This window comes from Ixodes scapularis, unplaced genomic scaffold (assembly GCF_016920785.2).
Source record: "Ixodes scapularis isolate PalLabHiFi unplaced genomic scaffold, ASM1692078v2 PGA_scaffold8__174_contigs__length_109621045, whole genome shotgun sequence".
In the NCBI taxonomy this organism is placed as follows: Eukaryota; Metazoa; Arthropoda; class Arachnida; order Ixodida; family Ixodidae; genus Ixodes; species Ixodes scapularis.
Genome location: NW_024609883.1, coordinates 30,234,563 through 30,306,651, shown reverse-complemented (window position 1 = coordinate 30,306,651; position 72,089 = coordinate 30,234,563). Strand labels below are relative to the sequence as shown.

The window sequence follows — 72,089 nt, the reverse complement described above, 5'->3', positions numbered from 1 at the left end:
TATACTGAATCTTGAGGTACAGACTAAACCAAAACATGTAACTCGAAGACAGAAGAGACTACAGAGTTGTCAATCAACTAACGATACTTTTAACTGGCTAAGAACAAGGCACATATAGAGAATGCAAAAAAGACGAGGAAAGGTCACCTGTATCTTCGAGCAAGGGAGTGAAAATTAATTTAAATTAACTAAGAATCTTTCACAAGCAGTTACAGGGTCGGTAGGTTCCCTGCAATTAGTCTTTATTCAACACCTCAGCTGGCATCTCATGCAGTAACTTGTTGCAGGGTGAGCCTCAGCGTCGTCCTTTCAGGTGTTCACGAAGTGCACGCTACAGATACTCGGTGACGTTGGCGGAATCAAAACTGAACCGCCCCCTGAAAAATATATCAATAATATAATATTTCTGGTGTGATCAGCGCAAAATCAACACGAAATAATAAAAACTATTATTGTCCCTAACAAATAAAAACATAATCAGGCTATTTTATATTTTAACTGGGGGGGGGGGGGGAGGGGGGGGGTGGCTGGTTGGGGCGGTTTGGATGAGCATTCCTTGTGTGTGTTTCTTGGGAGGGGGGATGCATGTGTATATTATAGGGTCATACATGATGGCTATAAACAGCCAAAAAAAACGGGAACAGCGATTAAGAAACACACACGGCAGGACAAAGCTGCACTCGCAACCCCCAAAAGTCCCTCCCCTAGCTAGAAGTCTGCTGACAAAGTTAGAACGGCAGGGCGTCTCTTGTGAACGGCCGACCTCCAGCACGTCTTCGTTGCCCTTCGCTGCGACTTGACTGTACGTGCACGCTCGAGGCTCGCGAGATAGAAGCCCTATCGAAGGATGGAAGCTAGTGCTGGAGGAACTGAAGCTCCTCCCTGCCGTTCTCATCCTGCCGGTGATTCTAGTTGAAATATTCGTGCCAAAGGGATCCAACGTCGCAATCGAGGCCCCGTCAAACACCTCGAGGGAAGGGACAAACGCGCAAGTAAATCAAACATTCCGTCACGCAGGCACTGCCAACGGACTTTCCCGCGTTCAATAGTCATGCTGTTTTTGTTCTCGCACCAATTTCATTTCGTTTTTCCCGCGTATTTAGCAAAACTGATCTTCCAACGAACGAGAAACTTACTTTTGTTGCAGCACTGCCGTGGTTCAGGCTTGGCGCCGTTCGAGTCTCGTACATCTTTTCTGGGAAGCGGTAGCATTTTAAGGACTGACTACAACAATATAGGAGGCTGTTACTGCAATCAACAACGAAATATTTTTGCTAGCCGGGCTTTTGTATCTTCTTTATCGGAATTATTATTATTGACTAGCGTACCCTACCGCCTACGAAGGAGAAGCGAGGCGAAAAACAACGAGCCACTCGGATCGGGGCGTCCCGCCAGGGGCTGGAATGGCGCTGTAGTCAGCGGCGAAACTTGAGTGCTTCGGTCCTATACATCGAGCAAAAAGTGTATTGAAAACAACCTTAGCAAAGCAGTGCCGAGGTCTTATTCGAGATAGACGAACGGATGGACCGCTACGGAGCAAATGTTGAGTGAGATTCCAGCGTGCGGAACACTTCGGCGCGCCCTATGCCTCGTGCCCTCTAACCTTACACATTTTAGCTGACGTGCAATAGGGTGGATATAACTTATGAAGCAAATCGCAAAACAAATCGTAAAACGCTATTTTTCCTGCCGCTCTGTCCGGCTTTGTTTACCTTTCTGCCATACTTCTTTCTTTCGGCAAGACATAATATCCGAGGCCTTTTCCCTGGTACTGTTATTATAGCTACGTGGCATGCAGCAGGTGAAGCTAGCCACTCGTTGAAAACATGAGTAAACACTCGGCTAAAAGTCTCGTGCTAACCCGAAAATTTCCAAGCGCCGGACGTACAATGCGCATTGACGAGGCCGGAAAACTGGGGAGAACTACAGGTACCAAAATGCACCGCGACAGCGGTGGCGTCGTGCAACTCCTGGTGAGATAGGCAGGGGCGGATTTAGAGGGGGGTCCCGATGTCCTGACCCCCCTCTTGATTTCGGCTTGTGTAAATTTTAGGGCGTAAAACGAAGGAGAGGGGGAGGGGGTTCCTAAACATATGGTACGCTGACCAACACCTGACCCCCCCTCAGGATATTCCTGCGTCCGCCCCTGGAGTTAGGTGTATTGCAAGGTGTGATATCCTCAGTTTTAGGAGTCCATCAAACATGCTCCATAAAAGGGAAACATGTCCAGATAAACCCATATATTGTACGGTCTATATTAATAGTATGCGAAAGAACTTGCGAAACAGCTGCAATATTGCAAATCGATCTTTCAAAAGCCTTGTCCAGGGTGGAACATCCTTGCCATTTTACTTTTCTGAAACATGCGAAACATTTGAGAAAGGCGTCGCACTTTGTTACAACAATATTGCGACTAAGTTCGTTATTAACGGATCTCTCTGAATGACCATTCAAGTTCAACGCTCGGTACGTCAGGTTGTCCCCTCTAACCATTACTCTTCGACTTGTATTTGGAACCACTCTGCAGAAACATCATAAATGACAACACGGTTCGAGGGTTTCGTCTCCACGGTTGCGTGGGGAAACTCCTCGCAAACGCAGACGATCTGGTGCTGGTGTGTTCTGATAAACCTAGCTTACTAAACGTAATGTCATGTGTTTCAGACTTGTGTGCTACGTCTGGTGCTGCCATTAACACTGACAAAAGTTGTGGTTCCTGGTGTGAAGAGTGGGGGAGAATGTCATCTAGATTTGTAAATATTAGATGGTCAAAAAGCAAACTGCAACTTTTAAGTGAACCTTGAAGTGCTATGGACAACCCGAAGTCCATGTTGGATAGCGTCAGAATGAGTGTTAACTCGGCTGCGTGTATGTGGAACATGAGATACCTTTTGATTTTTGGTCGAGCTGCCGTTTGCAACGTATTTTTCTTGTAGAAACTGACGTACTTCCTACGGGTCATAGACTGTTCAAGAACGGCGGTCAATAAGTTCTATAGGGAATTTGACACATTTATTTGCAGGTCTTCTTATGAACCAATGAGACAATATTATTTATTTCGTTCTATCAAAGATGGTGGACTTGGCCTAGGTCATATCTTTGTGAGGCAATTGATTGCTAGGTGGAAGTTCTTCCAGAAACCGCAAAACCCATTCCTTGAAATTTGTAATAAATATATTTTTGACAAACTACACTGAACCTAAAAACCGATTGGATGTCTCTCACAATATCTGAAAGTTGCGGGTTTTTTTGATAAGGAAGTAGCAGACACCTTTGATTTCCCTAATGTTAGATTTGATCAGGTCTTTTTAGAGTGATGTTCAAAATAAGTCTAGTGAAGCAGCTGTTAGGAACGTTGTTTCCTGAACCACTAAATCAATTAAGCCCGTTTGATTCTCCAGAAAACTGTAATATGGACCTAATAAAAAGAATTCATTAAAAAGAATTCGGTGGGGACGGTCTCCTCAATTTCCAACACGCGCATCCGCGAACTGCAGGTGGGCAGATGCGCTTCGCAATTTATGCATGTTTTTCTTTTGTTTTTGTGGCAGAAATAGCTCTTTTCTCCAAGGAACATGAACGGCAAGATGATCATGCGGATATTAGGACACCATGGTGTCCGTTTCTAAATCGTCTGAGTGCATTTGATTGCTTAGCGGACTGTTTTTATCGGGCGAAGCGGCTCGGCATCTCCGCCATCCACGCCTTATACTGGAACGGGCAAGAAAGGTGGTTCTAGAGTTTCGATCACCAGCAGCGCATTTCGTCTTAATGCCAAGTGCGACCTTCAACATGCGGATTGCCAGGACAATGGATATTCTTTCGGCAGCGCCTACACACCGGTGATCTTCCTTCGTTGTGGGCATGCATGTGACCACTAGCTTCGACGGACCGAAGACATGACGGAACGTATTCTCTTCCATGTGAGTGACAAGGAGAGGTCTTTTTGATCATTGGGATAGGTATTCTTGCTACGCAATGTACGTTTTGTCACTATCCGATGAGTTTGAACCGAGTCGAACTCTGTGCCAGGAATCTCCGACGAGTTCAACGTGTAATCCACAGCGATCGGCGCGAAAGACCCTGTACAGCGCAATTTGTAAGTGTTTTTTTTTTTCATTCTAATATTCCGTGAGAGACGTTCTGATTGGTTATTTTTTTGTTCAAAGTCATTTTTATTTCATATTTCTTGTTAAAATATGGTGGTCGTTTTGGCGGGAGATGTGTGCTGTAGTAAAAAGTCCTCCCGATATGTCCAAAGCCGAATGCCACAGGGCGTTGAGTAATCATTATTTGCCAAGCTACGGCTTGTTGGGTGCGAGTCGAGTGTCAGTTAGTTAACCGCGCTCTGCGAGTGTAATTGCCAGCACTGTCGTTACACGAAATGCTTTTTATGTGCGTGATTTATTTTAAATTCTCGAATGATTCAAGCATCAAATTGTGTTCAACGGTCATGTTCTTATGTATAACGGGTTATAACTGTTAATTTAGTAGTGCGTTTGACACTGGTAAACTGAAGAGGAAGGCCAGCGGTTGAATTTATAAATTTTAAATAATATAGAGCCCCCCCCCCCCCCCCCCCCCCCCCCCCCAATATAGGTACAATTCTAACTACATACTTCCGTGCCGCAAAAACTGTAAATCTTAAAAACTTTTTTTTTTCAAATCAACGTAGAAATATCGGTGTGAACTTAAAAGGTGAGATTTTAATTCTTAAGACATCTTAAAGCTAGATGAAAAATTAAGGGACGCCATGATGTTGCAAGAGTAGAGCTAAGAAATTTATAAAATAACCTTCGTACTATTTGATTAATTTTTTTAAATCACTATAAATATTTTAATCTAGATCGATTGAGCTCTGAGTAAGGACAAGTCGGACAAAAAAAAACAATAGTAAACGCCTAGGCGGTCTTGCTAGAAATCGCGTCTCAGCTGAGACGGGGGACAAGAAAGCACTGTCAAAGCCAGCGTACGAGCTGAACGGGACTCAAACCTCAACTTAAGACGCTCGCGCGTCCCAGCCTTTACAGTGCTTTCTTCCACCCAGTCTCAGCTGAGACACTGATTCCAGCAAGCCGGCCCCGGTGTCTTGCCTGCGCATCTATTTATTTTAGAAGGCAGTACTAAGTTTTTTTACATACACTGTAACAAAAATAATTCACTCGAAAAGAAAGTTAATAATATGGAAAAGTAAACATAAAAAAGTTGGTAGGCCTTTCCGAGATTTTACATTTGAAGAGCAACTGAACCGATTAATCGAATAGTTAATTAAATGGCGGCGATTAATAATGAAGCTATGTTTTATTTTGATGTTCATTATTGACAAGCGTAAGAGAGAACTGAGAGCCTCTGAACCCCTTCATCTGAATCCAAACCCCCGCTTCTGTCTCTTTCAGAATCCTGTGGCCAGGCCCCTGCGTGGAACCCCTTTGCCCAGCCCTCTGCCCTGTCCACTACCGAGCCTGCCGCCGACCCTGCCGCCGAGTCTGCCTAAGCCCCCCTGATTACACAATGTTTTAAATCTTTTTATTCGATTTATATTAATTATGAACTGCCAAACTTTCTGAGCAATTCATTTGCATGCTTTCACGATTTCTAAAGTGTCCAAATATGGGAAAATTGCTCCATTTATTATATTTTTGTATCAGAAAGAAAGCAGTGCTTGAGGAAAAAGGGCAAGGGACTTGCTTGGTTCTCTGCACCGTTTTTGTGACGCTGGTTAGAAGACTGGCTGAAAAATGGCATCCAATAATGGCCTAGACAATGGATACAGAAATTGGCCAGTGTATTAGACTGGATGCCAATATTGGAATAGCCAATATTTAAGCCAATGTTGGAAGAACCAGTGTGTAAGGCGCCGGATGCCAATGTTGGTTCAGCCAACGGTGAAACCTCTATGCCAATATTGGATAAAAAAAAAACGCAAACCACGTTGGTCCAACGTGGGCTAGAATGTTGGCAAACCAGTGGTCCAACATTGGCACCAATGTTGGACCACCATTGGATCGGTTGTCGTTTTTGAAAATGGCAATGTCAGACCAATATTGGAACCATTTTTTTTGCCAACATTGGGCTAACGGGGGTCCAACAGTGGAGTGCTGCCGGGGCCAGTCCCGAGTGTTCCAGAACAAGGTTCCGGTCTCCTTTCACTTGTGGGGACGTCGATCGCGGACGGCGCGGTCCCACCCACTGCCTGTCCCCCAAAGTCTGAGAAGGGCCCCCGGGAAGGCGTTATCGTTATGGACGAGGCGACTGACCCCCAAGCGCCATCTCGAGGACACGCCCCCGTCAACCGGCATGGCCCTCAATTCCAACCCTTGGCTGGGGATGGAGAAGAACCAGCGGGGCCGTTTCAAGGCTGTGCCATACCGCCGCCCGGAGGACCGGCCGCGATAAAACTTTGGTTGGGGCTAGTTGGTTCATATTGATTAAAAGGTTAAAAGGCGCGAACAAACAGGACAAAAAAGAGACACGTACGACACGGACAGGCGCCTCGACACTCTGTAAGGCTGCTACGCCTGGTTCAAGAACTTCCACATGATTGTCAAGGCAAGTGCTGTGTCGCAACCCTTTATCTGTACGCTCGATACAGCCACCAAGATAGCGACGCTAAACGTTCGAGGCTTTAAGGCTGGTAAGAAACAGTACCAAGCACAAAGCTTATTAATGAAAGAGAGGCCCGATTTCTCAGCGTTGCAGGAAACCAAGATGGTTGAGGAGGAGTAGGTAGCCAGTGCACTAAAGCCTTTTCTACTTTAGTATAAAGTTTGTGTTACGCACGCTATCTGTGCTTCATAAAGTTTTTTTTTAACTATTTCTTTTTTGTTTGTTACCATTGACACAGATTAAAGTTTTGTTATGTGTGATTATTTCTTCAGCAGTTCACTGGCGGTTAATTTGCATATATGCCCCCAGTACGTTTAAAGACTGCGTTTCGTTTTCTTCTAGCTTACGCCGTTTTTTGTTTTTATTTAAATTTTGACAGGACGGTTGTTTTGTTAGGTGATCTCAACTGCGTTGTCACAGCAGCAAACAGAACACCGTCTCGCCAGCGCGCTTATAAAAGTGCGGCAGTTCTGTCGGAACTGCTCGAACATTACGATCTGATTGAGGCTGGTACCGTTAAAAACGACAGATGCGGGATGCGCTTCACCCACTCTCAACCTTCATCTCATGCCCGGTTAGACAGAGTATATGTTTCAGCCTCTATCGCCACGTTGTTGTTGTTGTAAGCGCTTTATTGACCATAGTACAGGGTAAAGGGAATAGGGGAATGCGGTAGATTGACACGGCTGAGTGTATGGTGCCGTAAAAAAACAGCATAAAATGAAAAAAAAAAAAACATTCCAGTTGCATTTTTTCTATCGCGCACGGACTCACCAAAGTAGGTCTCATTTGTTTGTTTTTGGTCCCAAAAATACGTTGTCAGCCAAATACCGCGTCACCCTCGTGTTTTATTCTTCCCCGAAGGAAAAATCCATCAATGTAACCCTGTTTGGCAGTCAATGTTTTCTAGTGGACCGCTGACTGTGCCTGACTGTACGTCAAGCATGTCTGATTGGCCAACAAGTTACTCTGACCGACAGTCAAACTCCAGTCAGACCCCGCTTGTCGGCTTTCTGATGGTTTCCTGGTGGCAGTCGGCCACCGCGAAATGCCATCAGGATGTCTTGGTGGTGATTTTGACTGTACATCGATTGTCTCTGACTGTACGTCAGAAAGCTTTGACGTGCAGACAGACGTACGGTCAAAGGACGTAAAGTTCGTTCGGATACCACTATTTCGTCAAATCTATGAATACGAAAAGTAATCTATGCACGAGAAAACGATTTTGGGACGTGAGCCCATAAAACCGCTGACGTTAGAGATATGACACGCAACCGACCGACAACCTTGATCAAAAGCCCGCCGAAGCGCCGAACACGACACTTCACACTTCGCTTCGCCCATAGAGGCTTCGCCGAGCTCTTATGAACGATTGCTCTCGACTCGTTTTGTTTGCCCGCTCGCTCCAACCTGTCGATCCTGCCCGGGCTCTACAATGTCTTATGTTTTAGTAGAATTTCTACTCGACAAGACCCAGCCTGTTGTGAGTTCCGACGATGTAAGGGACTTTAGCGGTGTAGTTGAAGACGACAGGGTGTACCAGGTCTACTGGGCCGGTGATGCGCGAACAAAAGGATCGTTCTACGACGCGAAAGTACTCTACATGGCAGGTGAGCAGAACTGAAGTACGGCGAGTGATGTACGAGTGCTTTGCATAACATGCTGACGGCTTAACTGCATTTGCAGCCAAAGCATTTCGTATAAAACCAATAGTGAAATCGGGTTTCTCTAATGGTGGCGTAGCATAGCGGTTAAGGTGCCCGATTTGTACGCATGTGGTCGCGGGTTCGATGCGCGGTGGTGCTGCTTTTTTTTTTTTTTTTTTCTCGGACATTTTGTTTTATCGACGCATTTGGCGATATTTATGAGTGCGTGTAGCTTTACTCTTATATAAATGCTGCCCTTGTTGATGAAATTCCCTTGGCAGTGGCAGTCAGACGTCATCTGATGGACCATCAGATGACGTCTGATGGTCCATCACGTTCCACCAACGCTGCTGACTGGCAGTCAGTGTCCCAAATTACGTAGCTTGATGGAATTTTCAATAGGGTCTTTTTCTAATCATTGTTCAATTTTAACAACCATAGGCGAAAAAGCGCAGCCAAACCCCAAGTTCAACTGGAGGCTTTGGAAGGTGAATATTAAGCTCCTTCAGGATGATTCTTTTCTTGAAACAGCAGATAAAGCTTTCAGAAACGTTTTTCAAGGACGGGAGAGTGACATTTTTGAGGCGTGGGAACTCGCCAAGCAGGAAATTAAGATGATCGCTATCGAGAGTTTGGCGTTTTCGGCGCGCAGCAGTGAGCTTGAGATGAGCGGGAATTTGCTAGCGCTTTTGAGGGCGGAGTGCGAAAGGCCTAGCCTAGGTCTTAAAAACATAGAAAGCGTCGAGTTGGAATAGAAGAGCTGCATCGCGAGCGGTACCGGGGTGCCATAGTTCGTGTTCGGTCAGAAAAATACGTAATGGGACACTAACCGGCAAAACGAGCCTTAGCGGAGGAAAAACGCTACGCAGTCCGCAATGAAAGTGTCGATATCGAGTAAAAGGTGTGCGTAGCACAAGCCCGAACCATATTCAGAAGGCTTTTGGTGACCATTGTAGGAATCTTTTTGAGAGCCAAGCCAACGGGAGGAGAGATCCTATGTTTGCGGGCCTTCTTGAGGCCTACCTCAATTAGACGCAGAGGAGCAGGAGAGGCTCGAACAGCCTCTTACGCTGCAGGAGGTGGAGAGGGCGATCGAAGACTTGCCGAGCTCAAAAACGCCGGGGCCAGACGGGACGGGGGAGGGGGGGGGGGGGGGGGAGGAGGAGAGGAATGGGGAGGGGGAGAGTTTTAGAAAAGGTTTAAGAACGTGGTGGGTAGTTTTTTTGCTGTGTGCAATCACCCAAGCGTATGAACGTAAGGTGCTCCCACCGTCGTTTGCCCGAACGTGACAAGCTTAAAAAAGTCACAGCTTATCGACCGATAACGCTGTGCAACGTCGATTATAAAGTTTTCGCAAGCTTTTGTCGCTGCCTAAATTGCCCGCTAAGTTTAGCGGGGAAATTCAATTTCCTCGCTAGATTTACTGGCGATTCCCCGCTAAATCTAGGGGGGAATCGTCAAGGAATCTCTCCCGTCAAGAGGAGACAGCAAACCACAGAGGAAGCCAGAAGAGGAAAGTGCAGGGGTCAGCGTTAAGAGTTTCCCAAAGGTGGACGTGTGTGGTGTTTCTAAGGGTCATGCTAACGCATTCCCTAAGAATCCACCGACTCCTGTATTATTTTTCTTCACTGCTATGTTTTCTTGTGAGTGAGCTAAGAGGAGGATACAGTTTCGAATGATAGAAAGCATGAGCTTTACCCCAGATACGTATCGTCGGGAAACCACTTTTCTTTATCGAAGGCAGCAAAACAACAAGCTTCCGACGAGTATTATAATAAAAGGACGACATTGTCACCATCCGGCTCATATGATCGCCTTCAACTTATCTCTCGGATATATGTATGACGTAGTATTGACGGTAACTCTCTACTCATAACGGCGTTACTTGTAGTGACTTCCGGACTTCTCCCACATGTCTTTAAAATACTTTTTTTAAGATATGGCGTTTATGCATACCCGAAACGTCAAAACAGTAAAACAATTAATTTAAGAATTAAAAGGGACTCGAAAGTAACGCGGACTACTTTTTTCGGTAACGGTAACGCGTTCCCTTTATTTTGAGGTTACGTAGGTCGGTAAGGCGTTCCTTTTACATGTGCAATTACGAATAACGTATTTCGTCGCTCGTTTTTAATTACGCCTACAACACTGGCCTGAAGTTTTGAGTAATCTATCAGGCGCCTGCCCGTAAATTACGGCTTTATAGAGGAGAACTTCATATAATTGCGTATATTTTGCTGAACGACTTGCACATGATACGGATATTCTTTAATCTGTCTGATAAATGAGGGAACCAAAAGCTGATACTGCGCTAGATACGTCAGGTTATCGAAGCTATCTACCATTTACTGGCAAGATAAAAAGAAAAAAAAACGTAAAATATCACATTACCTTTTTACCTCGATGACAATCTGTTTGCACGTGCTCCCCGTCCGGCTCGTTGGTCTAGGGGTATGATTCTCGCTTAGGGTGCGAGAGGTCCCGGGTTCAAATCCCAGACGAGCCCGATGTTTCATTCCTTTTATTTTTAAATCTTATTTCTTTAAGGGAAACAAAGGAGGGGAGGGGGGGGGGGACGATACGAATATGAGCTTCACCTCATATTCGTATCGTCGGGAAACTACTTTTCTTTATCAAAGGCAGCGAAGAGTAAGCTTTCGACGAGTATTATAAATAAATGGACGACGCTCTCATCATGCGGGTCACATGATCGCCTTCAACTTATCTCTCGAACGTCTGACGCAGTGTTGATGGTAACGCGTTACTAGTAACGGCGTTACTGGTAACGAGTTCCGGACTCGTCCCACATATGTTTAAAATACTTTTTGTTAAGATATGGCGCTTATGCATACCCGAAACGTCAAAACAGTAAAACGTTTAATTTATTAATAAAATTGACTCGAAAGTAACACGCACTACTTTTTATCGGTGACGGTAACGTAGGTCAGCAACGCGTTGCATTTACATATGCAATTAACGAATAACGTATTTCGTCGCTCGTTTTTGGTTACGCCTACAACACCGGTCTCAAGTCCTGAGTTTGCTATTAGGTGACCGCCCGTAAATTTGGGCTTTATAGATCAGATCTTCACGTAATGGCGTATATTTTACTTACTGACTTGTACATAACACGGATGTTGTTTAATGTGTCTCCAATTAATCAGATAACCAAAAGTTTATACTGTGCGGAATACGTCAGGTTATCGAAGGTATCTACAACATACTAGCAAGGTAAAGAAGAAAAAAAACGTAAGAGATGGCATTACTTTTTACATCGATAACGTTGCTGACGATCTGGTTGCTGCTCCTACCTGTCTGGCTCGTTGGTCTAGGGGTATGATTCTCGCTTAGGGTGCGAGAGGTCCCGGGTTCAAATCCCGGACGAGCCCGATGTTTTATTTCTTTTACTTTTTCATATTTTTTAGGGGAAAAAGGGGGGAGTGGCAGCTGTCTTGGTACAGCGAGTGGAATGAGCAGGTGGAACATCGAATATAGATTATATTAGATCTGCTCCTTGAACTAAGGATCCGCCCAGATGCCGAATCGTAACACCATGTAATGTTATTATCGTCTGCAAATACTACAGAACTTGTTTTAGATCTACGAATCAAGTGACTAAACTCTGCATTCTGCAACATTTGTCACGTCATCAGTTTCAGGCTATTTACCAGAAACTTACCATAAAAAAAGTGAACCACGACAGGTGGGATAATCTTGACACGATGTATTTAACTCGAGACTGGGACAGGAGAAAAAGAATTCACTGTGGTAAAAAAACACTCCATAAAAATAAGGTTATTAAGCAGTCGAGTTGGTTAGAGACGTTGTGTTTTGTCCTTTTTAAGCCCCCGTCTCGGGTTTCGGTATGTCGAGAAACAGACAATGTCACTTTTTGTTCCTCTCGCGCCAGTCTCGGGTTGAATACATCAAAGTAAACTTCCACCAACTCGTCTGCGCGCCGACTGTATTTGGCATTAATTGACACCTTGGTTCCGACGTGGTGGCACAATTCCCTGGGTAGTGAGTGAGCCGCTTTTTTATTTTTTATTGTCCTCAGTCGAAATTAATTCTTTGAACCCGGCTTCGTCTCGGGTACAGAAATACTGGCAACGTGGCTCTTTGGGAGCGAAGCAAGATGAACTACAAGGAAAGCACTTCGACGGCACTTGGTGGCCGGGTTTCTCAACGGGCAGCGGGAAACTGTTTGTCCCTAATTCTTTATTTCTCCATGCCGATATGACCGGACGTCCGCATAAAGCTACCGACTTCAAGGATGTGCTTTTTTCGATCATTTATGGGAAAGATCTAAATGGCTTGGGCCCATACCACGTAAGCCACGTTTGGATGACCGTCTTGGCTAATCGAGCAGCCAAAGTCAATATCAAGGCATGCGTGAAGCTACTAGTGAAACAAAAAGATGCCTTATTATTGACACCTGCAAGGAAGAGATAAAGCTGATGTAACTATGCCTTACAATTCCTCTGCTAGACAGCAAAATCAAGAAAGATTTTGAGCCGTTTTGAACGGTCAAGGACATCAAAAGAGGGAGGTTGCGGTTTTCAGGCCATGAAGACGTGGGAGGACACTGGTCCTAAAAGAACACCTCACGGTGGACAAGGTACTACATACTGTGACCACCTTTGGGGTGAACACGCTGGTGGTCATCCCCGGATAATCTCCTCTTTGTCTACGATGGAATTCCATCGGTCATATTTGTAGACGGTGTCCAGCCCCACGATGTCATAACTGCTGGCGTTATGGGCACGCGAGCGAGGAATGCGTCGTTATGTATGCATCGAAGCTGCTAGAAAAGAGATCGCCGGAAGCTGATGACAACGCACACATCATGGATGTAGAGGAGATGAGCAGCGACGATGATTCCTTTACTCAAGACCCCCCTGACACATGCAAAGAGGTGACTATGTCCGGTGCTGAGGCTTTAGAACATCTAGCTGCTTAATAGGTTCCCAACGTCGACAAGGAAGCATGCTCGGTGCATGGATGACATGCAAGCCAGGACGACGACGTCCCAATTAAGAAGAGTATGTGCTCCAGAAAACAACCTAAACAACTACCAAAAACCACGAAGAATGATTCGAAAGTGGCCGAATATGCAAAATACCCAAACTTACTGCAAATGAAGAACATACTCTTGTCGAGCCTGGAACACTCGTAGCCGACGTTTCAGCAACAGAAGAGCCACAGACAGGGCTTGGACCTAGAAGAACAAAGAGGAAAGCCTAAATTTAAAGATCGAGCGAAAACAAGTCTAGCTCAGCTGAAAACTTACCATAAACATGACGATTAATTGGTGGCGCCGCCCAGGCAAACCCATTTAACATTTCTACACTTAATGTCCGGGGTATCAACTCAACCAAAACAGTACCAACGATTTCGCATTGTGGAGACCTATGGCTGTGATATAGTAACCCGGCAAGAAACTAAAGTTTAAAAAAAACAATTTCTTGTTTTCGTCTAGCAGTGTGTGGATGAATTGCTATGATATATTGCACTGTCCATGTTGATTATTCGGCAGGTTGTGCTATTTTGTTTAAAAAAGACCTCCAGTACATAGTGTGCAATGTACTTGAAGGCGCAGATGCCGGTAGACTTTTAGTCGCTAAAGTGCTTATTTACTACCTTCCTTGGCGCATCATTGTTGTGTATGCCTATAGTTATGTGACTCAGAGAGAAAGCTTAGTTAATCAAGTGCGAATTTATGCTGACATTATGTATAACGTAATTCTACTACGTTGGTGCTTGTCAGAGACGGAACACCAACTAGGAAAATTGAGGACCATAGCACAGATATCCTCAAAGCTAATATTCGTGATTGTGACTTGTTTGGTTCAACAACAATAGATATAGCTCACTTAAATACACGCACTTTCAAGGGTCATTCCACGCCCGCTTAGATTGAATCTATATTTCAGGATCAGTAAGCAATACGCTAAGCAACTACGAAGTGGTTCCGGTCTTCTTTTTAAATTACTGCATGGTTTTGGTATACGTAGTCTTAAGAAAAACCAAGTAAAACATAAGTCACAGTCATGTTCACTTTGAAAGATGAGTTAAAGTTTGCTTGAAATTGAGGACCTCGAGGAAAGGGTAAAAAAATTATAGATGGGCTCACACTGACGGAAGATAGGTGGTGCCGAAATTGGAAGTCATTTAAACTTGAAATGAGAAAAACTGCCATCGAAATTTTTTCAGTCACAAGATTTTGCGAGAAAGCAGAGGAAAGACGTCTGAACTGAGACGTGCTGTACTTACTCCAACTTGAATGCCTTCTTCCCGTGCAATAAAAAAAAAGATAGTAGAAACATCAAAAAACAACTTCACAATCATGAAACGAGCCGTTATGAAGGTGCTGCTGCAAGAACAGTAATTCTACAAGTAAGTGAAGCAGAACAACCGACGAAAAGATATCTACGTGCGGAAGGGGGTGCTCCAAAAAAAAGAAATAAGTTATCCTCCTGCAACAAAATAGGACGCTCCTGACTGGTGAAAGGGATATCCAAGGCGCTTTTTTTTTTCTCACTACGAATACCTTTTTCCACAAGAGTCCAGTCTTACACACCCAAGACAAGATGAAATATTATCTGCAGTATCCCCTCTGCATATTGATGTGACCATGAGCTTCAACGGAGCCCCGACGGTTGAAGGAATTGAAGCTAACATCGTTGATATAAAAAGTCGGAAGACTCCCGGTCCGAATGGACTGCCGGCAAGTTTCTTTGAAAAGTGGAAAAAAGAACTTGCACCAGTACTTCTTCGTGTATGCAATGAATCATATGATAAAGGTGTCTTACCGCCATCACTCCGAAAAGCACACACGTTACTGGTTCCAAAGTCGAAAGATCCAGATAAGCTACAGAAGATCGGTGGCTACCAGCCGTTTAGCCTTCTAAATTGTGACTATAAAATATTTGCCCGCCTGCTTGCTGCTCGATTGCAAAGTGTGATATCCTCGGTTCTAGGAGACCTCCAAACTTGCTCCATAAAAGGAAGACATACCCAAACAAACCTTCATATTGTACGCTCTATCTTATGAGTATGTGAAATAACTTGCGAAACAGCTGCAATATTGCAAATTGATCTTTCAAAAGCCTTTTAGAGGGTGGAAAATCCTTTCCTTTTTACTCTTCTGAAACAAATAAGAGTAGGCGAAACAATTGAGAAAGGCGTGGGGCTTTGTTACAACGATATTACGACTAAATTGGTTATTAACCGATCTCTTTAAAAGACCATTGAGGCTCAACGCTCGGCACGTTAGGGTTGTCCCCTCTCACCAGTACTCTTCGAATTGTTTTTGGACCCACTCTGCAGAAACATCATAAACAACAACACGGTTCGAGGTTTTCGTCACCCCGGTGGCGAGGTGAAACTCCTCTCGTATGCAGACGATTTGGTACGCTGGTGTGTTCCGATAAACCTAGCATACTAAACGCAATATCATGTGTCTTAGACCTTTGTGCTACGTCTGGTGCTGCCATTAACAAAAAATGTGGTTCCTGATGTGGGGAGTGAGGGACATGCCATCTAGATTTGTAGATATTACATGGTCAATAAGCAAACTGCAACTTTTAAGTGTACCTTTAAGTGCCATGGACAACCCGAAGTCTATGTGGGATAGCGTCAAAATGAGTGTTAAATCGGCTGCGCGCATGTGGAACATGAGGCACCTTTCGATCTTTAGTCGAGCTGCGGTTTGCAATGAATATTTATTGTCGAAACTAATGTACCTCCTTCAGGTCATTCACTGTACGAGAACGACGGTCAGTATGTTCAATAAGGTATTTGACACATTCATTTGGAGGCCTTCCTACGAACCGATGAGACAACATAATTTATTTTATTCTGCCGAAGATGGTGGTCTTGGCCCAGATCATATCTTTGTGAGGCATTTAATTGCCAGGTGGAAGTTTTTTCCAGAAACCGAAACACCCATTCCTTAAAATTTGTTGGAAATTAGTTTTGACAAACTACATTGAACCTAAGAACCGATTGGCGGCCTCGCACAATATTGGAAATTTGCGATTTTTTTACAAGGTTGTAGCAGACACCTCAGATTTTCTAAATGTTAGATTCGATCAGGCCTTTCTAAAGTTATGCTCAAAATAAAACTAGTGAAGCAGCTATTAAGAACGTCGTTTCCTGAACCGCTAAATTGATTAAGCCCGTTTGATCATTCAGAAAACTAATATGGACCTAATAAAAAGAATTAAGAGAATGCCAATTCCGCCCAAATTGTAAAACATTCTTCTTTCGCTTCCATTAGCGAACTGTGCAGGTGAAAGAGTGGCTTCAGTCTACAGGCATTGAGGAAGTATGTTCCCTGGACTGCAGACTCTGTAAGACTACTAGGACATTTACACATGATTTTGTAATAAGTGAAAACGCAGTTCCTTTTTTTAAGGGGACGGGATGGTTTTAAAAGGACATGGAAGAAGGATTTTGATGTGGAAAAGAAAATCCTTCGCTATTTACATTTTTGGGAGCAAGTAGAGAATGTGCTGGACGCGCTTTACGTTCTAGGGCTTTACAGTCTATGGAAAACAAGAACGTTTAACACGGAAGGAGGGGTTGTGCGTAGAGCATTGGTGAGTAAATTTCGAGAACATAGCTATACCAGTTGGTCGACGGACGGTTAAAATTTGCGAAGATACGGTATGAAAAGAAGCTGTGAGTAAACTCACCAGTCCGCCGGACACCATATAAGGCAACCTCTTTAGCTTGCAGCGTGAACTACGTAATATTGATACCTGTATCAACAGCGTAATCTGGTTGGTGAAATGTATTACTGATGACTCAAATGCCACGTGGTCTTCAAAAAGAGCATGTAAATAACTTGTATCATATTCCAAGTGAGTGAACCATGTGTATACCTAGTGTATTGTTTTGTATAAAACTGTAAGGAAATGCGTTTGTTAACCAAAAACTAAGAAGTGGCTTGTTGGTCTAGATTCTGCGTCTGCGCTCGTACGAGACGGTCGCAGGATGACTAGCTCCGACAGAGCGCCGACATCGGCCCTTGCCGGCCACGGTTCTTTTTCTGTTGTTGGCGGATCTTCCTCGGAAGAGTACAAGATTGATTTACCACCTGTACCTACCAGGTCAACGGTTTTAAACTCGGTCATGCTTGGCTGCCACCTTAAGTGGCGTCCATATCGAATCGAAGATTTTCGCCGGGAACCCCTACCCTTGGCTGGGGATGGAGAAGAACCAGCGGGGCCGTTTGAAGGCTGTGCCATACAGCCGCCCAGACGACCGGCCGCGCCTCGAGAGTCTGTAAGGCGGCTACGCCTGGTTCAAGAACTTCCGCGCGATAGTCAAGGCAAGTGCTGTTTCGCAACTCTTTATTTGTACGCTTGATACATTCATGAATGTAGCAACGCTAAACGTTCGAGGCTTTAACGCGCGTAAGAAAATGCACCAAGTACAACGTTTACTAAAAAAAGAGAGGCCCGATTTCTTAGCGTTGCAAGAAACCAAGATGGCTGGGGAGGAGCAGATAGCCAGTGCACTAAAGCCTTTTCTACTTTAGTATGAAGTTTGTGTTACGCAGGCTGTCAGTGTTTCGAGGTTGTTTTTTTTTTAAGTATTTTTCTTTGTCAGAGTTGGCCGTCAGCACTGACACGGATGGACGTTTTAGTATGTGTGATTTTTCTTCTACAGCAGTTCACTTACGTTTTTTTTGCATATATGCCTCCAGTACAGTGAAAGACCGGGTTTCGTTTTTTCTTGAGGGGGGGGGGGGGGGGGGGGGGCGGAGGGGGCTTACGCGGTTTTGTAGCTTGCGGCAGGACGGTTGTTCTGTTAGCTAATTTCAATTGCGTTGTCAGAGCGGGAGACAGAACGCCGTCTCAACGGCGCGTTTATAGAAGTGCGGCCGTTCTGGTGGAATCGCTCAAAGATTACAACCTGATAGACGTTGGTGTCGTTAAAAACGACACGTACACCCACCGGCAATTTGAAGGCAAACACCTTACCTGGTTTCTTGCCTGTTTTACGGCTCCTGAAAGCTATGTTAACCCTCAACATCTCAAATGATGCGTGGCCAAGGGCCTACACTTTGGGTTCCAGCCCTGTTCTGGAACAGAGCTTGTTCCAAAACTTGCAGGAGCGTCAAAAACAAGAAGAGGGCTGTTCACCTTCATATCGCTCACGGGTGTACGAGATGCGCTTCACCCACTCTCAAGCCTCATCTTATGCCCGGTTAGACAGAGTATATGTTTCAACCTTAATGGCCACGTTGTTAACAAAGTACAGCGTCACCCTCGTGTTTTTTTTATCATTGTTTAATTTTAACAACCTTCGGTGAAAGAGCGCAGCCGAAGGTCAAGTTCAACTGGAGACTTCGGAAGTTGAATATAAAGCTGCTGAAGGATGATTCTTTTCTTGAAGCAGCAGATATCTTTCAGGAACGTTTTCAAAAGAAGGGAAAGTGACATTTTTGAGGCGTGGGAACTCGACAAGCAGGAAATTAAAATGATCGCTATCGAGAGAGCTTCCATTTTGGCGTTTGCGGCGCGTAGCGGTGAGCGTGAGATGAGCGGGAATTTGCCAACGCTTTTGAGGGCGGAGGGCGAAAATCCTGGCGTAGGTCTTAAACACATAAAAAGCGCTAGAGCTCGAGTAGAAGAGTTACATCGCCAGTGGTACCGAGGCGCCATAGTTCATGCTCGGTCAGAAAAATACGCATTGGGACAGCAACCGACAAAGCGAACCTTAGCGGAGGAAAAACGCTATGCACTCCGTAATGAAATCGGTGACATCGAGTACCAGGGTGTGAGTAGCACGAGCACAAACCATATTCAGAAGGCTTTTGTTGACCATTATAGGAATATTTTTGAGAACCAAGCCAACTAGAGGAGAGATCCTAAGTTTGCAGGCCTTGGCCCTACCTCAATTAGACGCAGAGGAGCAGGAGAGGCTCGAACAGCCTCTTACGCTGCAGAACGTGAAGAGGGCGATCGACAACTTGCCGAAAGCAAAAACTCCAGGAACAGACGGGCTGGGGGAAGAGTTTTACAAAACGTTTAAGAAGTGCTGGCTTGTTTATTTTGCTTTGTGTAATCTCCGAAGTGTATGAACGTAAGGGGCTGCCACCGCCGTTTGCCCGAACGTATGTTGTTTATTTCCCCAAAAGCGACGATGTTGACAAGCTTAGACATGTCAAATGTTATCGACCGATAACGCTGTGCAACGTCGATTATAAAGTTTTCGCAAACATTTTGGCGCGTCGTTTTCAGAGCGTTGCCTGCCAGATCATAGGCGAGTCCAGACTTCTGAGATTCAAGGGCGGTCTATAGGAACAAATTTTCACGTTGCGCGTAGTGTTTTAGAGGCATGCGACGATAGCATATATCAAGTCGATATGCTCCAGATAGACCTTGACGATGCTTTTGACCGCGTTAAACACGACGTTCTTCTTGCTGTGCTGGATCGCGCTTATGTTGGTACAGTCATTTTGGAAGGGGATGAAATGGACATATAGAGGTTGTACGACAAAACTTATTCTAAACAAAGAGTTGACCGAAAAATAATGTCCGGTCGTAAATCACCTTTATTTTAATGTGTATATCAAACTGGTTCTGTCTGAGTAATTTAGGGAGCGAAGATTGTCGTGGTTACCGGTTGGACGACGTTGAGATCAAGATGATGAACTGTACCGATGATATTGCAGTATTTTGCAGCGAAAAGAAAAGCGTTAGTGCTGCTGTGGCGTTCGTAAATAGGTTTCGTGAGGCGACAGGGGCAGCAGTAAACTAGGAAAAGTGCCGTGGATTTTAGCATGAGGCGTGGGCCACCAACGCCTTCAGTTTTTGATGGCGTCAGCTGGGACCCGGCACTATGCACATATCCTCGGCGTGCCTTTAAACTGCTATCGTGAAAACAAATTCTGTTGGTCAGATGTCACCACCGACCTCGGCAGGCGCGCCTCTCACTGGAAGAGGCGGGACCTGTCCATTTTTGCGCGCGCGACTGTTTGTAATGTTTTTCTTATTGCCAAGTTATGGTATGGTGATGCAAGTAATTCATTGTGCCCGCATGAACGTGCAAAATGTTCACTGCGTTTTTCGACATACATCTGAAACTCGTCTTGGGAGCCAATGAGGCACGCCAATCTGCTTCGCCGTGTCAGTGATGGCGGATTGGGATTACCGCATTTGTTTGTACGACCGTTGGTGTCACGTTTCTTTTTTTCTACGCGATCAAGAGCACCTTTTCCTACGCGCGTTCATTCGAACAAAACTGTCACCTCATTTGCTTACCTTTGTTCTATCATCCTATGGCGGTAAGTCGTCAAGACTGTACGTTTTTCACAAATAGGTTATCGACGCAATCCACTTTTTGTCTTCCCGTTTTTTTTTGTTGTTTTTTTTAGTATCTGTTTTTGGTAAGAAAGAAGGCGCTAAAACGTGTCTTGGTATTAAGTTTGTTTCCTGCCCCGCCGTAGAGAAGTGTCATTAGCAGCGATGGTCGCGATGTTATCAAACGTGTTACCACCCGCTGTCAAAACATTATTTTTACAAATTGCATAGCAATACGCTTCCAGTTATAGCTTGCCGTAGAGAAAATGGCGCGGTTTGTTGTGTAAACAACCCGAGACCGTCGAGCACGTTTTGATTTTCGGTTAAAACGCAATTGTTGTTGTTGTTTTTTGCTTCTTGTTTTTTGTTTTTTTCCTGGAAAAAGGGGGGGGGGGACGTCTTTCAACGCGCGTTACAGAAAGAGTTCAGTATCAGCCCGCCGGGCATCCGTTTTTTTTTGCGTAAGCGGCGGCGATTGGGTACCATTGGATATGTTCTTTCTTTTAGGACTGTGCAGAGCATATGGCGGTCGCGCATGGCAGTGCGTCACGCCGACCCCGATACCAAAGTTCGGTTTTATTTGTTTGACCTTGCTAAACAAATAGAAAGTGAAAAAATAGTTAGGACGCAGGCGAGCTGGTGTAAGTTTACCATTTTTTACCACCTGAGACTGGGTGGAAGAAACACAGCGACGTCTCAAACACAGCTGTGTGGTTCGCTTGTTCGTTTGTTGTAAAGTTAAGAGTGGCTGCGAGGTCGAGAATGTCCCCTTCGGCCGATGTTTTGTTGTGTGTTTACCGTTTGTAAACTCAAAGTAATTCGTTTTTTTTTTTTTTTTTTAAGACTTTTGTGACTGCGAGGTCAAGGCATGTCCTATTGGTGCTATTGTTTGAAATGGTTTTTGGTGGCGGTGTTGGGTCAGGATGTCTAAAAGGAGGGAGAACTGAATAAAGTGGTTAGCTGTGTTTGAGACGTCGTCGTGTTTCTTCCTCCCAGTCTCAGGTGGTAAAAAATGGTAAAAATAGAAAGTGATTTTCCACCCGTGAGCCCGAGCCCGAATGGCTAGGAATTTGCAAAGGGTTATTCGAAACGAAAGCTTTTTTAACACTCCCTGCAAAAGCTTTGCAGAGCATTATTATTATTATTTGACATGTGTTCTTTGCTTTATGCAATAAAGAAAAAAAAAATCTTTTGGTCTAGGGGTATGATTCTCGCTTGGGGTGCGAGAGGTCCCGGGTTCAAGTCCCGGACAAGCCCGATATACTTTTTTTCCTCTTTTCTTGTTTACAGGACTGTTATGGGTGTTATTGTTTCTTCGGTGGTATAGCAGTCTTCATTTGGCATAAATCTATCAAAAGCTACCGACAAAGTGGACAACGAAAACAAAAAGAAATAAAGACGCTTACAATTGTCTGTTATGCCGAATTAGAGTGCAGCTCTTGAGAAGGAGGAGGGGAAGGTACGGAGGGAAGGGTATGTCCCTCCTCCCCCTCCCCTCCTCCTCTCCTGCTCCCCTTCCATTTAGTGGGAAAATTTTCGCTAAATATTCAACTAAATTTAGCGAAAATTTCCCGCTAAATTTATCGGGAGATTTAGTGAAAATTTACCCCGCTAACTTTAGCCGGGCCACTGAACTGGTGTTGACGTCACGTGACGTCAATTTCCAAAGTAAATTTCGCGGGTTAAGTTTTCCTGCTAAATTTAACGGAGAAATTAAAGTCACATGACTTGAACACCAATTCAGTTTCCCCGCTAAATTTATCTGGGAAAGTGTGACGTCCTATAATGCAAAGCGTGCGGTTACGCCGACGCCGCTCAACGCGGAAACGGCCGCCTAAGAGCTGCGCTCTAAAAAAACAACTCATTGGTTGCTTGCTAAATTATTTTAGCACCTTCCTTATCCTCTCAACTCACACTCAGACTTAGATCGTCGACTTCCACACTTCAACAAGTTCAACAACAACAACAGTTCTTTTGTTTTGTTTTTATTGGCGTGCAATATATTGGTCTTGCGTTGGCCAGGTTGGAATACACATATTGCTAAGTTGCCCAAACATCGAGGAGCATGCAGGGAACAAAGTTACACGCTCTGCGCTTGCTGGCGTTGGCAGTAGCATTTTGTAACGCAAAAATCGAAAACAAGGGGCAGTTCGCACTTTTGTTTACAACGCATTTGTTATGATTTCTTTAAAATTTTTAATGCATATAAGGCGAACGAACGCAGCGCGTGTAACTACGTTCCCTGCATATTTCTTGATGCTTGAGTAATTTAGCAATGGGTCAATTCCGCAGGCGCCGACGCTCCATACATGAGCCTTTCTTTTCTTCTTTCTTTCTTTTTAACGCTTTTTTTAGCGCTTTTTTTTTTTTTTTGAGCGACCGATTGCTTTGTGTTTTGAATTGCATGTACACTCATCTGGTGACCCCAGCAGCTCCCGCTCGTTCGTCTGCGAACCCGTCTACCTATGATCCTAGCAAGTTTGTTGGGCTCATTTTTAACAGAAGAGAAGCTATGGCTTAATATTTTACCAGGTAAAGTGCACTCCCTCAATGCATATTCGGCGAAAGTTCAAGCTTTCCAAGTCCAAGCACAAATTTTTTTCGGCTTGTAGCAGCCGTGCCAGCTGTACCACTGGAGCGAGAGAAAAGAAGCCGAGGCGCACGAGAACAGACCACGAGACACGAGCTTTGCTATTCGGCGACCGAGCGAACCGGCGGCAAGATCGGACGACGTTTTCTACTGTTTCGGTTTTCTTGTAAATATTGTATATAAAATATGTTGAGTGCCACCTGACTGGTACCCACATAACTGGTGACCCGGACGTCCACGGCCATGCAGTCTGGTGAAGGAGCCCCCCTGGCAAGTGGCCCCCCAGCAAGTACCTCCCAGATGACCGCCACCTTGGGACTTGGAGCTACCGCGGTCCTCACCTTACCAAAGTTCTGGGCCGAGGACCCGGCGCTCTGGTTCGTGCAAGTTGAAAACAAGTTCCGCTTGCACCGCATTACCTCCCAGGCTCGGCAGTACGAATTTCTCATTGACGCCCTCCCGCCGCAAGCTGCCACCGAGGTCCGAGATATTCTGCTATCCCCGGTCAGCGACACGCCTTATGACGTACTCAAGGAGGCCTTGATCAGTCGTCTTGTTGCCTCTGAACAACGACGCCTTCAGCAGCTCCTCAGCGCTGAAGAGCTAGGCGACCGCCGACCTAGCCAGTTCTTGCGTCATCTGCAGCACCTGCTGGGTGACAAGGCGGCCTCCGTCGACGCCGCCATCCTCCGCGAGCTCTTTCTACAGAGGCTTCCGGCTTCTGTTCGCGTCGGCTTAGCGGCGGCCTACAGGCTTCCCCTCGTTGAACTAGCCGAGCTGGCGGATCGAATCATGGAGGTTACCGGCCCCACTATCGGTGCCACGCAGCCGTCTCCAGACCTCGTCTCCGACATCGCCGAGCTGCGTCGAGCTGTACAGGACTTGACGACCACTGTACCCGAATTTCGCCGAGAATTTCGACACCGGTCTCAGTCCTCACAGCGGCACTCACAAGGCCGCGCGCAGCACGCTGGTGGTGACAACCGCCGTCGAGCATCACCATCGCCTCGACCCTCGGGCAACTTGCTCTGCAGGTACCACCGACAATTTGGATCAGAGGCCCGCCATTGTCACCCTCACTGTTCCTGGGATCAGGAAAACGGGACGGCCGATCGCTAGTGGCGGCGAGCGACCCATATCGGCCCACCAGTCGCCTATTCCACATCCATGACAAGCTGGTCGGCACCTGCTTTTTGGTGGACACAGGCGCTGAGGTCAGCATTATCGCCGCCACATCTTTTGATCGCCGACACCGCGCCAAAACCACGTCACTGCAAGCCGTCAACGCGTCCACCATCGAAACATACGGACAAAAGTCACTGACGTTGGACCTGGGTCTCCGGCGCCGATTTCAGTGGCTCTTCTGGGTAGCGGATGTCAGCTATGCAATTATTGGAGCAGATTTTCTTAGAAACTTCAACATCTTGGTAGATATGGCACACAAGAGGCTAGTTGACGCGACCACTCACCTACAAGTTTCCGGTGTGGCGTCCCGAACTCCAACTCTTAGCCCCACCTTCATCAAGCCTCCTTCCAATACATTTGCCAGCCTGCTCAAGAACTATCCAGACCTCACCAAGCCACGCAACATCAGCGAGATGCCCAAGCATGACGTCACGCACCATTTAGTGACAACCGGCCCACCTGTTCATTGCCGACTACGTCGACTAGGACCTGAAAAGCTCCGGGTCGCACGACAGGAATTTGAGCATATGCTCCAGCTCGGAATCGTACGCCCGTCTTCCAGCCCCTGGTCGTCCGCTCTGCACACGGTGCCCAAGAAAAGTGGTGATTGGCGACCATGCGGCGATTATAGGGCTCTTAACACAGCTACGATTCCGGACCGGTATCCACTCCCAAACGTTCAAGACTGCACTGCCTATTTGAAAGACACTACCATTTATTCAAAGATAGACCTCATAACAGCTTACCATCAGATCCCTGTCGAACCTGCAGACGTTCCCAAGACGGCGATAACCACACCTTTCGGTCTCTTCGAGTTTGTCACGATGCCATTTGGTCTACGTAATGCGGCCCAAACCTTCCAACGATTTATTGACCAGGTTCTCCGTGGTTTACCTTTCTGTTTTGCCTACCTGGATGACCTCCTCGTAGCAAGCAAAAATCCGGAGGAACATAAGAACCACCTGATCACGCTGTTCGACAGGCTGCGAGAGTATGGCATTGTCATTAACGTTGATAAATGCCAGTTTGGAGTACCGGAGCTAACATTCCTTAGTCACCACATCGACTCTCAAGGTATCCGGCCACTTCCAGACAAGGTCAAAGTTATCACTGATTGTCCACAGCCTACAACAAAGCGTGCCCTGCGGCGATTCCTGGGGTTGATACAATTTTACAGGCGTTTCCTTCCCCACTGCGCCAACCTTCTACAGCCGTTAGAGGCATTGCTTTCTACCTCCAAAGACGAGAAGTCAAAATTATCATGGTCCCCAGAGGCAATGCTTGCGTTCGAGCACGTGAAGAAATAACTCACCAGTGCCACACTCCTCGTGCATCCGTCTCCAGATGCCCCAACGTGCCTCATGGTCGACGCCTCGGACATCGCTGTCGGAGGAGTGTTGCAACAAAAGATCGGTGATGTATGGTCTCCCATATCGTTCTTCTCACGTAAACTTCAAGATCCCGAGAAGAAGTACAGCACCTTCTGAAGAGAGCTGCTTGCGGCTTACTTAGCCGTCAAACACTTCCGACACTTCCTCGAAGGACGTACCTTCTTCATTGCCACAGACCACAAACCGCTGGTCTATGCCATGCAGTCATCACACCAGAACCATTCCCCACGTGAACTGCGACATCTTTCGTTCATAGCGGAATTTACTTCCGACGTCCGCCATGTGAAAGGAAAAGAAAGCACCGTCGCAGACACGTTATCACGCCTCGAGCTGAATGCTTTGAACACAGAAAAAGAACATTTCACCTACACTGAACTGGCAGCAGCTTAAGCTCAGGACGAAGAACTCGAATCTCTCAGGAAGACCGGCACATCCCTCGTCCATGAAGAAGTTATTCTCTCCGATCATGGCATCAGCTTAGTATGCGATACATCGACGGGAAAACCCCGACCCTATGTTCCACGACAACTACGTCATGCGGTGTGCACCTCACTTCACTCCCTCTGCCACCCAGGCATACACGCAACACAAGAGCTTGTAACGAACCGTTTCGTATGGCCCAAGATCAACGCCGACATTCGGGACTTCGTTCGCTCTTGTATAGCCTGCCAGAAGTCGAAGGTGCAACGCCACACGCACACACCACTCGGAAAGTTTCCCCTACCATCCTCACGCTTTGAGAACGTCCACCTGGACATCGTTGGCCCACTTCCAACTTCACGGAATTTCACGTACTTGTTGACCTGTGTGGACAGATTTTCTCGCTGGTCAGAGGTGATGCCTCTAGAAAACATCACCGCGGAAACAGTGGCTCGAGCTTTCGTTTTCACCTGGGTCAGCCGCTTCGGCGTGCCTGCCACGGTCACCACCGATCGCGGCCGCCAGTTCGAGTCCGCACTATTCCACGGGCTAACATCTCTTCTAGGCTCCAAACGGACGCGTACAACAGAATACCACCCTGCTGCCAATGGCCTCGTTGAGCGACTCCACAGACAGCTGAAGTCTGCGCTCCGAGCACAGCCACTCCCCGACGCGTGGGTCGACAACCTACCTGTTGTGTTGCTCGGAATACGTTCAACTCTAAAACCAGATTTGGGTTGTACCGTGGCAGAACACGTGTACGGTTCTCCCCTTCGTCTACCTGCTGACATGGTCGAACCATCAATGGCACAAGAGGTAATGGATCCATCATCTTATGTCCAACGACTCCGAGAAGCAATGAGCTCCTTACGCCCAATACAAACACGAAAACCTAGTGCTCGGCAAGTCTTCATTCACCCTGCTCTCGCCCAGTCTTCACATGTATTTGTCCGTCGAGATGCGGTAAGAAAGCCCCTCAGACCTCTCTACGATGGTCCATATCTCGTCGTAGCCAGAACACCAAAGTTTTACACAGTGCTCATACAGGGACTTCGTGAAACAGTTTCCATGGATCGTCTAAAACCCGCTTTCACCGCCGCTCTCGACAGTGCTACCACTCCGCCCTCCCAGAACAATTTCCCCACCCACTCTACACTTCCGACGCAAGTGGCCAAGGCCACTTGTCTAAGCGGGGGCATCTGTAGCAGCCGTGCCAGCTGTACCACTGGAGCGAGAGAAAAGAAGCCGAGGCGCACGAGAACAGACCACGAGACACGAGCTTTGCAATTCGGCGACCGAGCGAACCGGCGGCAAGATCGGGCGATGTTTTCTACTGTTTCGGTTTTATTGTAAATATTGTATATAAAATATGTTGGAGTGCCACCTGACTGGTACCCACAGGCTCGTTCTACGGTCTAAGATGCACTGTAGCATAGCTTCCTGTATACTCACAAAGCCTGGCACTTCAACAACGGAGCCATCGAAGGCCCGGTCGCAGATTTGGAGCGCGAGGATCTGGTAGCAGAGAGCATTTCTAAAGCCCCTCCATCCTGGGAAAAGTGGCGCCATTCATTGCTGTGGAAATTCTCGAGAAACACGTGCCGTGCGCCACTTCTGGGAAGAACTTGGCGTCTGAAATCTAGCTCAGTGCTGCGCTGTGCCGCCAGGATTTTCGCAAGGGCTGCATGTTGCACATGCCTCGTACATCGACGCACCTTGCGCTACTTTTACAACATGAAGGGGCTTTAAGAATTTTTGGTATTCAGCGCACAGCTTCTGCAGTGGCGAGGACCTGTAACATGGCTTTCAAACTCGGCGAGAAAAGAAGCGGTAGCGCGAAGAACGCGAGGAACACGAGCGGACATTTTATCGCTCGGGAGAAGTGTGTTTCGGCGTCTCGCCGCAGCGGGGCGCCCGTCACGTGGCTCTCCTCTCCTCCGTTGTCTGCCGCTCTACCTTTTCACTTTCGGCGGCCTCTCCTCGTGGGGATCTGCCAGACTTTGTTAGTATAGAGGAGGCTGTGACTGTAGCCATCGTGTACATTTAATTCGAGAGTTGACACCGCACGACTGACAAACTTACCTTGGAGTGTCCTAGGTGCGCGAGCATGTATTGGCCGGTGCATATACAGCCGTCTTTCGTTTGGATGGTCGTGGTTTGGACTGGACAGGACGAGTTTCGTTAGACCGCGGCGTGGTTCCCGCCTTGCTCTTTATCTGCATTCGTTCGCTCGTACCGTTTCCCTCGCTCTTGGAGGGAAGGCTATACGGGCACGGCACGGTTCACCACGCATGCGCCGTCGTGCATCTCCCATAGAACTCGGAAGCGCGCGCGCGCGCGGGCTTGGTCGTGTCTTTTGGTAGATCACGGCCACTTTGAAACTACGCTCGCGTTCGAAAATCAATGCGACTACACATATCTAAGTGCCGAACACAATGTCCTACGCTTTAAAAAGCTTCCCGCTCGTCATGCGTCAGTGTAAGATCTACATTTCGTGAGCGCAAAGCGAACAAGACAACAGTGAGCGAACTGTTGGCGGCAATCGAGGGAAGCTGCGGTGGCTGCATCCGAAACCGCCAACGCCCGGGAGAACAGACGGGCTCTCCAAAGGCAGCAGCAGCACCATTGCGAGGTTGGAATTGCCATCCTTCGCAGAGTCGGAACGACCGCGCTAAATGCTGGCGCGTTTCGATGAGAACTGGCGTAGCGACGGCAACGATTTCGGCTCATCTCTTTGTTTCTCTTTGGGAAAATCTTTTTGACTCGAAGGTGACCTAGGCCTATAAACTCGGCAAGCACTAAGTTGTGACCTACGTTCATGGAGCGCACCGATTGACCTATGACGATGATGATTTCGCGTTTTTTTCGCCGACGTCCAATGGCACGCTCCGCGAAGTTTCTGCTACAACTTTGTGTTTGACGAGTTTAGGGCCCCCAGTTTAAGTGAACAAATAAGTAACATCAATAAAGTATTGAACGGAAAACTGTTAACACCTCTACATTGTTTTTAAAAACTACTTTTGAATCTGAAAAGAAAGTACGTTAAACATAAGGTGTTAGACAATTTATGCAATTTAAATAGTAATATAAGTAAAGATTATAGTAACGTCGAGTGATTCCCTTCCTCTTTCACGTATTCCTAGGCGACTGTTTCCGGAGTTCGGAAACCCACAATGCTCAGAAAGCACTTAGGCCCACGCTCGTTTTTCAGTCAACCCGAGCGCATCGTGAGCGCCGATAAAAGACAGCCGGGCGCACTTTTCATTCTTGAATTCCACAGAAACTTTCCGCCAAGTGTGCACATCATGTCTGACACTTTCTGAAATAGCGAAGCAGTACGAAAGCAGCGACACCTAAGACACCACCCGTACGGCAGGCACCAAGAGTAGAGGAGAAGTCCTCCTCTTAGGGGTTCTCCTCGCTTTCCGTCCAACTCGTCCGCCGGTGCACAATTGAGAACCACGTAGGTGCGAGCAGCCGTATAACGGACGAAATTTGTTTTATTTTTATTATCGCAACGATAGACGAAATGATATATATTATGTAATATATATTTATATATTTATAAAAAAGGAAATTGCACCGGTCAGTCCAAGCACTACCGCCCCCGATTCTTATGAACAGTATGTACACCAGATACTCGGTCATGCCGCGTCGGTGGAACAGTGAAGTAGCAACCCTCTGAGCATAAAAACGAAAACAAAAGACCGATGGGAAAATGAGACACTCGCGCCAAACGAACAAAGGGACAAACTGAAACAGGACTCGGGGGCCCGCCCTCCCGGGAAGCGGTCCCCCAAACGAGGAGAAACAAGGGGGCTGTCGGAAAGGCGGCCAAGCCTACCGGGGGGACGCAAACTCTGCCCGCCGGAACTCTAAGAAGTACGAGGGGGGAACCGTTATTGCGCTACGGGCCCACGCCCGTCCAGGGATTCCCGGGGCGGCTGAGCTTCTGCGCGGCTGCGCTGGCCAGCCTGCTGCACCCTGCCGGCGCCGACGCTCGCTGTATACCAGCGACGCCGCTCGTCCCCGCAGCCCCTCCGAGCCCCTGGAGCAAGTGGCGCCATCCCTCGGCGCCTCTTTTGGGGCACTAAGACGAGCTGGGGAGTCCACTGCGGCGGTACCAAGGGCGGTGCGAGGACACGGGCTAACTAACGGGTACAGGCAGACCGACCGCGGCACGGATTTTGGCCAAGCGATGGCCATTGGCTGGGGATGGTCTTTTGGCCCATGGCCAAAAAGTGCCCATTCTTCGGCCAATGCTGGGCCAATGGCTGATAGCCAGTGGCAATTCACCAATGGCCAGAGAAAGGCAATTCATCGGCCAACGGCTGGCCATTGTCTGGCCACTGGCCAAATGACCTTTGACACGCATTGGCCAATGATTGGCCAAATCTGTGCGGCTTGGCTCACTAACCTCTCCTCAATAGCCTTACCTGACTAAGCTTACACTAAGGTCACTCACCTGTAGACCAAAGATTAAGATTTGGTCCAAAGGAATGAAAGGGCCCGTCAGTGAAAAATGGATAACCGTATGTTTCCCTCGTCCCTCCCATATCGAGTCTGAAGCTATACTGGGAAATGTACGTGTCGTCAGTGAGGATATTTCTGGTTGCGTGTACGTTGCGTTCAACTTTTAAGTCGGTTGCCAATCGGCGGTTCGCCAGTGAGCACTCTGACTTCTTCCTCTTGCTCGATTGACACGGTTAAGGAATGAAGCCCTCTAAACTCTCGAGGCCTGGAATGCCTCGAAGACTTGCAGCACCAGGAGAGCGCCGAGGACGGGGCGGCAGCAGGCTCCAGGGGCTCGAGGGGGCTCGGAGAGGGAGGCGCCGAGGCGGCCCCAACGTGGGGGCCGAGGGGCTCGCGTCAAGCCGACTTCAGCCGTGTGAAGAAGAGCGCGTGCTGCGTGGGGGGATTGAGCAACGGGTCCCAGGGTTTCGTCGGCCACAGACGGCGGGGCAGAAACCGAACGGGAGAAACCTAGCACCGAGGAAAGATTGGGGGGGGCACAAACACAGGACGTGTCTTCTACGGCGGGGGCCCCGAGCCCGGGGCCGGCGCCGAAGCGTCCTCCCGGGCCGGGGTCTGGAAAGGCGTGCGCTGCTAGGAAGCGGTGGCGTGTCTCAGCGTCAGCAGAGCCCTGGTCTCCTCGGACGGGCTGTCCCCGGCGTCCTCCTCGGCGGCCATGAGCAGCGGCGTGCGCTCCGCGGCTCCTCCGGGGCCGCACTGGACGGGGGAGCACATCACGTCCACCGTCTGCACGCACAGGGTACCCAGGCTGGGCGTCGTGGCCGTGCCCGTGCTGGCCGTCTGCCGCTCGCCGCCCCAGCTCTCGCCGCTCTTCTTCAGGATGGACTTCTTGCGCGGCTCCGGGCTGGACCGCGCAGGCTCTCCGCCGCCGCCCCCGCCCCCGCCGCTGCTACTGCGGCCGTTCTTGGGACTGGCCGCGAACAGCGTGAACACTGCGCATGCAGAGAAGAAAAAGACACGAAGAAAACGTAATTATAGGACTCTTTTTGGACCAATAATGCGAGCGTCGGTTCAACGTCAGTGTGCTGTACGTCCAACTGAAGTTTTGGGGTGTATTATATAAAGCAAAAGGTGTAACAGTATACCTTTTTTCTTTTTTTTTTAGCGTGAAAGCGCGCCTGTCTTTTGTCATCTACATCTCATCATAATTAAACGCGGCGCCGCAAGCCTGCATGATATGGGCGACTTGCCCTTCTGCAGCGCTGTGGCTCTCCCAAGTGAGAATACGTAATATATGCTACCACGACTATTACTAAGAATGCTTTGGGGTTCATCCTTTCTGTGGTCCGAACTTCTTAGAATCTATAAAATAAGGAGTATCCACACGCGCAATCCCGCTTAGCTTGAGAGAGTAAAAGAACATAAATACGTAGGCTTAATATTTACTCCTGATCTAAAATGTAACACTCACATTTATAGCGTATGCATCAAAGCTAATAAAGCACTGTGGTGCCTTCGACGAAACATCGCTATTGCAACTCCTGAAATAAAAAGTCTGGCTTATATGACGCTGGTAAGACCTGTCATCGACTATTCTAAAATTGTATGGGACCCATATACCGTTACAAATTGCAATAAGCTAGAGAAAATTCGGTGACTCTCATCCAGACTTATTTTTAATAAATAGAGCCACGTTCATTCCCCTACAAAACTATGTGAACTTGCCAATCTTCAAACATTCGAATCAAGAACGAAATATCAGAGGTTAAAATTTCTTTTTCAGATTACTTATAATTGCGTAAAGATAAAGAAATGTGACTACTTTGAGATCTGCTCCACCGAATCCTCAAGACATCGTCATAACATGTACATTGCTAATCCGTCTGTTAAAAAAAAGTGAAAGCCGTTTACAACTCCCTGTAACGCCGAATTAGAGCGCAGCTCTTGAGGAGGAGGAGGGAAGGGTATTGGGGGGGTCAACTGACCGTAGGGGGGGGGGGGGGGGGTCACGTGAAATTGGGGGGTCGCGTGACGATGACAATTCCGATGATGTTATCAGTGGCGTCACTGATGACGTCATCAGTGACGATGACGATGCGATACCGATGACGTCCTTAGTGACGTCACTGTTGACGTCACCAGTGACGATGACGATGCGGATACTGATGACGTCCTTAGTGACGTCACTGATGACGTCACCAGTGACGATGACGATGCGGATGTCGGTGACGTCATCTGTGATGATGCCGATGACGATGCGGATGCCGGTGACGACATCAGTGACGTCACTGATGACGTCATCACTGATGATGACGATGACGAGGCGGATGTCGGTGACGTCATCAGTGACGTCACTAATGACGTCATCAGTGATGATGATGATGATGAGGATGCCGGTGACGTCATCAATGACGTCACTGATGACGTCATCAGTGATGATGACAATGTGGATGCCGGTGACGTCATCAGTGACGATGGCGTCATCGGGGGGCGTGATTTTGGGGGTCACGTGAACTCAGGGGAGTCACGTGGCTTCGGGGGGTCACGTGACCTCGGGGGAGTCACGTAACCTCGGGGTTACGTCACTTTGGGGTGACCTTGGGATGGGTCACGTGACCTTGGGGGGTCACGTGACCTTGGGAGGGGTCACATGACCTGGGGGTCACGTAACCTTGGGGTGACCTTGGGTTGACCTTGGTTACGCCGACGGCGACGGCGACGCCGCTCAAGCAGGAAACGGGCGCCTAGAGCTGCGCTCTAAATCGATTGCTCTAAAGACCGACGACCAGTTCGCGCTTTCAACTTTTCCCTTGCTTCCTCCTCTCCCCCCTGCTACCAGGTCCACCGTTGCCTGTTTCCTCCTCCCCTATGGTGAGGAGAATGTTCTGCCTTGCAGAATCTAAACTCTGGTCGTCGGCCTTTAAGTACAGTTTTTTTTCCGAGGGCTATTAACGATGGGAATATGTTACCTGATTCCGCTGTGTCATCGTATGTCGCTAAATGATTTTCAGGAGCGTATCACTGATGTTGTATCTGCTACAAATTAAAACCCATAAAGCTTATGTAAAGAAATGTTTCAAAACTACGAAGGGATATCCGTTTCGTAAACTGCCGAAATTACGAAGCATCTCAATATACTTGTAAGCTTTGTGTATGCTTGCATGTAAGCGTACATGTTTGTTGTCTTTTTAGAGCGCAGCTCTTGGGGCCCGTTCCCGGCTTGAGCGGCGTCGCCGTCGCCGTCGGCATCGGCGTAACAAAGGTCATCCCAAGGTCACGTGACCCCCTAATGTCATCCCAAGGTCACGTGACCCTCAAGGTCACCCCAAGGTCACGTGACACCCAAAGGCATGTGACTCCCCAAGTCACGTGACTCCCACGAGGTCACGTGACCCCCCCCCCCCCGACGTCACTTGACCACCCCGAGGTCACGTGACCACCCCGAGGTTACGTGACCCCCTCAGTGTCACGCGACCCCCCTCCCCCGAGGTCACGTGACCCCCCTCAGTAGGCTTCCATGCTCCTCCACAAGAGCTGCGCTTCAATTCGGCGTTACAGGGATTTGTAAATGGCTTTCATTTTTTTTCTCCACCCCTGTAATAGCCATGTGCAAAAGCTGACAGTACCAATAAATGAATGAAAATGAATGATTGAATGAACTTAAAATGCGCAATTAAACCAAATAATCCATATCACTCCGTGCGAATCACTTCGGCGAGGACAGGTTTGCGTAGGTAAAACGGATGGATGCTCCGCAGCCTCGGGGTTTCCCTTTTTTTAATTAGGAGCGGAGGCTGGCTCCATCTGTCGTCGTGGATCTCGAGCGCTACTAAAGACATTCCGTCGGATATCTCGGCTAACCCGGTGTCTCGGTGCGCCGGCGGTAACAACGCATCGTGTGATGCGCGTGCGTTCTCAGACCAACAATACCTTTATTTCCATTAAAGCGATACGGGAGGTTGGGGACAATAAACTGAACAATCAGCTTGACGAGGTCCCTCCTACCGAGAAAAGTATACAATTAAGCGTTTTAAAGGGGCGGTGCAATGGTTTTAAGCGTGACAGAAGTGATCGTTTGTATTTTTTTATAGTTTTTATCGTTCCAAAAGTAAACGGAAACATGCATCCACAATAATTTGCCTATCTGCAGCCGCTTGTGGCAGCTACAGAAACTGCTGTGTGACGTGTTCTGGGGGATGTCATTTGTAAGTTAGCAATTTGGGCAACTTTGTGCTCAATTTAACTTTTTATTTTCTTTAACCGTGTCGGTTTCAGCATATCGATATGCGAGGAAAGTCTATTATTATCCATAAAATTTATTCAATTGCCGTGGCGTCATCTACCGGAAGTCGACGAAACCATCTTCTCTGCGCAGCCACTCTCCCCGTCGTTCCCGGGTTTGTTTGTGCTCCGTTCCAGACAGCATCTTGTTTCCGCGTGTATGGGAGCCCACTAACGACGACGAAAAAAAAGTCTCGTGAGTCGTGAGCCAACGCCCGAGCGATGATCGAACTGCTTCGTTTACTCAACGGTCTGCCGATGTTCCGTTCTGTGCCAAGAGCACACCTTGTGTAAATATTTGTACGGCCACGGCCACTCGATTAGGACTAGGGGGGATCGAGTGGACGTGGTACGGCGCTCCCCAAGCTTCGGCATAGCAGCCAGCGCGCACGTTAGCTGCTACTAGCGGCGAGCTTCCTCGCGCCGCACGCGCTGAACGAGCAAAGATAGCCGTGATAGCTTTCAGCGCACTGAGAGGCGCAATGCCGAAGCTTGGGGAGCGCCGAGCGAAGGGCTTAAACACATGGGAGTAGGCCACGCACCCTCGTCCCGAGGCTCACTTTCAGGCGGGGCAGCCTGTAGCGCGAACCACGCGCTCCTCTGTTCGCATTTCCATTTTTTCCCGATAGTACAGAGGTTAAAGAGTTTCGGTAACGTCTCGAGTAACGTAGCAGTTTGCTTTGTTCGAGGAGCAGATTAGAGTCTGAACTTTTGGGTTCTCGTGTTTCTCAACGTACGGTCGCCGCGATCACGGGCGCTGTCTACCGGATCCGGTGTTTCGTTGTGCCCGAACCGGAGTCCCCTGTTCGCAACCCAAAATATCCTCTATCATCGTCTACCGCGCGAAAACCCCGTCAGAGACCAACATATGATGACGCCGTGTTGGCCGAGAACACGGTTGACACGGTGTTTAGAATCGCAGCAGGAGCGCTGGAAGACGAAATAAACAAAGGTCAAAGAGCCCATCCGAAAGTTACATGATCCCACAGAGATGTCACTAAGCACGTGGCTCGCAAGTGCCCTGTCCACGAGGCACGAGTTGAGAGGCACCGAAAATTTCGTACTTTGACATTTTCTTTTTTTTTTTCTTTTTTAATAAAAACTAGTTCAGGGAAGCAGAAATGGTTTTCTCTTCTTGGATTAAGAAATGACCGACACCAACACTCACAATTATTTGGTCGAAGATCGAAAATCGTTGCACCGCCGCTTTGAAGACGTTAGACTCGTTTACATGAAAGCGACTTCAGCGCATCGACTCCACTCGTTCTTCGAACGATGCCGACGCGGCAACGTTTACATGAATGCGCACGAAACCATACCAAGCCCTACACGAAGGTGGCGCCACGCCGTGTCAAAGCTCGAAGTTATGCAGTTCCGGCACCTGCCGCACCCCGTTTTCCTGTGCATCGCACGTGGAGGCCCTTTGACGCGCTTAGTGAACGTAAAGATCGTGCCCGCTGTCTTCGGTGCTGTGTGAGGAAGTTACGAGACGAAAGAAACATCAAAACCCAAGCGTCACTTTAGATAAGAAAATATTATAAGCACGATCTGCGTCATTTTACTCAATCAAAATTGTAGATTTTCTGTCTAAAGGTGTCCAGGTCGTTAGCTGTAATGTCTTGAAAGAGACACTGGTTGAGCGTTTTTTTTATGCAATGTGTTTTTTTAAAGCCACAAATAGATACCGTGATGATAGCTTATGTCTGTACTTATTACTCCTCCTTTCAATTATGATGTACGCATATTGGTTATGAATAGGCCAAGCAACTAAGGAGATGTCGGAGTGATTTGGGTATGTAAGTGTCTCACTCACTCGTGTCCTCACTCATTAAACATCAGCCTGAGCCGAATGGTGACGCAACACTCGTGTCCTATCATGCCTCCTTAGGGTGAAGGTTCAACACGACCTTTTTATTTGGGTAATGTTTTGCTGCGTTCAGTCGCTGCGCCAATTTGAGGGGCAAGAGGGGGGCGACTTCCAGTTGCGGGACTCCTTTATTTCTCCTTCTCCTTTGAGATTTCGTGTCGTCTTGTCCGTTATTTTCTTTATTCGTGTCTCGGGGTTTGGAATGAGATGTTACCTAACCAGCTCGCCTGCAGATTTTCCCTTCTCGAAATTCTTCTCCTTTTATCATCCGTCGCAAATGGACTGTGTGTCATTGAAAACGAAGCCTGTTCGTCTTGCTTATCGATTCTGTTGACCTCTTCCCACCGGAAAATTGGGCCTACAAACGTTTATCACAGACGCACTAAGACAATTGTTTTGGGTGACTGATATTGACGAATGAAATGTGGGAGGTTAGCCTGGAGGTTGGTCCTAGGTTCTCCCTCTGTGCTGAGGTTAAGGAAAGGTTGAAAAAATATTAGCCACGAAAGAGGGCAATAACATTATCGTTATAATAAAACTTTATAGAGCGATGATGATAAAAACAATTTTAACGCGCATGCAAACGCTCGAGAGAGTGACGATAGGCTCGTATTAACAGAGAACGCGATTAAAGCGGACTCCTTTTGTATATCGTGATCCAAGCGCAGAGCACCTTGGGGATATCGAAAGGCCACGCACCTGTTTGATGTAGTTTGTTTAGTAGAGCTTGTCTTTTGTCGTGATAAGACCCGCATACAAAGAAATCTTCTACTGACACTTCTGCTTCGCAGTTAAGAAAGAAGTTTGAAAGACAGGCGGCGCTCATAGCATCGGGTGGCAAGCAATTACATTCGATGAATCACCACAGGTTAGCCCGTTGAATAATCACTTTGTATATTTTCTAATATATTTTTTTACATTTTGGGGCCCTTTTTACACCTGCCTAACTATTGCGTTCTCCACCCTAGTGTTAAGATTCAAAGGCTGTATCAGCTGCCGACTTCCAATAGATTTTAGGGAGAATTTTAAAGTGGCACAACTCCCAAAGAAAGACTTTCTTACAACATTGTTCTATTGAAAAGAGATGATTGCAATCAAACACTTCTTGAAGACATGTATCCCTTCTCTTTTCATGTTCATTACTTATACCTTTTGTTTTTTTCAAAGAGTGCATAATTAAACATAAACATTTAGATTATTTTACCGCGAAAATAAATTACACGTTGTAGAGCGGTCATTTAATTTCCGCCCAAATGCAGAGCTAACAGCCCGAAATAGATGTCAAAGTTTCAGCCCTAACATAATTTTTTGAAATTTTCAATGGATGAATGGCGGACCACAACCAGTTACTGAAAACAGGTAAAAGTGGGTTCCATTTTCTCATTAAACGTATGAGAAAATCACTTACCACTTTTGAGTAAGAGTAATGATTAGTGCTGAAACTTAGGAATCTGGCTCCAACCGCTAGCGCTACATTTGGGCGGAGAATTATCGTTCGGCAATACGTAATTTATTATTGAGGCAAAAAAGAAAAGAAAAAAATGAAAGCCGTTTACAAATCCCTGTAACGCCGAATTGAAGCGCAGCTCTTGAGGAGGAGTAGGGAAGGGTGCTGAGGGGGGTCACGTCACCCGCGGGTAGTCACGTGACCCCGGGGGGGTCACGTGATCTCGGGGGAGGGGGGTCACGTGACCTCGGGGAATCACGTGACTTCGGGGGGGGGGGGGGGGGTCACGTGACCTCGGGGGGGGGGGTCACGTGACCTCGAAGGGGGGTCACGTGACTCCCCCCCCCCCCCCCGGTTACGCCGACGCCGACGCCGCTCAGGCTGGAAACGGGCCCCTAAGAGCTGCGCTCTAAAACACTGTAAATGTTGTTGTCTGCTTTTTTTGTTATTGTTCGTTGTTGTTTGTCATTAGCTGTAGTGCTTGTTGTGCTTGTTATTGTTCGTTGTTGTTTGTTGTTGTTTTGGGGGTAAGGGAGTACACGCTGTATAACGTTTGTGCGCGATGTTTAACGCAAAACGATCCGTCACCCATTCAACGAGAAGAAACACGCGACTCTTTCTTCTGTGATGCTTATTCCGGAGGAAAACGATGCAGCTGCCTAATACCGGAGTGGTGGATCTTCCTTACCTCACCTAACGGAAGCCGACGCCTGCCTATGATTGGTAGCGAGTGCTGCGTTAACGTTCGACCGGGACTCGCATCCAATCACTGAGGAGACGACTTTTACCCGAACGCTGACGCCGCAATTGTGTCCAATCTGTGCACGCCGCTGGCCTCCGCTAGGTGACGTGTAGGATCCAACACCGCGGTAGTGCGTGTCCATGAGGAGGTGTCGAACTTCCCTCTCACCTACAGTAACTATATGATATGGCGGAGCCAGGGTAGCGCATTCCTTTTCCTTTCGCCACGAGCTCCTCAAGGAAGGAAGAAGAATCGGGTGCTCCGAAGCGATTCAAAAGACGAGCAGCCGACGTCAACGGAAGCTACGCAACGCACACGCGCCCACTTTCGAGGGGTCATCGCCGGCGCACCGCCGCGGCGACGCTGACCTAGGATTAAATTGGGGAGATCACTATACTCCGTTTGACGTGGCAGTTCGATGGAGGCAATCAAGCATGGGCACGTCGTCACGGCGCTCCTAGCCTTCGTGCGTTTGCTTTCGCCGACTAAGCCAATGACGCACAGTGGATGCGCCGCCATCTTTAGCTTTTTGTGCATGGGCGCCGCCATAACCGACCTTCAGTTTTTGTTCACTTCATCATTACCATAGCAGGACAGAATTCATTGCCATATTAGATTCTATTTTTTTTCATTCTCTCTAGCAATGGCCCTTTTTGAGGATCGTAAACACCCGTTTCCGTGGCATTTAGGTATATAAAACGAGAGAAGGGGAGCAATGGCGGTTGTAATCTTGTTTGAAGCATCTATAGCCAAACCCACAAAAACCACGAGCGCCGTGACGATGCATTTCCTGTCCTGCTCGATGGTCTTCATCGAATTGCAGCGTAATCTGCGGTCGGAGTTGAAACGCCCCATTCTGATGAGCCCACCTTTGGCGAAGGGCGACGCCTTGGCGGGAGGCGGCGGGGCGGGCTCGGGCGGCCTGGGCAGCTGGATGGGGTCCGGCTTGAGGGCCCGCGTGGCGTCAATGGGGTCGAAGCGGGCCTTGGTGCGGATGCCCTGCAAGAAGCGGGGCCGCCGCGCCGCGGACGACCCGCTCAGCTCGCCCGGAAGCGGGTTCACGTACAGGCCAGAGCCGTCGCTCAGGTCCGCCTGTGAGGTGAACGGCTGCGTGTTGCACGACGCGTACGTGTCCGAGCTCTCCACGCTGCCCACGTCCCAGCGGTTGATCGTCTTCAGCTCGATGTTGGCCCGGAAGTCGACGGCGCCCAGGGAGTCCTCCTGGTCCAGGAACTCCTTCACCTCCTGGGGGTCCGGAAGAAACCTCCCTTACACACTTCTCCGGCCCTCATCATTCTGATAAAAAAAGCACTGAACCACTGGACTGGGAGCGCGCGCGTGGTGTCTCGTGTCTCTCAGCTACTGCGCATGCTCAGAAAACGTTCCTCATCTCAGTAACCAAAGATGACGGTGCGCATGAGGCAATGACTGGAATGGTTTATATAAGATTATGCGCTGCCTCGGCTATGGGAGCAGAATGTCAGGACTCTTGAAGACCGTTGAACTTTAGAATATCAGTTTTACGGTTCGTTCCGACAACGCGCAGGACGCATTCTGTACAGCGTACAGTTGCGTCAAGAGAGAATGCAAGGACTAACTGACCGAAAGGCGACAAGAGCTCGGACGTTCAACTGAAACACGAAATTGTAAATGATTGGAGTGCTTTCGTGTTTTCGTAGATGAGTAAGCGTATTCACGTGACTAAGACTATTTATTCAATATCAATTTAGTGTCGGCTGTTCTTAATTTCTCTCCAGTTATTTTGTTTAATTCATCTCTGTAGGCGCAAAAAGGTGCGTCCTATTAGAGTGACACCAGTAGCTAGAAGAAAAATCCAAATTTCAAATACAACAGGTGGCGAGTTTTATCATCCAACCAAAATTGCAGCTTTCGACCTTCATCAAATATCAATTCAGCGTTTATTAAATGGCAGGCCCCTGTCAACGACCTTCGCGTGTACGTTGCTCACTTGTACGTTACTTGTACCCGATAATTGAGACACAAGTTTGTTATAAAAGAAGTACTAGAGACACGGCATTGGCGCCTACTTCAGCTTAAATGTGGCTTCATCCGCACATTCACAAAAAGTTATTGTATTTGGGTACCATGGATTCAGGTTAAGATTCAAGGGTTTTGCAAACACCATTCGGGACTGGCTTGTGTTAGAGGAACTCCATGCGGCATACTTCTAAATGTAAAAAAAAAAAGAAAAAAAAAACGTTTTTCATGTAGCAGGCATCTCCGATGTTCACTGGGGGCTTCAGGGTGCTGTCATTAAAAAGTTGTTTTGAAGATCGTGTTCTCCGCGAATCACTTTCGTGAGGAAGCTCGTGCCACTTCGAAGCGTGCATGAAGTGCGCCCATAGAGCATAATCGGATCGTGAAAACGATTAGCTAAAACAACGTCTGGGCTTAAAAACCGTTAACGTTGCGCTTGCATAAATGTTCAGAACGCCACCGATACTCCTAAGCTCATGTATAAAGAGCTTTCCCGTGAGGATAAGCCAACGATTAAGGCCTTAGGTGAGCGTCGTTTTTCCTGGCTTCCAGCGACAGATCAATGCAAAACCGCCCAAGAGGTATTAGAGGGATTAGTCGTTCCCGATCCCTTAAACCCGGAAGCCTCTGAAGACTGCTTCAGCGCTTTTCCTCTTTCAGGAAGAAGACTCTGTCAGAGGGAAGGCGGTTCGCCGGAAGCCAACGAGCTGCCCTCCCGTTCGAAGCAAGACACCTGTAGAGACCCGTGTAGCCACGTGCCCAGGAAGCCCCCACGGCAAGTGCCTCGCCTATGGCTAAAGGTCCATCATGCGCAACAAAGCGTCGGCTTCAAGCGGTGACTGCGGTGCCAGAAGAGAAAGGTGAGAGCAGTGGACAGATAGGTAGCGAGAGAGAGAAAGAGAGCAGACAAAAGACGGGGCCGAACCAACCAGCAGCGAACACGGCTGGGCGTCGGGGGCCCTGGGCCAACGACTCGGGGCCGAGGGTCACGTGGCGGGGGGAAGCCCGAAAAAGAGAGAAAGAGCGTGTCAGTGGACCGGCGTGGGAGCGGTTAGCGGGGGACTGCTGCTGGTGGTTCGGCGACAGAGGACAGAGAAGAGAGAGCCACCCAAGCGAGCAGAGCGTCAGCCGCCTCCCCCGATACGATACCTTGGCCGTCTTGCGCTGGGAGCCGCCGCCACGGCACGGGCGGGACGAAGGCCTGATCCACGCGGGGATCGCTCTTGGAGGCTCTAGTGCGGGGCGCTACGCGCTCGTCCCACCTGCAAGGCAAGCGCGCCCTGCTGAGCCGCCCCCGGCCACGCTCCCACCGCCGCTCCTTCCTCCCTACTTCGGGCTTCCCCCGCACACGCCCCTCGCCCCTCGCCCCCCCCCCCCCCCCCCCCCCCCGTGCTCCGAGTTCCTCCTGGACCCCTCCTTGTGTAGGACACGGGAGGTCCTCGCCATCGGAACCGAAGCAAGGAAGTTGCACAAGCGTCAAGCACGACGCAGCACGCCCTTTCTAGGGTCGTGGAACACAGGGGCAAAAAAGAAAAGAAACTCGCTTGATAGAACAACTCTTGCCCTAGATTAACACTTACCCTTTGCCAGGGGCAGCTCACGGCACCGACTGACCCCATCCATAAATCGTTTCTTATTATTTTCCGCAATGAAGCTCACCAGGACAAGTGGCCTTCCCTGCGGTATTCTAGATCCTTTAACCAGAGACATGTCAAGCCTCAAGGAAACCGCGACACCACGTGGCGCGCTCCAGCCTGCCTTATATGTTGCGTGCATTTATTTGTTTAGTTTCTGCAAAAAGGCGAAGTTTATGCGAAACAACCGCTGGTCGTGCCAGGTTCATAATACACATATCACGCAACTTTAGTTTTTAGTCAGGTGCACAAGTGGATCTGATTCTGGGGCAAAAATGCAGGAGAAACAATTTTGACTTCTTGTTTACGATCTTTAGGTCATGGCATTTATTACCTTACATATGCTTCCGAGCCGCGATCCTCATGATCACCAGTTTTATGTTTTCATAACTTTAAAATAAAGCGCCAGCCTCATAGCCAAGGTTTTGTCGTAGCCACATAGGTCACGCAATGTCTATTCGGCTTCTGGCATGTAGTTTCGTAAAGACTGGTTTGCACTTTGTTGGGGAAGGTGCTAACTTCACCGACCCCATATTCACCGAATGTGTAGTTACTTAGCTACAGACTGGTTTTGCCTTGTTCTGTTACTAAACGTGTGTCCTGCAATGTATTAATTTATAATTATCTCACTTTATTATCTCCTTATTCTACTATATAAGGTGTTTGCTCTTTGGCCGCTCTTGAAGCTCACTGTTCCCTTCCTCTAAAAAAGATCACGAAGGTTACCGCTGCTCTGAAAAAAAAACGTGCATTTGAATCCCTCATTTCGCCATAAATAAAACACCACCAGCGCGCCGTTTGGGGCTGGTCACCGGAGTTGTTGCGGGCATCGAATCTCCAAGGCTTGAAGTGGCGCGGTGACGTGTAGTCAGTTCGGGAGCCGAAAATACACTGGGCTCGATTGTTCGGCGTTGACAAGAGAACACTTTGATTACGGGAGTTCACGTTCCCAGTGGAAGATATTTAGCAAGCAGCCACGCGTTTAGAGCTAGTCTAGCCACCGTGTATGGAAAGTGCTTTGTCTGGCAATCGTGAGCACGCTTTACCAAGGCCCGGCGTTCTCTGCTTCGTTTCGCTTGAAGTCGGAACGCCGTCGACGCTACGAGCTGGTGTCATCGCTCAACCAATCGTGCATACGGGAAACCCAGTGACTTGCACTTTTGATACTGTTCGATTGTCCCCATCAGCTTGTAGCCTCGGCTGCATCCAGAAGTTAGGTGAAACGAAGTATAGGTCGACTCAGTTAGGGAGCTGTCGACGAACGCTGCTTCCACGAGCAGCGTCCGTTCCCTACTCCCGTCTCCTCCAAGGCCCGCCTCCTGTCGTTCGACGGGCAATCGTTTCGGGGACGGCTGCTACGGGGCAACTACAGTGAACTCTAAGGAATTCACTGCTTTTAAAGCACAGAGTAGAGGCGACGCATCAACATACTCTATGGAATACTCAGTTTTGAAACGTAACCTATAGCTGGCTTTTCAGATAGCTTGAGGGGAAGAACCTCTCCATGAGAGTTTCACAGCTGAGCTGATAAGTAACTTTGGCAAGGTTTGACTATCCAACTCTCTGCAGACGCCAACAGCAAGATGGTGGTGCCCGGAAGCGTTACTTGCAAACGTCTGTGGTGAGTATTTCGCAATATATCTCTCTATCGAATTTCTCAAAATATTGGGGGCTACTGCACGAAACAGTTTCCGTCGAGGCTGTGAGTTCAATGCGAGGGTTTTCGTCTTGAGAGGTCTGTAGTCAGAGGAATATAACATGACATAAAGCCTCAGTGCACTTAAACTGTGGCGGTTCGCGCGCATGAGTGATTGGATCAGAAATGGCGATGTTGTTATAGTCAGGCGTTTTCTTCACAATAACTTTTCGAACAACTCAAGGGAGCTAAACCGGTTTTACTGTCATGAATGTATCCCGGTGATTTCTCCACTGCAATGTATTGTTTTTTGTAAACTCCACAATGTTGTGTTAGCCGCAGTCCTCTTTCTATGCGGCGATCGAATCGGATGAGCAATAAGACGAAATGAAGGCGATTGCCATACACCAATCTCTTTTTTTTCTGGAATATGCCAGCTAGGGCAAATATGTCTCAAGTTAATTTGTGAATTTAGATAAATAATTTCTTAATTGTTACATTACACTTGTAACTTAATATTTGCCGGAGTCAGTAACGTCATTTTGAAAGGGATATTTTATTTTTATTTAAAGTTGTTGAACCAGGCGTTGTCGACCTTGTATACTATACAGTCATGTCTTGTTGATATGAACGCCTCCGTTCTCCAGAAAAATCGTCCATAATAACGGATCAGGGTCAAAACACACGCATAAAAAAACGTAGAGGGGAGTTCCGTTTTCCCCTCTCCTCCAACCCAAGCGGCTCTAGATGAGGGGAAGGAAGAACTCCGCTCATACTCAGACCGTCTTTTGTGTGTCCCAGGAGTGCGAGACAAAATTGTCCCGGGCATAATGGTCCCGGACAAAATGGTGCCGCAGAGAATGGTCCCATGTGTAAACCCTAACAAAATAGTTCCAAGTGATTTGTTGACATTTCGGGCGCTCTTACAAGTTTTAGTGAACTGCTACGCTGAACACGCGTGTATTGTATATTTTATTGTATTTAAGGTTTTAGGAAATAACTGGAAAAGTCCAAAAATTAGTTTAAGTTCCATTATCGCACACTTGCATCTATGACTCCTTTTTGCATAGGTCAGAGCGCTGTACTAAGCTGGAGCTTGGAAGTCGCTACGCAAATACACGCGCGCACACTGAGCGCGCAAGGTCGCCGATGCACTCTGCGATTGATTGGACCAGCTGGTAATAGCTTGCACAAAGAAGTCCAAGAACGCCATTAGTACGTTTTAATTTTCAACACTTGATTGGTCCTATCAGCTGGTAACGTCGGCTGCAATGGGACTTTGGTAAAACGTAATGTTTCCGCAGGAAGAAAATTATGAAAATACAGCAGTATTTGTTATAGTCTCAAATTAGCACAAGCAAATACTACATATGTGTATATTTGTGATGGCGTACGTGCAGTCGTGTATCGCTACTGCGTGTTGCAGGATAAAGAGACACTGACAGGGTATTTATGCTCGCCAAGGTTCTTATTTGTACATGACATATAAGAGCCGAACTACCCAAAAACACAATTTGCGTCTCAAAATGCAGTTTTTCTTTTCCTCCCGAAAACCGCCAATAGAAAACTGGACGGTTTGACTCGCGCTCAGTTTCTTTTCCATGGTCACGCGCGGGTGAAGACACAACCACCAAGTATAATCAAAGTTCTGGGTCATCGAAGGCACACACCCAGTATCAAAAATTTTTAAAATATAAAAACCATTTTTGTGGCTTCTAAAAGCTGCAAATATGTTGATTAAAAAAAACGAAAGACGTTTACAATTCTCTATAATGCCGAATTAGAGGGCAGCTCTTGAGGAGGAGGAGGGGAGGAGAGGAGAGGGTATGCCCGTGTGACGTCACGAGGGTGACGCCACTCGTGACCCTCGTGACGTCACGTGTGACGTCATTATGGCAAACGTTCCATAATGCAACGCGCGGTTACGCCGACGGCGACGACGCTCAACCCGGAAACGGGCGCCTCAGAGCTGCGCTCTAAAAAAAGACCGCATCTCCACGTGGTGAATGATGTTGATTGGGGCGAAGCTCTGGTGGTGCTGATGATACTGATTTTATTGCTCATAGGTAGTGCTGAGTTCCGGGTTGCATTTCGACTTCATTAGTACTGCTTTATGGTCGGTGAAATGCAGAGCCAGTGGTTCTTCTAGCGAATTAACTTGGATCCGCTAGAAGCCGTGGGAACGCATCTCCACCGCTTAAGTCAACGGTCCATGTCATAAAGAAAATGTGTGGTATGGAACGTGGTTATATACGCATTTGAGCATTTGACCACAGCGCCCTCTCCTGTATAGACGTTGAGCGGCTACATGCAACGTTTAATCCATGACATCCCCAGCTCTTGAGTTCCTCCCACATCCCAGAGCCCGCGCTCGTACCGCATTCGTGGCCGAGTGGTTAAAGCGATTGACTAGAAATTGATTGCGGTCTCCCCGCACAGGTTCGACTCCTGTCGACTGCGCAAACATTTTTTTTTCTTTTTATGTGAGCACGGACGCCGGCCGGCCGGACGGACGGATGGACGGACAAGGCTAGACCCTAAGGAGCTTCGCCCTTAAAAACTTGCAGATTGTCGAAAGCACGCGCACTGCGTAATTCTCAACATGACGTCGGATCGCGGGAGCAGCTCGGGTGTCGCGGGCTCGACGGCTGGACGACGAAGACTAAGCGATGGCGGCGGACGACGGGTGTGGTACATCTTCTTCAGAACTGTTGTTCGTGGTACCCGCGAATTTGTCTAGCTTTGAAAGAGAAATGTTTTACCGACCAAAACAATTAGTATTTATTCCGTAAGATACGCCCGACCATCAAGCTGATCCCCACAAAGACCTCGGAGAGTCGTCGCCCCTTCTGGCAGAAGACGTCACTTGTCTTACGAACACGAATTGGTAAGAGCTTGAAACACTCACAAACGTCAAGCACGAAATGCGTACTTGGTGTTGACTGTGCATGCGTACGATTTCTTTACTAGGTGAGAATATGACCAATGCGTGGTGGTGCCCCACTTCGAGCCTGGGGTGTGCCTTTACAGCAGGAAATTGGCAGCAAACTTTCTGATCTACAGCCGACTGGCTGCATTACTGCGAACGAGGAGCCCAGCCCCCCCCCCCCCCCCCCCCCCCCTCATGCGCATTGAGTATTACAACGTTAAAACTGTAGTCTGTTTTCCACAACCGGAGATGCGGAGAAAAACAAAACGCAGTCGGATGAAGCCACGTGCCTTCCGGCAACTCTCTCCTCTATATTTCTCCCTCCCCTCTAGTGGACATGTCACGCCATTACTCTGTGCTCGTGTTTCGGTTTCGATTTCGAGCAGTTGTGTTTCTTGGCTTTATTAAAACGATGCGTGACTCTAGCAGAATATTGATTGGGTAGCCTTCTGACACCCTATAGACGATTGCAAGCTGGGCGACTGGCCGCCGCCATGTCTCTGCTCGAGCAGGCACGCCCGTGCGATTACGAGTTTGTCAAAGCTACGTTCACCCGCGTGTTGCACGCGCTTGCACGCATGGGGCACCACTTGTGGCGCCATGCTTGCAATTGTCTATTGAATCGCCTGGGAAAAAACAAGAATTAGCTTTTGGGGATGGCCAGTGTCCCTTTAAAGACCCCAAGTTAGCAGCGGTAGTGCACTGCCAAAATTTCTCTACAGCGTGAATTACAGAGTGCCGCCGAACCTTAAAAGCAGACCGGCCTTATACTGTAGAAACACAAAAGGTCAAATATATATATATATATATATATATATATATATATATATATAGCGAGAAATTGGGCCAAGCGTGGGAGCCCGCTCCTGGCCCCAATTTTTAGCTAGCTCTCTTTACCTTTCCCTTCCCCTAACATTAATTTAATAAATTCATTAATCACTTTCTTTCCTCTTCGTTTACAACATTACTACACAACACTACGGCTGCACTTGTCAATATTTCCTCTCTCCCATTATTGTGATGGCGTGTGTTGGAATACTTTTTTTTGCGTTGATTATATCAAATATTATAGGCACATTTTTTATGTACGCACTTGTATAATATTTCTAGAGTATGCTTTTTCCTTCCTCTTGTCTAGGCTAGTGGCATGCAGTGTGTTCTGAATCGAATATGTAAACTTTAAAATAGTTAGCGTTTAATGTCTCAAGTATTCAGCCAAACCTTTTTTTTTTTTTTTATCTATGACCAATTTGCAGACAGTGGAAGCACTCGACCAACCCCCGAAGACCAAGCGAACCACGTCTCGAAATTTTCTTGGGACCATTTTGTCCGTGTTTGCGCTTGCAACAATTTTTTTCGCGGCCTTTTTTCCCGGGAGTATTTTGTTCGGGACCATTTTATCCGGAACCCGTGTCCCAGACGTCGCTTGGTTCCCCCATAGCCCTCACCAAAAGTCCAGAAGCTTCTTTCCCGTTTCCCAAACAGTGACGAGGTCTACAGCGAGGTCGCCTAGCTGCTTTAGGGTTAATTCTTATTCGTTCTCGGTTGTTTGTCATCCACGCTCTTGAGCAATAATAGACTGCAAGCGGTAACGACCCGCTTTACGTAAAAGTCAAAACCAAAACATCTTTCGTGTGAATTTTTTTTATCGCAAGACCCGCAAGGAACATCAGGTTGCACACGGGACCTCTTGGGTTCACTGATATCCCCCAGAAAATTGTTGGACCTTTTTGTTTTTAAAACTGGAGTACTGGGGTCCAGGATTATGAGACGAAAACCCGATTCGTCCCCAAAATAGCTGTCTATAGTCCGGACTGCCAGTTTTTTATAATAACGGGGCAAAACTGCATGGCAAAACATTAGTGCTGAAAATTTCGTCTATAATGGGAGGTGTTCATATTAGCGAGACATGAATGCATTAGCTATTCGTCGGAACCCTCCTTCTGTAATGCCTCCTTCGGATGCTCCTGGGATAAATGAAATGAAATATCGTCTCCTGCATGGTGCGAATGCGACTCCTTTACTTGTTCAGCCGGACCAAAGACCCTTTGCAGGTGAAAACAGCACTTGCAAGAAAAGAATGATATAGCTAGTGTTCCGAACTTGATCGTAGTTAGATGCGGTACAATTATGTGGTCGCTATTTTTGTAAAAAGTCATTGCGAAGAATAAAAAATATGTTCGTTAGTTCTACGTGTTCACACTGTATTCACCAACTCAGCTAAACTTCAGTGTTTTTCTGCATCGGTTTTTAATGTTCAGCATGTATGGTGTGAATTTAAATCATTCGATATCTGAAAGTATGGGTCGCTGATTATCGAAAGATCGTCCATATCCTGGAAGCCACACGAGACTCTCGGACGATTGACGTCCGAGAGTCTCGTGAAAATGGATATTGCACAATTGGCTAGAGAGCAATAACACGTCAATATAATAACATCTCAGTGGCGTGTCTCGCCACTGAGAACCAGACTGAAACACAGCCGAAGAGACCCAGTGAACGGTGTAAAATACCTCCGCCATAAGAACTCACGCCCAGTCGCACATTTTGGTATCCTGTAAAATTAAAGATAAAATTAAAGTGGGCAATGACTTCTTAAATAGATTATTACTTGACGAAGTCAGTAAAATCGATTACCTAATATTGACATTTCAAACAATTCACGGTCGTTTCGTTGCACTGAATTTAGTTCGTAAACGAAATAGTTGTCGCGACCTATTCCAGTACGTTTGACCTCGAGATGCCACACAATTTCTATTGCTCATGTGGAAAAAGTAAAGCTTGCTCACTTTTTGACGTCTATAAAAAAAAAAAAAAAGAACGGTAAGCTCTAAATATTTGGTGCCTTATCTCGACCACTAGAATTTAAATCCAAACAACGAGCCTCTTTAACAAAAGTTGCAGAACGATGTGAAATATGGATTCTAGCAATATGATTAACTATAAATATAAAGATAGTTTTCTTTAATCATGATTACTAATATTATTCGAGGATACTGCAAATTCCTTCTAGGAGTTATAGCAGACATTGGGAACACAAAGGACTTAATACAAGATGAAAAGGAGGAGTGAGAACGTCGACGACATTTCACGTCCTTGATTACAAGAATAAAAGCGACATATATAAATCATTCACAATGCGACAAATAATCGTTATAATCGAATATCCAGGTGGAGCCAGGTGACACGCAGCCCTAAGACGTTTTAGCAGCATTATAACCCCCCCCCCCCCCCCCAAAAAAAAAAAAAAAAAAAAAACGGCGGAAAGTTTTACGTTCTTATGTTCTCTTTGATAAAGACCTGCTTTTTCTTTTGGGTGTGTGGGTGCGTGTATTTTTAATACACATTTTTTAACGTTTAGAGCAAAAACAAATGTACAATAGAAACGCCCTTTAACCCGCACTAAAATGTGGTGTCGATTCCTTGGACGACAGCGCCAGCAAAATGCGGCTTCACTCTCGCTTGCTCGAGTCTGCTTGACACGACACCGAACTAAACTTGTGTCTCGAAAAGAATGCTTGTTTGTTTTCATTTCGGGATGCCGGTTTTTTTATGAAGGTACCCGCTGGCGGCGCCATCTGGCCTTTCTGTTTGATCGGCGACAAACGTTCCCTTTGTAGAAACCCCCGAATTGTTTGTTTAATGGCGCCGAAAGTGCAACAACATCTTTGCCAGCGTTTCTAGCGACGGATTTTGCTTGGACAGGCCGGGTGGTAAGCCCCAATTGCTACCGAGTTCAAACAGTGGTTACGGCCTCCAGGGTGAGCGGCTATTTTGGACGAGAATAAAAACGACCAAGCGCATCTCGGGGAAGGAAATGCTTTTGGGTCCGCTCAGGTTTGCTAGGCTTCGGCACGGTTTCCACTCCACTTTGCCAAAAACATGGAATTCAGATAAACAAGCAAGGCAGTGTCGTTAGTAAATGTTCAAGAGTGCTTTTTTTTCTGCCTAAAGCAAAATTTTGGTTGTCAGGCGATGATCTTCGAAGTGCTGAAGTAGGCCACAAAAAATATCAAACTCGATAAAATAAACGATAAACAAAAAGTGCTCCTGTTTGGCCTACTTCGAAAAAAGTCTAGAGTCGGTGATAGGTTCAAGTGCAGGACAAGCAGGCGTAGAGGAGCTGAACTCCTCTCCAGCGTTCCCTCTACTAAAGTGGAAATAGTGCAGGGCTTTGTGGGTGTAGCTTGTCTTGCACTCTCAACATGTCACCGACATGGCCAAGCAATCAGGCGAATACTGTCAAAACAGTTGCGAGATATAAAGTACTTTTTTTAATTTATTCCTTGGAGTTATAATTGGGTTCGGAGAACTGTCGTGACCTAAAGGTTTCTATTCGGTTTACATCTTTGGTGGGGTGCTCTATCGTGCGAATAATTAGTTATTCACACGATGAAGTAATTTTGGTTGTGCACAAGTACGTGAACGAAGAATAATAGAGCATATGTAGCCGTGGAACATGTATCAGCCATAAGGGTCATCTGATACGTAACCAGCCTAGGACTCGCCGGCGGGTGAAACCTAGGAGCAAAAAGTGATCCCGGCGCATTCAGCGTAAAGGTCAGTTGTCGTTGTAAGCTCACCCCGCAGGGTGTCATGCTGTTTCTAAGTTCTTCGTTCTGGAGGCCTCTGGATATTGAAAGTCAGCTAGAACCAAGGCACCCGCACTATTTGCAGCGTATGTATACATGTGAATATTGTGTACATGCGAACAATACGATAATAATTGTGCTGCGGTTAAATATACACGTATCACAGTCTCACAAGCACCATCTTGCAGATTGGGCCTTAGACGTCTTCACTTTTCACCTGCCTCACAAGTGCGTGTGTCGAGACAATTGGTGCTAAATTCTGGCTGAGTGATGCTGCCAGGGCAGTTCGTGAAGACACGTTGTAGGTATCCGCCCCTTAGAACCCGCGTCAGAGAAATGTATGATTATTAATGGGACACTGAACTGGCTCTAAAATAACTTCAAGCGCCTGGATAATATCAAGAATAAACTTTCCTCAAAAATGTACTTAGCGGATTTACATCGAGTTTGATTATGAGCTAAGAGCGATTCAGAAACACGCTTCTCTTTTGAGACGTCGACCCGAAAATACGAGTCTGTTTCGGAATCGCTCCTAATACAAAGTATGTCGCCGTAAATATTTTGGTAAACATTTTTGGCCGGCAGAAGCTCATATTGTGACGTGCGTTTTTGATCCAGGCAGTTATGAAAAAAAAGACACCTAAGCGTTTCTTACGAGTTGTGAATGTGAAAGCATTCTTGGCGCCGAAAGGACTAGAAGCGGCCGAAGAGCCGGCAGAAAGTGCGGCGTTGCGCCTAGCAGACGGAGCGATAATTTCCAACTCCTCCTTACCTCACCTCCACCTCACCTCACCTCCACCCCACCTCCACCTCTCCAGGCTTCCGGCCATGCCTGGCACGTGACCCCAAAGGGGGCAGGGAGGGGCTGCCGAGTATCAGCCACCTCTCCTTAGTTGCACGTTTTTCGCGGTCAAAGACAACGCTGACTGCGTTCCATGGGCGTCGAATTAGTGGCTCGTTTTTCGAAGTCACAAGCATTGCACGCTTCCTCGGAGTTCAGTGTCCCATGGAAGGGGTGCTGCGCCCATATTTCTGTCTGTTCACGTGTCAGACACACCGGTGTGTCGCCGACATATTTGCGTCTACTGTTCGCAAGCGGAAACGTGAACTTGGGTGGTGCAAGACTAGAAGTCTTGCAACTGCAAGTAACCAGCAGCGTAAATGAACACCCGAGCGAGAGAGCATAGATCTGAAAGATTATCCGTTTCCATGAACACTCCCGCGTGGAAAGCACGCGCCGACACCTCGTGCTCGCTGAAACCCCTATTTCTATAACTCTTAAGAAAATATCCAGAGGCCACGCGGAGCGCGCCAGGAAATCTGGGAGAGCCCTGTATAATCCTCCTTGCTGCCGCAGCGTCTTCCACGTGACACCGAGGAAAGCGAGAGAAGGTAACGCAGTCGCTCGGCTTTTTCCGTCCGCTCGTCTGCGTTTCCTCAGTCACGTGCTACAGCCGTTTCTATACAGGATGTTCCCACAATCCTTTCGGCGCAGTTGAGTGCGCTGCCGGTTTTGCAAAAAGTCTACAGCTATATATAATTTCTCGTTTTGAGCTCTCGAGTTTTCCAAATTTCGATTATAATATGGGACACGAAAACAAGTATTTTCTGAAAAAGTGGGACGTGTGCAAAGTCGTTGCATCAACTTTGTCCCGAATAATTGAGGGGCTACATGCAATAGTGGAACTCGTTCAAAGATGCAGCTCTGAAATGGCTACAAATCCTTTTCTTCTCTTTTTTTTTTTTTGTACTGGTCAAGATTAATATATCTCTTCAGAGTGTTTGGGAAGGGGTATCTGGAATCATAAGCAAAACGAAAGGGTGTTGCTTCAATCAGCACGTCCAGGAACAAACATCTAATAATGGTAGACGTAAACTAGTACCATTATTGCATTATGCTGTCTTAATTTTACCTTAAAACGAGTTTCAGAAAAATTAAAACACAGTTACAATAAAAATTGCTGTTATGTCGAAGAAAAAGGCCGAGAGAAATGTCTTTTTGCTTCTCTAATGAAAAGAAAGTATTACTACAGAATGTTACAACTATGTCCATTTTACTGTAGGCCCACAGGCTGTTGAGGGACCCCCCGCCGCAAAAATACCAATAAAAATAAATAAATATATCAGAAAGCTGACCTTCGATTAAAAGTAGTAACTGCCGACTCTTGGTGTGAATCGTTCTTTGTTCGAGCAAGGTCCAAATGGAGCACGCTAGATCGAAATGTGTGTTTGCCTGCATTCGGTCAGGACAAGCTTCTTTTGGCATGTTCCTTTTATGCAACACTGACTTCCAAGGCGGTAGATGTATTCACAAATGAACAAATTGAAAATGGAACATCTGAGGTTTCGCCTTTCAGGATCTAGATACGTTTAAGGTTTTAGAATATAACAAATGCATATCCGAGAAAACAAGTATAGAAAATCTTTGTCATACCGATGAGTGGCGCTACTCAGCTTTAAGTGTCGACAGTCGGCTACTCAAGTATGAGTGGTGTTGACGACAGGCTACTCAAGTATGAGTGGTGTTGACGACAGGCTACTCAAGCATAAGTGGTGTTGACGACAGGCTACTGAAGTTTGAGCAACTAACATGTCTCAGCAATTAGGAAGTGCATTCATTACGTGTCACATGCTGCTATTTGAAACCGTGATTGCAGTCAATATTTTTTTCTGTCACGACGTTCTAATAAGTCACCATGTGGCCGAACGTAATTTCCAACAGTTACGCACAACTGCTTATACAATAACACGCCCCTAGGTTTCGCAGGGACATACTACTGGGGTCCATGACGTACCCACGTGGAACCAGTCTGGGAGGCTAGATGGAAACCGCCATGCTTGCTTAGAAGAGCAGCCCGAGTAGGCTCAGGTTGAAAATTTTATATTGGTTCCAGTGACATGCAAAGCTGCTCGAAACGATGAACTATAATAGTTACTTGAGACATGTTCCTCAAATAAAGTTAATACTGACTTATGGGTATCTAAGTACTAGTTCAAAATTCTCAGAGATAAAGACACAGTTACATTAAGGTATAATATTTCAGTTTGCATGTGTCTTCTTTTTTTTTTTTGTATAAATAATAATTAAGGAACAATTTATAAGTATGTGTGCCTGATGTACATTGGTAGTTTAAATGGGAAGAGCTACAGTTGAGACTGAGGAACCTACCTCAGTTCATTTGAGTGAAGAATAACACCATCGCCAAGCGGCGTTTTGCATGCCATATAAAACGAAATAAAATAAATAATAAACCAAACATACTTAATAATGAACTCTTAACTTCCCCTCACAGTTTTAAACATTTAAAAAGCCATGTTTCTGAACCCTAGAGATAGCGCCTGACCAAATGCAATTCGTTAAATGTTAGTTTTCTATAAACTGGCTTTTTGGATGGCAGTGCCCAGCCTCTCCGTTGGATTCGGTCACGTCATCCCAAGGTGCATCACACAAGGTGCGTTGCATCTGGTAGATCATGCTAACGGCATTTTGATGGTCTCTCTTTATTTTACTGGGGATGAGACATTTAAGTTAGAAATTATCTGAACCACAGTGTCCTGAAATGAATTCGCTATTTAGAGCCCTCTTCTCCAGTACGAACAGTAACTTGTCGCTATTATAAGGTACCGGAAACTGTGGCTGAGATTCAGACACAGTTAGTGCGAAGTGAAAGACCGATGTATAAATCTTAGGTAGGCTAAACGTTCATAAATACCGATTTTCTGCTATGTGTGCATACATGGGTGCTTTAAAACGTTTCCTGAAAACCGTCATGTCTCTACTTGAGCGAAGCCTATTTTGCGATGTTAAACTGAGTCTTCATGAAACAGAACGTTTAAATTGAAAATGAAATTGAAAGAACATTTGCACAAAAAGTCAAATGTTAGGATAATAAGAGTGCGCACACTACGTAAGTTCAAACGCATGTCAACTTTGACACTACTAAACGCAGACTCGCAAAGAATTGAGTATCAGGTGAGCGCAGTTCGGGACTTCAACCGCATGTCGTGCCCCAAGCACGGATCTCGGCCTTCAAGAGCAAGTTTTAAAAATGTCGCTGATTTCGAGGCGATGCTTATAGACAACAAATATGATTGCTTTTTCTTCGACCAACAGACGTTTGGAGACACGTTGTGGCGTCGGTTGATCAGGCTGCGGCTCGTGGGATGATGATGCAGATCATACCTCGATGAACTCAATCAACCACACTTACCACATGGTTGTGAGTGAATTTGGGTGGCTCTAGGACATAAATCAGAGTGCGTAAAATGCTATCGAGTGGCGAAATTATACGCTAATACAGGGTTTCAGGCTAAATTTAGTATGAAAATTATACATCCAATAAAAGTTTTCACACCAAATGTAGTGGAGAAATTACGTTCTACACATTCGCGCCAAATTTAATCGAGAAATTATGTGCTACACTTTCACGGCAAATTTGAACGAAGTTGGTATGATTCGCTTCTCCAACAAGTGAAGCGGGGTGACTGAATTGGTTTACGATTCTACACCGATTCCAGTTTTGCAGCTACATTTAGCGGGGAAGTTCCACGTTACCCTTTTGTGTCACGCTTTCAGCTGACATCAGCTTCAATGGAGCCCTAGAAGCAGCGAGTCCTTATTCCAGGGGTGCACTCACGGGCGATGCGTATCCGGGGCCCGCGACGCTCGATGCCGCGTGGCCGACCCCGCTGAGGGAGTTGAGCGGCGGCGGGTGCTGCTGCTGCTGCTGTTGGGGGGCGTCGGCAGGGCCTTCGGACAGTCCGGCCAGGGGCACGAGCACCGGGTTCGAGTCCCCCCGGGTGCGCATGCCACAGCCGCCGGCCAGCGCGTGGTCGAAGTTCCGGTAGCAACCCGTGTTCAGCCGCCCGGAGTCCTCGCCCAGACTCGCCGCGTCACCCTATGTGCGGCGAGGACACGCAATGTCTTCGTTAGTGCAGGATTGCGCTCTTACACCGAAGCTAACTCAGATTTGGTGCGCGTGCGCGGCGTGGCACCGTTACCCCCCATGCCCCGACTCCTGCTAGAGGGACCAACAGAAACAAACGACAGTGACGAGCCTCAAGCCATAGCCTCCTCTATACTGACAAAGCCTGGCAGATCGCCAAGAGAAGTGGCCGCCGAAATTGAAAAGGTAGAGTGGCAGACAACGGACGGGAGGAGAGCCACGTGACGGGCGCCCCGCTGCGGCGAGACGCCGAAACAGACTTCTCCCAAGCGATGGAATGTCCGCTCGTGCTCCTCGCGTTCCTCGCGCTACCGCTTTTTTTCTCAAAGGATTCGAAAACAATGTTTCGGGTCCTCGCCCCTGCAAAAGCTGTGCGCTGACATTCAGGTTCCCCCAGAAATACTCTGTGCTATCAGATCCTCGCGCTCCAAATCTGCGACCGCGCACTCTATGGCTCCGTCGTCGAACTGCCAGGCTTTGCGAGCATAGACGAGGCTTTGCTTAAACACACGAAGCATGTTCGCGATGGTACCTTTGGTAGGCGTTTAGTTGTTCGATGCTCGTGAAGTAAGCACGAGTGATTGCAAGCCTGGCAAAGATACCCTCGCGCGCACGGTGCTCGTATTTGAACATAGCCTACTTTATTCTACAAAGCCTGTCAAATCGTGAAAGGCTCTGATTTGAGGCTTGTCGCAGTTGTTTATTTCTGTTTGTCGCTCTAGCGGAACCCTGGCAGAAAGGCTCCGTTCTACTTCGAAGTTGAGCGTAGCGAACGCGGCGTAGCGCAGAGCACGCAGATACCGATTGGCCGCAGATATCGCGTTCCTACTCGCCGGCCAATGAAAGGCGCGCATTGTGCGCTAATCTGCGTTCCCTGCGCTCAACGTCGGAGTATTACAGAGCCTTAAGAGTATGGAAGGATATCACAAGTGGAGAGGCAAATTTTGACCAACTCAACACGTAGTCCTTAGTGCCGACTTTCCTGCGTCACCAGAAGAGGCCACCGCAGCGCAAAGGTACGAGCGATGCGTTAGCGCGTGGAGAGGACTCGTGTTCAGTGAGGACCCAGCCGAACGCAGCACTCGTGCCCGACCTCAGCTCTGCGTTTTGCTCCTTGAGGGGACGCCGAAGCTTCAGCACTGCAACCTTGCTGTCTACCTTAACACAAAGTGAAGAGGGCAGCGCGAGTGGAGAACTGCCCTTTCAAACTTGTATATGTTGTTCTTCATGAGATAAACTGGATTTTGTTACAAAACGAAGTCGATTTACTTGTTACTTCTTTCATTCCACAAAAAATGCACTGCTTCCAACTCTACATCTTCCTGATTCCACACAGCCTTAAAAGTATGCATTCCATTGAAAAACCGCGTTTCTTTAATGGGAAGTATGCTTTTAATTTAAGGTATACTTTCTATAGCGTTTTGAAATCTACATTTGGGCATAGAATGAGCCTTCGGTGATGCGTAGTTAATTTTCCCAGTGAAATCCCACCCTTCTCGCCAGTTTTTAGAAATTTCATTTAATAGATCGGAACGGAACCCGCGCGACTGGAAGCTCGTTTGATGGCATTCGAGAATGCGGTGCCTAGGCGCCCTGCTCGTGACCCTGAGCGCTCAGTTCCCGTGTCTGTTGCGTAATGCGCAACAAAAGTCCTGTAAATACTTTCCTGTTTTTTGTTTGTTTGTTTGTTTTTATTTTTTGCCGGACGCTTTGTAGATTTGTTTTGTTTGATTAGCAGCCTCTGCAAGGTTTTTGGGACTATTTGGTATTTCATGAATTGCGAACTTTCTTGGCTCTAACCCATTTCTACCTTGCCAGCATCCCTTTCGAAAATCTCTCCTGTCAGACGCAACCTCTGACCTTCACTCGCGATTTGTTTTTACTTCTTTACCGCAAATCCCGAAAAACCTGCATTTGTTGTTGTTGTTTTCTCTTTTTGTTCTTTTTTTTTATTTCAGTCTTTTTTTTTTATTATTTACATAAACTTATTTAACTTCCATAGTAAACAACAGAAGTTTTGAGCCAGAAGAAAACTGCAAAGTGCAGCTTGGCGAGGCCCCTCCTCCCAACGTTTGGTAAATTGCCGGACAAAAAATGAATCAATTACTACCAGAAAATAACAATAAAGCCACAAAAGAAAAAAGAACACAATCTACCTTACTTAAAATGTAAACTTTTACGATGCCTTTTTTATACATTCAATATGAACGCCTTGCTTTTTTAAAAAAAAAAATAAGTAGTGTGAGTAATGGCGTGTAAAAACAACTACAGTCCAAAGCTTATACGAGGACGTGGCACTCTCTAAGACCTGGAGCTGTGACCTTCGATGCAAATTTTTTTTCTAGTTAGTTTAGCAGTTTGTTGCGGCGATTGATTAGTAAATTAGAGACATGCAACATATTTTGAAACACGCATATAATCGTAATTTTCTTCTTGTTCCTGAATTTATGCTTATGAGCAATCAGTTCAGCGTGTAAGTAATATATTGTGCTAGTCACCATGCAAACTGTTTTTTTTTCTGCAACAAAAGCAATGCATTTAGTTTTGCTTATGTCCTAGCTTTCCAGAAGAAAACAATGAGGAAAACGAGAATTAAGTAATCTGTTACAAATGAAAAGTTTGACACTGGGTTGTAACAAAAAATATTTGTAGGGATCCCGTATAATACTCTAAAACAAACAGCCGATGCTTCTAGGAAACTGTTATTGAGGTTTCCCACAACTTTCTGCTCCTGAAACGGAAGGCAAATTCGGGTAATGCTTTTGCGCGCTCCCGAGCGCTTTTTCTAGAGCGCACGAGATCCGGTGGTTGAAAGAGTGCGCTGATGAGATCGCCTGCTTCATATCGAGGGAGTTCCTTCCTCTCAGAGCACTTTCCCGCACTCCGTATCTGGCCGTCGGAGTGCGGTCACATGGTCAGATGGTTTTATTGACGAGAACGGTGGCAATGCTGTGTGGGGTGCGGCGAGAGGCGATGAAATCTAGTTCTACAAAGTTCTCCCGAATTTGATGGTGCGAAGGTCACTACAAGACCTGATGCGCTTGTGATTGTCAGGAAAGATGGAGTGAGAAGAATTCCCATTTTTCGCATTTTACGCGATCCTTAATCTCACGGTGGTGTCAAGCCTAACCAATGAAGCAACACTGCTTTAACGGGACTGTGCGCGTTTCCATGAATTCCGACCTTTTGTAAAAGTGTGTTTGGAGGTGAATGTTGTAAAATCAAGGGAATGTTTACTTCGTGTCAAATGGCAATGAGATTAGACGCAATTACAATTTGTTTGTGAGTAATTCTTGCACGATACTCTACCAAAAGATAGTGGTTTATTAAAATTTTATATTTGCCCTTTCTGTCGTACACATGACCGCTATCATATGGCGCTCACTGTCAAAAAAACGCTAAGTTTATAAAATATTTCGAACAATGGCATTCCTTCCGCTCTCTGAAAACGCATTTACCCACGTGCTAATTTTTTTATACGCCGGTATCAGATCCACAAAAACCGTTAGAGCCATAATTTTATCATGTTGCAGGTACAAAATCTGCTCGATCAACATCTGCACGTTGCCGAAATTTTTCCAGATCTATCACGGACGTCGACAGATCAAACTTCCGTTCCCGGTAAGAGAATGGCAGAGCTCGCTAAAAGCTAACACCTAAGATAGGCGGAAAAAAGATTCTGAATAACTCTGGCGGCGAGTGTAGAGCGCTCTGTCGAATCTAGCTTAGACGACAGACGCGACCATCCTAATTTGCCATAAGCAAGCTCAACCTTGACTTTAAAATGCTAACTTGGACAAGGTGCTTTCTAACAAGCTGCTCTCAATTTGTAGAGATATTCAAACTCTTTTGCGAGTCCTGATACGTCTTGTTTCCTTTAAGGTTACGTCCTAGATTATTTGCTGTTCCTAATTTAGTTTAACGACTTACATTTGCGTTTTTAATGAAGCCTCAGTTTATTTGGGGATGATTGCATAATTTAAGATGAAATTACTGAAGAGTATGAAGTTATGTTTCTCTAAATTGACTTAAATGAGGTATCTGATGGATGCAAACAATGTCAAATGACCCCTGACTCTGAAAAATGTAAAACAATAGAAGTTTATACTTGTGTGCAATTAGGTGTGCCCGTCCACTCCTCTTTATTATGCCTTCGGGCCCTGAGGGAATAAATGAATAAATAACGCATTCGCTTTCTCTCACTATCTTAGCAACGTTCCTTTGCTTTCTATGACTTCCCATGAATGTGTCGGTGTGTACATTGCTTCTAACCTCTCATGGCATATCTTGCCTCCCGCCACACCCCCGCAGCTGCACAATCTTGTGGATACGACGAGAGGCTGCAGCCTCTCGTATCTTCACAAGATGCTCTCGCCTATGAAATTGACGGGGAAACTGTGCGGTTCTTAAAAAATCTGTTTCAAAAGATGTTTTTGAAGACAAATTAGGATTCACGGCCGAAAGTGTAGAACGCATCCACAGACTTGGAAGGAAAGTATCCGCCAGATCTTGTCCTGCCAATATGGGGTTATACGATTTCACCTAAAAACTATAAATTATGAAGAACGCCAGAAATGTTAAGGGAACAAACATATCGGTGTTGGATGATTACTCTAAGAAAAGTGCAGGCAATGAGGAAGCAATTGTGGATGACTGTGAAGGAATCATGAAAACCCGAGGAAAACGTATCTTTACGGTACGACAAGCTGGTTGTAAATAATGATATATATGCTTGGGACATGGAAAGAGGAGGTGCCGAGTGAAGATTACTTGTCTGCAAGAGAGACAGGAAAACTGACGTCGGGGTGAATGTGTTCGTGAGCTAAAATTAATCAATATGAATGCCAGGAGTGTTGCGAATAAAGTTTAAGACATCGAGCAAATATTATTAGGGCATTCTCCTGATGTGATGATAGTTACAGGAACACGGTTAAATTTAAATATACTGGATTCTGAAATATGCTTGCCTGATTATAACGTTTTAAGAAAAGATGGACCATCTAAAGGAGGTGGAGCTTTGATATTTTTTCGTCATGAAGTGATATGTAGGCAATTGTGCGATATGCCAACTTCAGAGTCTTTGGTGTGCAAAGTAATAGTGCATGGCGTGCCGTTTGTTGTTTGCGCATTTTATACACCACCGAACTCCCCGTTAGACGTAATAAAACATCTTGCTGAAAATCTTTCTAGTTATGTAACCTACGATGGAAACTTCATGTAAGCAGGTGACTTTAATTTACCAAATATAAACTGGTCCCACTTATCACTTCGCCATGTGGATCGCTTGAATGGGGAAGCTCTTTTGAACATAGCGTTCTCCCACAATTTAATCCAGGTTGTTGAGGGTTTCCCAAGATCCCAAGGTGGGTCTCAACCTTTAATCGACCTTGAATATTACGCAATAAGCTCAGTGACCTTCCTTGTACTTGCAACATTCATGAAGGTATTTCTGCTCGTAAAACGGTTGAAGTGATTATTCCTTTCAAGATAAGCAATTTCTCCCATGTAAAACTGTCTAGCGTTCCAGATTACAAAGATAAAACCATGTTGGCGTCTTAGACTATTTAGAAATTTCCATTGCAGGGTTTTTTGGTAATTGTCGGGTATATGTGAATCAATTGTAGTCATATTTTCAGAACATTGTGAACACGTGTGTTGAGCGATTTGGGACGTTTAGAAAAAAAAAGAGGAATGTTAGAAGTCCATGGATCAATAGAGACATACTTCAGTTGAAACGTAGAATTGCTCGAGGGAAGAGAATGAATAAAAACGCAAAGCGGGTGTTTCTGACCAGACAGTAACCCACGTGAACACCAAATTATAGAAACAAACATAATAGTTGAGTTAAAAACGATTTTTTTAGTACGACATTGCGCTCATTTTTATTCAGTGCTCCGCAGACGTTTTGTAGGTATGTCTCGCTTACTAAAGGTAAACCCTTACTAAAAAGTATAACTTCGTAAAAATTTAACAAGTTCTTTGAATCGTTATTTACGTCGGATAACGCATGTATGCCAGATATTGGCATCGAACTTTCACCTGGTATTGAGGAAATAGCAATTTCAGAGCAAGGAATTTTGCACTTGTTAAATAATATAGACCCTAAGAAGTGTCCTGGTCCTGACGCCCTACATAACACGTTTTTGAAGCATTATGCAGAATGGATGTCCAAATATATTTGCATTCTTTTTAACACATCTATTGACCACGGAGTATTACTATACCATTGGAAAGTTGAAAAAAATTGTCCCCATTCACAGTCTAGCGACAGAAACAACCCCGCTGACTACGGACCGGTGTCTTTAACAAGTACCTGTTGTAAGCTTCTAAAGAACATATAACATTCACACATAAGTCAATATTTCGCAACTCACACTAATATTATACCTTCTCACCACGGTTTTAGGAAATCATTATCAACAAGTACCCAACTTGCTGAATTAATACACGAGCTCGCAAACACAATTAAAAATAGGCGCCAGGTAGACATAATTATTCTTGACCTATCGAAAGCTTTTGATCGTGTATCACACCCAAAACTTCTTTTAAAACTTTCTACAGTCTTCAAAAATGATCCGTTATTAAACTGGATAGCATCACAGCTGTCCAATAGAACACAATAAGTACATTTCTGTGATGAGTCTTCTGGCCTTCTGCCTGTAACGTCCGGGGTACCTTAAGCCTCGCTTGTTGGGCCTTTTTTTTTTTCGTAATTTTTAAAAGTGTCATTATTAAAGAAAACAAAGTACCAGTTAAATTGCTTCCCAATGATTGTGTTATTTACTCTGATGTAAAATCAAGTCAAGATCAGGTGGCTCTTAATGAATCCTTGGCAAACATTCAACATCGGTAGATAAATGGCAAATGCAGGTAAACTTCACTAAAACATAAAACAGTACAAATGAAAATAACCTGGGAAAAATTCTTTTCATGTATAATTATTCAAATATGTCGAGCAGTACAAATACCTCGGAGCAACAATACCAGGCAAACTAAACTGGAATCAGCATATATATGATGCTGTTAACAGGGCAAGGGGTAAACTTCTTACACTGACACGTAGCTTACAATTTGCTGGCAGGGAAACAAAACAAAAACTGCATACGATACACTCATAACGTCCATGCTGGAATATGCCAATGCAGTCTGGTATTCTCATACCGCGGAGGGATTCAGTGAACTGGAATGTTTCCAAAAACTTGATTGACGATTTATAACTAACAATTTTAGATGTGATATTTCTGCGTCAGGCTTACTCGCAGAGACTAGCATACAACCGTTAGAGATCAGAGCTAGACTAAACAGATTACGCGTTTCATACTCCCTCGTTACAAGCTGTTCAATGTTGACGGGGAGAGATATATCACTTTTTCATCAACTGGTTCATCTAGACTCAATCATTCAAGAGGTATCGTGCAATACAGATATAAGCATGATGTATTCAAGTACTCCTTTTTCCCTCGGGCAATCCAAGAACAGTATTCGTTAGCAAACGAAGTAGTAACCCTTCCATTACTTGACGGTTTTGTTGATGGAATTGATTCTGCCGCTGTTTGTTCTTGAGTGCAATTTTTTCTACTGTTCAAATTGTATGTAATATGTGAACTCATACCTGCTATGGCTCGCGCATTTCTGCCGCCGTATTCTTTGAATAATTATTTAAAATAAATAAATAAGTTTTGTATGCGCCCAGCTGGTTTGTGCTGACGTCACCCACTGCAAGCACCTTCTACAGACCTGCGTACAGCGCTGTCTGTGCGCATGTGGTTGGCGCTGACGTCTCTCACTGAAAGCTCCTCCTACGAAACAGCGCATCGCTCCCTATGTGCTAGCGCTATTCGATTTGCTCAGCTGTGGAACTCCCGCGGAAGCGGGTACCACCTCTTTCCCTCCAGTCCGCCTCCCGTCGCTTCAAGTGCTATCTCGGGTTCCGTTTCAAAACTTTGCATTCCATAGAATATGGTGAAACAACATCTTAGACATCCTGCTTCAAAACATATGCATTCCATGGAACACCCTGTAGTTACATTGCAGCCGCCCGCAAATTGGTGGTGCACGCTCGAACGACGGAGGCGGACTGTGGGGTTAGAGGTGGGGTAATGCTCGTGAAAGCGGCAGCGTCAATGAGCAGTTCCGTAGCTGAGTTCATCTAATGATGTTGCTATGCGCGCAGCTGGTTTGCGCTGACGTCACTCACTGCGCGCTCCTTTGGCAATGTGCATAGCACATGTGCGCAACTGGTTCCCGCTGACGTCATCCACTGCATACTCGTACAGAACTACGCATAGTCCTGAACATGTGGAGCTGGTTCGCGATGAAATCCCTTACTGTGCGCTCCCCCTTACTGAACTTTAATGTTATTCTTTTAAAAATGTTATTTCGAAGTGTTGTTTTAATGCTGGAAATTGAACCCCGTGTGAATTTTGTTTCTTTGCTTGTGCCGCACAAATGTCAATGCGGGGACCTGCGACTTCGTCGAGCTGTTTTTGTGACAGCTCTTTCCGCACGCCTCCAGTATTACGTACCTAGTACCTTATGCATATAAACAAATCAAGTCGTACAATATCGAACTGCGCATATCTCTCTATGTGCACAGCTGGTTCGCGTTGAGGTATCTTGACCTGTTGATGACCCATCACGGCGCCCCTTCCCCCCGCGACATGTGATTTCCTCTTCCCCTGGCGGGTGTTCTGTCGAGCTACTTACGAATGGACGCAAACAATTTTACGGTTTAGTGCTCCCATAATAACTATCGCAATTTAAACAGGCCGTTGGCCTTGTCCTAGCTCTGGGCCCATTCTTTGAGGTATGTGGTCCAATGAACTAACTTCTCTAAAAAGCTATTTAATAAATGCCCCACAAAAATATTGTCGTTTGTAAGGTAAAAACCAAAAGTTTGCTAACTGGTTAATAATACGCTTGTCCTTTAAAGCTAGTTCACACATCTGCGTTTAAATGTGAACGACTGCCTTACGACCGCTTATGACTGCTTACGACAAGATATGGTTGCTATTTCAACCGAGGTGCGTGCAACGCGTCGCAGTGGAACGTGAGAAGCCGTAGCGCAGTGAGTCGCATTAAAACGCCAATGTCTAAGCCAGCCATTACATACCACTTCTAGATTCACAGATAAAAACAGGAAACACACGTGAAAACACCCGTACTGTTAAAGCAAAGAGAGCCGTAACCCTATTCACTGGACATAATTTGACTCCCCAGTAGCACGTGCACCTTCACTAATCGTTTCCATACACCGTTTCACGAGGATAAGAAAAAACATTTAGTACCCGGTTGTTAGTGGCTAGAAGCTCTAGGCGCATTCAGGGGAGTCTCTGGTCTCAAGCAATTTATAAGGGTCCAGAATGCCCGTCAACGACTCCGGAGGGACCCCGTTCCGGCACCGAACCAGGCTGTTAGGCATTATTCGGTCGCGCGAGTGCCGCGAGGACTCGCAGTCCGACCGGGGCCCTGCAGCGGCGGGCGCAGGGCCCACCCAGAGCGAGGTACCTGTCCGACGCCGTGGCCCGTGTCCACGAGCACATCGACGAGGTCCATGCTCTTGGCGAAGGCGTCCCTCAGGTTCACGTGGTGGAAGGAGACGATGCTGCCCTCCCGGCGGGCGCGCTCCAGGGCCTCCTTGCGCTTGAGCGCCTTCTCTCGGCGCATCTGGTTCTTGTAGAACTCGGCGAAGTTGTTGACGATGATGGGGATGGGCAGCGCGATGACGAGCACACCGCAGATGCAGCACACGCTACCGACAATCTTGCCCAGAGGCGTGGTCGGACAGATATCCCCGTAGCCGACCGTCGTCATGGTGATACTTGCCCACCAGAAAGTCTCCGGGATGCTGGTGAACTTGGTGTCGGCTACCTCTTTCTCTGCGAAGTAGGCCAGGCTGGAGAAGATCATAATACCGATGGCCAGAAACAGCATGAGCAAGCCAAGCTCCTTGTAGCTGTTGCGGAGCGTAAAGCCCAGACTCTGCAGGCCTGTAGAGTGCCGCGCTAGCTTGAGGATGCGCAGAATGCGCATGATGCGAAAGATCTGCACCACACGCCGCACGTCTTGGAACTGGTCCTGCTTCTTGGTGCTCGTCTCCGTCAGGAAGAGCGAGATGAAGTACGGCAGGATGGCCAGCAGGTCGATCACATTTAGGACACCCTTGAAGAACTTCCACTTGTTGGGCGATGACAGGAAACGCAGCAGATACTCTAGCGTGAACCACGTGATGCACACCACCTCCACGAGCGCCAGCTTGGGGTTGTCCACCACCTCGCCCTTGTGGTCTCGCTCTTGCAGCTCGGGCAGCGTGTTGAGCGTGAGCGCGATCGTCGACAGGATGATGAACAGGATGGACAGCACGGCCACGACCTGGGTGTGCCCGGCCCGCCCTCAACCACGGGCCACTTCCTCGCGCGCGCGCGGATCCCGGGGCGCGATCGCTGGCTTCGCGGCCGCCGGACTGCGCGCCCTGGGTCGGGGCACCGCGTCGGCGCCGGCAGCCGGAGGTCAGCGACCGCGAGCCCCGTCTCTGTCTCCCAGGGGACAAGCCACGATGCACACATACACACACATACCGAGAAGAACGAACACGACCGACGCACAACACCGGTGCGGGGCGAGAGAGCGCAGGCAGCCGCCTCCGCGGTGCAAGCACGGTGCAGCGAGGCCCCGCGGTGCTCGGAAGCGGAAGCTCGTCACCACCGCAGAAGGAAGAAAGAACGAAGCGAGCACGAGCCAACCACCGAAAAGTGTGTGTATGCATAGTGGCAGCCGAGACAGAGGCGCCCGCGCGCCGGTAACGCACGCTGCATCTGCGACCGCCCATCGCTCGCGCTGCCCATCCCCGATGGTCGGTCGTCTTGCGTTGGGCTGCGCGCGCCAAGCGGCTCAGCGGGAAAGAAGGGGGAGAGAAAAGACAGGTTAGCACAGCAGGCAGGCATGCGAAGGGCCGCCCATGCGTCCGGCCCGGCACGTACACGGAGGGACGCTCACCCGCGCGGCCAACGACGACGTGGGCTTCTCAAGTAGGTCCCACAGGAACTTCTGGAACTGGGCGCGCCGTCCCTCGCCGAAGTACTCCTCGTCCCTCTGGCGCAGGGACTCGGCCTCCTTGCGCATTTCCTCGTGCACGTGCTCCTTCCGCTGGTGGTAGCGGTGCTGGCAGCACGATTCCAGGTACAGTTCGTCGATGCCCCAGTACTCCAGGTCGTCGCTGAAAGCCATCACGCACATCTCCTCGACTAGGTGCAGCTTGCCCGTGCGGAAAAAGTTGAGCACGGCGCCAAAGGAGCGCGGGTGCCGGTCGAAGAAGTACTCGTTGTCCACGAGCGAGTAGTCGTCGCACAGCTCGGCCAGGGCCTCGTGCGTGTTGCAGTCGCGCAGTCGGCCCAGTCGCGTGTGCGGCAGCCGCTCCAGCGTCCGCCACAGCACCTCGTGCCGCACGCCGCCCACGTTGATGATGACGCGCCGGTTCATGGCCTTGCTGCGCATGATCATGAAGGGCTCGGGCGGCAGTGACGACAGGGACCGGGCGCGCTGCATGGCCAGGCTGGCCGGCCCCGCCGCGCTCAGCTGCGGGGCCTCGTCGGCCCGGGCCGGCACCATGCGCCGGCCCGAGCTAGGGCTGCCCGTCGCCAGCACCGCCGTCGTGCGGGACAAGAGCGACGACGGCGCCACCCCCCGACCCCCGCTGCTGCTGCTGCTGCCGGGACTGCTGCTGCTGCTGGCCCCGCCGGATCCACCTGCGCCCAAGGCCCTCTCGGTCACACTGCGCCATCACCTCGACTCTACGGGAGCCCGTCTTCGACTGGTGTGCTTAGCGTCCTATGTGGAGAGCAAGTCTTTTTCTTCTTGCGCAAGAGTTGCGGTGGTGTCAAAACGACGCCGACTTCTGATTGACTTTGATCACAAGTATTGTCGGTAGACCTCAATGCCCGATGCCTCGAGTTCTACACACTATTCTTTTTAATCAGCCAATGTTCGGCGTTCTGACATCATCGCAACCTCTGCGCAAGAAGCAGACGAACTTGCGCTGCGCATACTCCGTACGCATCAAAAATGGTCTCGAGGTGGCCGCAAATGACGTCACAGGAGCCGGCGTGTCATGCTGTAGCATTTCGCGGTCCTGACGGTTGGTCGTGAACGTTCAGGCAAAAGAGACGAGTGAACGAAAGTGTCACTGCCGTTGCAACGTCTCAACTCTTGGCTGCAGAAACGTTCGTGTTAAGCTTAGAAATAGCCTCCTCTATTCTCACCAAGCCTGGCAATTCGACGACGGAGCCATAGAGTACCCGGTCGCAGATTTGGGGCGCGAGGATCTGGTAGCACAGAGCATCAAAGAGTCATTTCTCGGGGAACCTGGACGTCAGCGCACAGCTCTTGCAGCGGCGAGGACCCGATACACACCTGGCTCTCCTCTCATCCGTTGTCTGCCGCACCGCCTCTTCCATTCCGCCGGCAGCGTCTCGTGGCGATCCGCCAGGCTTTGTCAGTATAAAGGAGGCTATGACTTAGAGCAAGCTACAACAAAATAGGCGTCCGTCGCGTCTACACCGTTATGCACGAAACGACACTTTTACGACGTCCTCAGGCAAAAGTGCACACTTGACGATGCGGTAAACACACCTGTCGAAGACGTGCTGTAGGCCCCGTACTTACACCCAACCTTAGACACGAAGGAGCCCGTGGCTTCAAATCAGTAGCGACACTCGGTTCAGTATTTAGCGCCTCGTTTTTCCCCAGTGGCGAAGTATTGCCTTAACGCTGTGGAAACACTAGGGTAAGGCTTGATACCTCGTTCCGATACAGTCAAAATGTTGTCTTAAATCTCGTACAACACGCACTAGAAGAGTTCAGAGTGCCTAACGAAGTTTTGGAACTCCCAGTGTTAACCTGGTGGCTTATTTTTCCCAAATCAACAAAGGCCATTGAAAACTCAGGTAACTGGGATGATAAATCACGACCTCGTAATAAAACAGCTACATATTGCAATGAAAAATTTAATTATGTTCGAATCCAAGAAACATCATTTTATACTTCTCTAGTTCATTACGTTTTCGTCCCTTCAATGCCGTTTTGTCTTCAATGGTAATGCAGATCGTAATCGTAGCAGACGACCTTAACAAAATGGTAGCGCAATACCTCACTGAAGCAACGCGTGACTTCATTCTACTGGCAACCCATTTCCTTGCTACCAAAGTCGCGCATTACTTTATTTTAACAGTCGCCCGCCATCTCGTCAAAATATGACCCTGACACCTCACTGCACTTAATAATGTTAACGAACTTTCTCACTGCAAGAGTGGTGCGGTACCCCAACACAATAATAAGGTGACATCACGGCGGCAACACGGTGCGTTACTTTAAAACAACATACGGGATGTTTCTTTCGAAGCTTATCAGATTAGTTTTTTTTTTTTTTTTAAACGTGAAAGCTACACAAATGCAGTTTGTGCAGGTGAGTTTTAGGGCCAGGGGGACATAATACAAGGAAATAATCCTCACGGTAAGTCGATTAGTTCACTAAAATTTGTCAATTAACGTTTGAATTACTGAAAATCGGCATGGTTGCGATTAAAAACTTGACGAGTGCCATTCAAAACCACTAAAAGAGTAACTTTTAGAAAGGCTTTGAGCGCGTGTAAAGTGCAGTAGTGCGCTAAAGTTACCACTCGTACAACCGGCAGAAGGCTGGGGCTGATCAAAGGCGGAAAAACCGCGCGGGAGCATTATCGGACCGTTAGCCTTGATCCTGCTGCACGGGTGGTAACTTTAGCGCTCCACCGCGCTTCTCCCGTGCTTCCCCCGTGCTCCAAGTCTTTCTAGTACTGGCTGACTTAGTAGTTTTCGATGACGCTCAGCAAACTTCTAATTAGAACAATATGTTTATTTTCAATAATTAAAAGTTAATTAACACATTGTAGTTCATTATCCTTCTGATCGGTACGATTAGCCCTCCTTGTTGTATAACTGACCTGCACAAGCCGAATTAGTGTAGCTTTCACGGATTTTTAAATCCAATCTGCTAAGCTTAAAAAAAAAAAAATGTATTTAGGCACAGTTGAGAGATGTTTGTCTGCAGGAGCTGAAATTCTCTCAGCCTACAATGTTGCTCTCTAATAAATCGAAGCGCTACCGTTCTAAAAAGCGCCGCTGCTATCCGTATCCTGGTTGAAAAATAATTGATCCAGTAATTTCGTCTTTTGGAGACGTGCAGTAGCATGCATGAAAGAGTACCATTTCATTCAATGAGTGCCACTGGGTAGGTGCACGGCAGAAGCCGCCGTCCGATTTAAAAGGTGAATTTATCCATTCATACCCGTTCATTCATCCACCAATATAACCGACGAACGACACGAAAATAGGGCCATCTGTGTTTCATTCAAAGTTTTCTAAGTTGTTTATTCCATAAGCAGCGTGCTGTTGGAATGCAGTCAGATGAACTAGAAACGGGAGTGCCGCGACTGTGGTCAGATGCTTACGTGATAATGTGCGCGTGCGGGAAAAAAGTGGACATTATTATTGCAGTTCCATCGTTGTTGCAAGCTCGTATTGGTGCGCTTTACGCCGGTAAGCTTCCAGGAAATCACAAGTAAAGTAATGCTTCGTATTATGACCATATGGCGTATACTCAATGAGCTGACAAACTAGCAAATATGCCGGTTATAGTGCCCCAGTACGCCGCCGTGCGTTCATTTATGGATATCGTCGAGAAGGCGCCCGTGTGCAAGCAGTCGCTGTAGGTGGCAACCGCGTTTTATTGAACGTACCATTGACGTTGATAACATTCCCCAACGTTAGTGGATCCCAATAGTAGTGCGTTATTTTAACGTGATAAAATAAAGCGCATCGATCTTACATAACAAAAGTACTAATTTAATTAAACGTTCTGTCTGATTCAGAAGTGATCAGATGCGCATAAACTTGGAGTTGAATTGACCCGACCACCTTCATATTTGGTGCTCTAAAACGTGTTCTCACCTATACTGCGCATGTTTAACGACAAACACGGTCTGATAGTCATCTTTTCAAACGCCGGTACGAAGCCTACATTTCATTACACGATGGACAAGAGCACATTCAAACACACCGCTTGGGAGAAGAGCGTGTTGGTTTAGGTCTTGGATGAAGAAAGAATAAAATAATTAAAACAGGGACAACACAACCACATCTTTCAACCACATCTTGAAAGATGTGGTTGTGTTGTCCCTGTTTTAATTGTTTTATTCTTTCTTCATCCATATACAAACACATCCGTGCAAAACTAAGCGTTCAAGGTCATGGCCCACTTTCCGCCCTTGATTGGGCTGAGCCGATGATGACACGTACAAAGAAAGTCGACGAACGCCACAAAGACGCGCTTCGAGGCAGCTTGATTGGTACCTTCG

The 72,089-nt window shown here is 47.2% G+C and overlaps 1 protein-coding gene and 2 non-coding genes across 3 annotated transcripts; 2 read left to right on the top strand and 1 right to left on the bottom strand.

Annotated features, from left to right (window-relative positions):
• The first annotated feature begins 10,686 nt into the window (after nt 1-10,686).
• Nucleotides 10,687-10,758, top strand: Trnap-agg. Its single transcript has one exon. It is a non-coding gene; the product is annotated as a tRNA-Pro (tRNA).
• Nucleotides 10,759-11,569: 811 nt separating this feature from the next.
• Nucleotides 11,570-11,641, top strand: Trnap-agg. The gene has a single exon. It is a non-coding gene; the product is annotated as a tRNA-Pro (tRNA).
• A 28,509-nt stretch (nt 11,642-40,150) lies between these two features.
• On the bottom strand, nt 40,151-68,057 carry LOC121833441 (potassium voltage-gated channel protein Shab-like). Its single transcript, XM_042286734.1, has 5 exons — nt 67,696-68,057; nt 66,208-67,071; nt 56,392-56,652; nt 42,113-42,225; nt 40,151-40,210 (listed from the first exon to the last, which is right to left on the bottom strand). The coding sequence occupies exons 1-4, from the start codon at nt 67,933-67,935 to the stop codon at nt 42,196-42,198; spliced, it is 1,395 nt and encodes a 464-aa protein (XP_042142668.1). The 5' UTR covers nt 67,936-68,057; the 3' UTR covers nt 40,151-40,210; nt 42,113-42,195.
• Nucleotides 68,058-72,089: the final 4,032 nt, after the last annotated feature.

What these genes read in the sequence shown, in the direction of transcription:
- LOC121833441 (XM_042286734.1), bottom strand. Translation starts at nt 67,935, where the DNA reads ATGTGCGTGATGGCTTTCAGCGACGACCTGGAGTACTGGGGCATCGAC. An exon ending in CGGGCCACGGCGTCGGACAG is followed by an intron (nt 56,653 to 66,207) that starts GTACCTCGCTCT and finishes CGCCGCACATAG; the next exon opens with GGTGACGCGGCGAGTCTGGG. An exon ending in GCCCCGGATACGCATCGCCC is followed by an intron (nt 42,226 to 56,391) that starts GTGAGTGCACCC and finishes CTTGCCTTGCAG; the next exon opens with GTGGGACGAGCGCGTAGCGC.